General features: G+C 36.7%; 1 protein-coding gene, 1 non-coding gene and 6 pseudogenes across 5 annotated transcripts; 5 read left to right on the forward strand and 3 right to left on the reverse strand.

Moving 5' to 3' along the window:
* Positions 1-3,991: 3,991 nt before the first annotated feature.
* LOC146898655 (F-box protein At5g51380-like) lies at positions 3,992-5,776 on the forward strand (annotated as a pseudogene). Its single transcript, XR_015023166.1, has 2 exons — positions 3,992-4,683; positions 5,002-5,776. The product of XR_015023166.1 is annotated as an F-box protein At5g51380-like (transcript).
* LOC146898656 (secreted RxLR effector protein 161 pseudogene) lies at positions 5,773-6,607 on the reverse strand (annotated as a pseudogene).
* Positions 6,608-23,022: 16,415 nt separating this feature from the next.
* Positions 23,023-26,310, forward strand: LOC146898657 (protein FAR1-RELATED SEQUENCE 5-like; annotated as a pseudogene).
* Positions 26,311-28,155: 1,845 nt separating this feature from the next.
* LOC146898658 (uncharacterized) lies at positions 28,156-36,430 on the reverse strand (annotated as a pseudogene). Its single transcript, XR_015022230.1, has 11 exons — positions 35,939-36,430; positions 32,403-33,269; positions 32,095-32,322; positions 31,280-31,599; positions 30,965-31,156; positions 30,722-30,838; positions 30,511-30,615; positions 30,164-30,409; positions 28,893-29,076; positions 28,682-28,807; positions 28,156-28,594 (listed from the first exon to the last, which is right to left on the reverse strand). The product of XR_015022230.1 is annotated as an uncharacterized LOC146898658 (transcript).
* Positions 34,721-35,681, reverse strand: LOC146898659 (uncharacterized; annotated as a pseudogene). Its single transcript, XR_015021523.1, has one exon. The product of XR_015021523.1 is annotated as an uncharacterized LOC146898659 (transcript).
* A 104-nt stretch (positions 36,431-36,534) lies between the features above and the next one.
* On the forward strand, positions 36,535-38,001 carry LOC146898660 (F-box protein SKIP2-like). Its single transcript, XM_085736593.1, has one exon. It carries the CDS (start codon positions 36,535-36,537, stop codon positions 37,999-38,001), a length of 1,467 nt encoding a protein of 488 aa, XP_085592719.1.
* A 3,689-nt stretch (positions 38,002-41,690) lies between these two features.
* On the forward strand, positions 41,691-48,951 carry LOC146898661 (uncharacterized; annotated as a pseudogene).
* A 9,144-nt stretch (positions 48,952-58,095) lies between these two features.
* LOC146898662 (small nucleolar RNA R71) lies at positions 58,096-58,202 on the forward strand. Its single transcript, XR_015024296.1, has one exon. It is a non-coding gene; the product is annotated as a small nucleolar RNA R71 (small nucleolar RNA).
* The last annotated feature ends 2,746 nt before the right edge of the window (positions 58,203-60,948 follow it).

Raw genomic sequence — 60,948 nt, forward strand, 5'->3', positions numbered from 1 at the left:
TTCTTATAGATTGGAATTAAGGTGCTTCTTCTCCACTCGTCCGGCATTTTCTTCGTCCTCATAATCTCGTTGAAAAGTTTTGTGAGCCACCCAATTCCTCTATCGCCAAGACTTTTCCACACTTCGATAGGTATGTTGTCCGGCCCAACTGCCTTGCCATTACTCATCCTTTTCAACGCTTCTTTCACCTCGTGCTCCTGAATCCGACGATAATAGTTATAGTTTCGGTCCTCCTCTCTGATGTCTAACCTGTTAGAGTCTGGTAAGATCTCATATCCTTCGTTAAATAAGTTGTGGAAATACTTCTTCCATCTATCCTTAATATCTCTCTCTTGCACCAAAACTATACCCTCTTCATCCTTAATACACTGCACTTGGTCCAGGTCTCTTGTCTTTCGTTCTCGTCCCTTCGCAAGCTTGTATATAGATTTCTCCCCCTCCTTGGTACCTAAAGATTGGTATAATCCTTCAAATGCTTGAGTTCTCGCTTCGCTCACCGCCTTCTTAGCCTCTTTCCTAGCTATCTTATATTTATCCCAAGTTTCGGCATTTTTACACTTAGACCAATCTCTAAAACAATCTCTCTTGATCCGAACTTTACTCTGAACACTGTCATTCCACCACCAAGATTCTTTACCCCTAGGTCCAAAACCTCTAGATTCTCCCAATGTCTCTTTTGCCACCTTCTTAATCTCATGAGCCATCCTCTCCCACATATCATTAGCGCTTCCATGTGGTTGCCTGAAACCTCCCTCTAATATCTTGTGTTGGAATATCCTTTGTTTGTCACCCTTTAAATGCCACCACTTGATTCGCGGAGCCCCGCTACGGTCTCTTCTCTTTGCCCTCCTCTTAACCCTTACATCCATCACCATTACTCTATGTTGGGTAGTTAAGCCCTCTCCCGGTATGACTTTACAGTCTAAACAGATCTTCCTGTCTGTTTTCCTAATGAGAAAGAAATCGATCTGAGAACAAGAGGCCCCACTCTTGTAAGTGATGAGATGCTCCTCTCTTTTCCTAAAACACGTATTTGCTATTGTAAGATCAAAAGCCGATGAAAAATCTAAGATGGAATTTCCCTCCGCATTTACCTCCCCGAGACCATACCCCCCATGCACGCCCTCGAAACCTCTCGAAACCCTCCCTACATGCCCATTCAAATCCCCTCCTAGAAAAATCTTTTCTCCTAATGGAATATCCTGAATTAATCCTTCTAGCTCCTCCCAAAACTTTACTTTAAGGTGTTCTTCTAGTCCTACCTGAGGTGCATAAGCGCTAATTACGTTAAAGGTGTCTTGTTCCACTACACACTTTAAGGCTATAATCCGATCTCCTATCCTTTTAACATCCACAATATCTTTCTTCCACTCCTTATCCACAATGATGCCTACCCCATTTCTCGATCTAACTTCGCCCGTGTACCAAAGCTTAAATCCTGAACTATCTAATTCTCTCGCCTTTTTCCCCACCCACTTAGTTTCTTGTAGGCACATAAAGTTAATCCTCCTCCTAGTCATAGTGTCTACTACTTCCATAGAATTACCCGTAAGAGTACCTATATTCCAAGTTCCAAAACGAATCCTACTCTCATGAACTAGCTTCTTTACCCGCACCCGTTCACGAAGATGTGGGAACCCTTGCTTATTTTTCACTACATCCAGGCGGCGATGCAGCGGCCCATGCTCATTTGACACTGTACTCGAGCCATACATCGCGTTGCTTCCGGGCAACGACCTAGCATTCACACTATTTCGTATTTGGTCCATGTCATAGAGATTCGACAAAGTTTTACGTTGGCTGTCGAGGCCTAACACAACCCTCTCCATTTTACCCGGGCTTGGGACCGGCCTTGGCAGGATTTTGGTTCAAACATCATGCTACTAAAAAGACATGGTCTCTTTTTATTGTGATATGATGGGAGATTTGGAAGAACAGAAATAAGGAGATATTTCAAAACGTGAAAAAAGATTAATGGGCTTCAATCAATTGCATATGCTCCTATCACTCTTCCATGGTGCGTGCACTTGATCAATATGAGAACCGTCATGTGGATGATTCTTCTTTTGGTAATCGAGGTAGGTAATGCGGGTTTTGGAGGCCTTTTAAGAAATGATATTGGAGTTTGGTTACATGGTTTTCCCGGATCATGTGGTAGAGCTTCTAATTTGCTACCTGAACTCTCAGCTATTTGGAGAGGCCTTTTGGCTTGGGATCTTGGTTACCGGACTATTATTATGGAATCTGACTCTAAGACGGCTTTGAACTTGATCTCTAAGGAGAATCAACATGATTTCCATCCTTATGGAATGTTACTTTCTCTCATTAGAAAGCTAATCTCCCTCCCTTGGTCGGTGACCTTCAACCACACCTTCAGAGAAGGCAATGAGTGTGCTGATTGGTTGGCAAAGTTTGGTGCGAATAGTGTGGACACTTTGAAAATGTGGACTTCTCCACCTGCTCAATTGAACCTTATCCTGTTGGCGGACATTTCTGGGGTTTCTAGGAATTGTTTGTCTTAGTTTCTTTGTCTTGTTTATTTCTTTCCTTTTCATAAAAAAAATGCCTTTTAAATATTGGTCTATAGTGGATCACATATAAAGATAGTTCATTTTATAATTTGTCTGGAAACTTTTGCAAGAATTGTTATTAGTGATATCAGTAACAATGAAGAGTCACTAAGGCCGTTTCTGACAAATTAGAGGCCCAATTGTAATCTTGACAATTTTCGTTAAAAAAAAAAAATTCAACACAACTTACAGTTATAAATAATTAAGTTTTAGTTAAATATATGAGCATTGATTCAAACATGATTTTTATCTACAGACAAATAGACATTTACTTACGAAAAAAATTACATTTAGTGACAAATTTTATCGTAAGTAAAAGTGTTATTTTTTATATCTTATACCCCAACAATTATACCCTTATCCTTACAAATATTTGAGGCCCCCATAAATTAGAGGTCTAGCTCCGTAGAGCACTTTGCTCATGCCAAAGAGCGGGTCTGATAAAAATGAGTAGATCAACGAGACAAAAGACCGATAAAACCTACATGTCATGAAGTTGATCCATAATTATGTACGCAAAGGGGAAGAATATTTTCAAGCTAGCCTATACTTAGGATAGAAAATACAAAGAATTGACATGATAGGATTAAGCAAAGGTATTTATCTCATTCGTTTGGTGTGTAAAACGGAAGATTTGAATAGGATATGATATGTTTTCCTATCTAGCCTCCATATCATGACCATCAAGAGTATAACGACAATCCATCTGCACTGCAAAAGGGGTAACCGACCATAGTGACGAAAATGTAACCTACAAACGTGTTTAGGTGAAAGAACATTTTATGGTGCATTGATAAATTCTAAGTGAGGGTTAGATGATAATAATAATCTCAACAAACACAACGACTTCATTGCCAAATTACTATGATCTCAACCAATAACAAAATAGTCCAAATTGAGCGGGGTGAAAAATCCTAAATATTTTATAAAATAAGGGACCGACTTTAATTTAGTCAATATAGAGTTCTAACCCTGAATTTCCTTTGTACATAGAAACTGACCTAACCCTAAAATACCTTCATTCTTTCACAATTATCATTCACAAGAAAAACAATCGCTTTCTTCCACAAAAACACCAGTATGAAAAGCAGGTTAGTTCCTTTAGTCCTTGTTATGGCGACAACCATATCCTTTGCGGTTGTCCTCAGTATGAGAAGGAAGAGAAGAACAAACTCTCTCAAATCTAAAACAAAACCAACAATGGTTGCACCAGCAGCACCAGCAGCATATCCTTTAGTCCTTGTTGCGAATATGTCTTCAAACTCATCATCAATGACGGCGACAACAATAGAGACTTGTTGAATTCTCTCTCCCTTGTATCCAGACAGTTCCTCTCCATCATTGACCGTCTTCGATTCTCTCTCATTGTTGACAATATGAAAAAGAAGATAGACTCCCTCAATTCTTCACATCAAACAACAATGGTTGCAGCAGCAGATTTATATTTACCTAATGACTGTTGGGAGTGTATCATCCAATTCCTTGACACAGATTTGGAGTCTCTTTCCCTAGTCTCCAAACACTTCCTTTCCATCACCAACAACATCCGATTCTCTCTCACTATCTGCGATACAAAACTCCCTTCGTTCCCTCGTCTCTTTCAAAGGTTCCCAAATCTTACCTCTCTTGACTTTACACACTTCTCCAAACACGGTGATCTCAACACGATTCTCTGCCAAATCTCCACTTTCCCCTTGAGCCTTATATCGCTCAAAATCTCCAACCAATCCACCATTCCTGCAATTAGATTCGATGCTTTGGATAGATATATGAAAACTTTAACATCTCTCACATGTTCCAACATTGATTCTCTCAATAACAGTGACCTTGCTCTTATCTCTGATTATTTCCCTTTTCTCGAAGAACTTGATCTTAGTAATCCTAAGGGAATTCGCATTACTGATGTAGTAAATTCTGTGTCTACGACGCTTTCTAAGCTCCGCAAGATTAATTTATCTGGTCATTGCCCTATAAATGACTCATTACTTTTTTCACTTGTGTAAGAATTGTGAGTTTCTCGAAGAGGTTGTGATGTTAAGCCATTCTTGACTTGTGATGGCATTGCTTCTGCCATCCATGAGAGACCATCTTTGAGGTCTCTATCTGTTGGCCGGTGGTCAAATGGAAGCCAAGACAACATCAGTTCACACTTTACTGACTTGCCGGTGAGTTTGAAGGGGTTAACTTATCTTGATTTGTCGTTTTTACGTATCTCAGATACGTTGCTCTCCTATATTGCAATTGAAGGTATTTCTTTGAGAAGGCTTAACCTCCAAAATTGCACTAACTATAGTTATTCTGGAATCTTTTCTTTGTTATCTAGGTGTCAATGTATCCAACATTTGAATCTTCAGAGAGCTGATTTTTTGAATAATCAAAATGTTGTAGAGTTGTCTTCATTTCTTAGTAATTTGGTGTCTGTAAACATTAGTTACTGTCGGATGCTCAACGAATCAAGCTTGTTTCGACTAGTTAGTAATTGTCCTTCACTTTATGAGATAAAAATGGAAAGCATGTCTATTGGGGAAATGAGTGTAGACAATTCTAATCCTTTGGTAGATTTTGTTGTAAGACCTCAATTAAAATATCTCTATTTGGCTTTCAATAAATTGCTAAGTGATGAAAGCATCAAAATGTTTGCTTCCATTTTCCCCAATTTGCAACTGCTTGATTTGAGGTCTTGCTATGACATATATGACGAAGGTATTTGTCAAGTTTTAAGGAGATGCAAGATTAGAGATTTGAACTTCAGCTACTGTTTAGGAATGAAAATATATGGAATGAACTTTGAAGTTCCTAAATTGGAGGTGTTGAACTTGTCACATACAAGAGTTGATGATAAGGAACTCCATGTGATCTCAAAGAGTTGTTGTGGGCTTTTGCAACTATTACTAGAATCTTGTACAGATATCACAAAGAAGGGAGTGAAGCATGTGTTGAAAAACTGCACACAACTGAGGGAGATCAATTTAAGCGGTTGTTTTTGTTGGTTATTTGGTATAAATGAAAAATAATATGATAGACAGGGAAGAATACGTTGAAATGGAATGGGAGATTGATTCCATTAATTTCACTAAAACAATACACTTAATAGTGTTTCACAAACCAAAACAAAACACAACTGCATCACCACTAAACTAGGAACGTGGGATAACAACAATTGCTTTCTCCTAAAGTGTAGGTACCACTTATTGACTAAAATAAAAAAAAAACTGAAACAATAGAGAATAAAGATAAATCAGCCACGTAATGCAGTCCAAAAGCAATAATTAACACTCCTTCTTGCTTTAGGATCTGCAAATTCCAACTTTTTGCCTTAAAAACTCAAACTTGCTGACAGGAAGTGGCTTTGTAAACATATCTGCTAATTAATCCTCTGACTTGCAATAAACCAAAGTCATTTCTCCATTTTGCTGCATCTCTCTTAAGAAGTAGAGCTTGATGTTAAAATGTTTAGTCTTCCCATGACACACTGGATCCTTTGAAATTGCAATTGCTGCCTGATTGTCAATAAAAACTTCTATTTTATGATTTTGTTGAAGATGCAAATCACATAAAATCTTCTTTAACCACAAAACTTGATTTACGGCTGCTGTTGCTGCTATGAACTCAGCTTCTGCAGTGGACTGTGCTACTGTTTCCTGCTTCTTTGTGCACCATGAAAAAACTCCAGAGCCTATACTGAAACAATATCCTGAAGTGCTCTTCATGTCATCAATAGATCCAGCCCAGTCACTATCAGAGAATCCACACAGCTTGAAATTTTGACAACTCTCATATTTGACACCATAATCAACCGTGCCTTTAACATATCTCAATATTCTTCTTGCTGCTACTCAATGTATTTCACTAGCACAATGCATAAAGCGAGAGAGGAGACTTACAGCAAATAAAATGTCCGGTCTTGTTGCAGTGAGATACATTAAACATCCGATCAGACTCCTGTAGTATCCTTCGTCAACTTTATCAGCACCATCTTCCTTGCTCAACTTCTCCATTTGGTTCATTGGTGTGCTAACTGCCTTACACTCCTCCATCTGAAATTTTCTCAATATTTCCTTTGCATATTTTTTTTGGCAGATGAACACTTCATTGTCACTTTGTTAGATCTCAATTTCAAGAAAATATGTCATAAGACCAAGATCTGTCATTTCAAATGCTTGCATCATTTCTTGTTTGAATTGCTCAACCAACCTTGTATCATCTCCAGTCACTAAAAGATCATCAACATAGAGAGAAACTATGAGAATATTATTTCTTGTATGTTTCACGTAAAGAGTGGACTCAAATAAACGTTTCACAAAGCCTATACTCATTAAGTGATCATTTATCCTGCTGTACCAAGCCCTTGGTGCTTGTTTTAACCCATAAAGGGCTTTTTTCAATAGATAGACTTTATCTTCTTCACCTTGCATCACAAATCCCTCGGGCTGCTCCACATATATCTCTTCTTGTAAAACTCCATTCAAAAAAGCTGATTTGACATCTAACTGGAATACTTTCCAGCCCCTTTGAGCAGCAACTGCTAACACCAATCTAATTGTGTCTAATCTGGATACAGGTGCAAAAGTGTCGGAATAATCAACACCAAAAATTTGTGCATACCCTTTAACTACGAGTCTGGCCTTATATTTATTGATTGAGCCATCAACATTGAGCTTTGTTCTGAAAACCCATTTAACTCCAATAACTTTTCTATCTTGAGGCTTTTCGACCAGCTCCCATGTTTTGTTTTTTTTTGTATCATTGACATCTCCTCCTCCATTGCATTTTTCCATTTTGGATCTTTTCGTGCTTCCTCGCAGCAAGAAGGCTCACATATTGCTACATTACATCTTTGAAATATGTCTGACAGCAGCCTTGTGCCTCTAATAGAGGGATCATCTTCTAATTCATTCAGACACAACTCGGTTGTTTGCTTTTCAGGATGAATATCTTCAATAATGCTTAGAGATCCAGATGTTTTCGGTAGATTCTTCCGGTCCCATTGCTGGTCTTCGTTGAAATGTACATCTCTAGTTATAGTCAGTGTTTCGGTTTGAGGATGATACACTTTGTAAGCCTTTGAAACTGAACTGTACCCCACAAAAATGCCCGGAAGTGCTTTTTTGTCAAGTTTGTCACGCTTAACCTTTTGAACATGTGCAAAACAAACACAACCAAACACTTTAAGAAAGGTTAGTGAAGGCTTATACTCATACCATGCTTCAAAAGGAGTTTTATCTTGTAAAGCCCTGGTTGGAAGTCGATTTTGAAGAAAGACCGTCGTGTTTGCCGCTTCTGCCCAAAATTGTTTAGGCAATTCCTTCTCATGCAACATACATCTAGCCATATCCATTACTGATCTATTTCTCCTTTCACTAACTCCATTTTGTTCGGGAGTGTAAGGAGCTGTCAGTTGATGTTCAATTCCAGCTTATTCGCAAAATAAATTAAATTGTGCTGATGTATACTCCTTGCCATTATCAGACCTTAGAAATTGAATCTTGGAGCCACTTTGAGTTTCCACCATCTTCTTTAACTTTAAAAATACTCCAGCCACTTCATGCTTGAATTTCAAGAAATAAATCCAACACATTCTTGTAAAGTCGTCTATGAAAAGAATAAAGTATAGGCTACCTTGTAATGATGGAGTTCTTTGAGGTCCTGCAACATCTGTGTGAATGAGTTGAAGCTTTTTAGTGGTTCTCCAAACAATTTTGGGAAACGGAATTCTGTTTTGTTTACCAAACTGGCAAGCATTGCAGTTTGGCAAATGATCAGAAAGTACCGGTAGACCTCTTGACATGTCTTTCTTCTTCAAGTTCAACATTCTTTGAATATGACAGTGACCGAGTCACTTGTGCCAAAGTTCAGTGGGACTGACTTGAGTGAAATAAGCGGTCTGCTCCTCCTCAATTGGATCAAATGAGAAGCTTTTACCTCTCATTTTGACCCTAAGAATCTCCCGACCAGTGAAGTCAAAGATGAGACAAAGTTGATTTTCGAAAGATACTTTAAACCCTTTTTCTAATAATTGACCAACACTTAGCAGATTTTGATCAATATCAGGTACATAAAGAACATCTGAGATTATTTTTATACCTGAACTCGTTGAAATTACGATGGTTCCTTTTCCTTTTGCAGGATATAGACATCGTTGCCAATTCTGTTTTTTGAGATATGAGTTGGCTTTAAATCTTTGAAGATGGTTTTATTGTAACGCCCGTCTTAATTATTCGATTATTTAAAAAAATATTTATATATATGATTTACGTGATTTTCATGATTGATATGTGTGAATTTTATGATTCATGAAGTTAAGTGGGTTATATGATTTATAACTGAATTATGTGGAGTATTTTGTTGTGGTGAAGTTGTTATGTTGTTATGACTTATTTTATTATTAAATAAAATAAGATATGAGAAATAAAATAAAAATATTAAAAATTGGGCTGTGTTGTGAGATGAGCAATTAGTAGTGAGAAGAGTAAAAAGGAGAGATAAATAGACAGACATAAGTTAGGAAAAATAGTAAGTACGTTTTTGGAGAAAAAGGGAGAAAAGTCAGAAAGAGAGAAGAACCAAGGGAGGGCTGCGATTCTGCTATTATCAGGTAAGGGTGAGACTAATTTTCAATATTATTAAGGGTATAATTCTGTAGAATGAATTTAGCATGATTAGGTTAAGTTTTGGTGAGACTTTAAGAATTAGGGTTTTGAGGTTGTTATAGATTAATGATAGTATAGAAGTTGTTAAAACTATGTATAGATGATTTACAGTTCATAGATTAATCCTATAACAATGTTCTAATCAGTATTTTGGGATTTGGGTAGATGAATTCGGGATTTCCATGTGAAATATTGATGTTAAGTGTTTTTGAGAATAAGTGACTAAGTGGGGTTTTGGAAAACGATTTTTTTTGAGTGGATTAAACATGAATTTTTCTATAGAATATGATAGAGCTTAGTGTCAGGAGCGCGTAGGCAAAAACGGCACGAAAACGGATTAACGGTTTAGGTTTTATGCACGAAAACGTGAAAGGTAGAAAATCTGATGTTGTCTGTCGAACTAAGAACGTGCCACGATGGAGGTCCAACGTGCCACGATTTTTCCAGAAACAAAACCATTTTTTTAGGCTGTCCAAACGTGCCACGATGGTACCTCAACGTGCCACGATGAAGTGTTGACTTAGACTATTTTTGACCTATTTTCATGTCTCTAAAGGGGTCCTAAGATGTATAGTAAGACCCTAAATCAATAACCTTAATGAGAGGGATTGTAATTAAGGGTTATAGTAGTAGTTTCTTTTGCCATAATGTGGTATTGTTATATGAGTATTATGCGGATTATATAAGACGTTTAAGATGTTTTTGATTATCATTGATACTGTTATATTGTGATGTGGTTTCTGTGCTGCCATGTTGATGTCACTTACTGAATTAAGCTGTATGAGTCTATCCAAGATGTTGTCCTAAATGTTGGTTATTAATGTCATGAGGTTCTATATGTTGGTCTAAGTTGTAAGTTGTAAGAAGTTGTCCATGATTATGAGTCGTATGAGTTGTTCATGTTGTTGTCTAAGTTGTTGGAAGTTTGAGTTCATTGCATACTCATTAAAGTTGGGGGTTTTAGGCCCGGCAGCCGTTGTGCTCATTAAAGTTGGGGGCTTTAGGCCCGGCAGCCTTTGTGCTCATTAAAGTTGGGGGCTTTAGGCCCGGCAGCCTTTGTGCTCACACGTTGAGGAGCCTATTATGCTCATTATATTGTTGATTGGAACCACATGCATTTGCATATCAAGAAGTTTCATGATGTTTAAGATTGTCAAGTTGTTGTTGAGTTGATAGAGTTGCATGGTCTAAGATGAGTTGTGTTGTCAAGTTGTTGTTGAGTTGATAGAGTTGCATGGTAAAAGGTGAGTTGTGTCGTCAAGTTGAGTGTTAAGTTGATTATGATTTGTGATGAAAATTAGTAATGGTATTAGATGATTGTATTTGTTATGAAATGAAAAATATGCTAATTGTTAATTGTTGATATGTTATTAATGTTTAAGTTGTTAAATGCATTTTATTGGATTATATGCTTAATGTATTGATTATGAAATCTCACCCCTTCTGCGTATATGTTGCCTCGACCGTGGGTAATGTGCAGGTAATAAAGATTAGAGGCGTTCGTGAGTGGACTCCTCACTTGGTGTCTTGGTGCTCTGATACGTAATGGGATGGGGGCTTGCTTTTACTTCTATTCCTTACGTGTCTCTTTTATGAACTAATTTATGAGATTTTCCAATAAGGCCTGCATGCCAAGACTTTTCAATGTTGAACTATTTTCCGCTGCAACAGTTTTAAGATTTTCATGATGTTGAATTTGAAGGATAATTATTATTATCTGTTTGAGATGTTAAAGTAGTGTGTGACATTCCGTTATGAATTAAATACTCTGATTAGAAAATGAAATTTTTATGTTGGGAAAACGGGGTGTTACAATTGGTATCAGAGCAGGTCGGTCCGTCCGGCCAAGTAGTGAGTCGAATTGTGTCTTTAGCAGTTGGAATACCACTATTATGATATTCTAAATGCTGTGTGTTGTGTAGAGAAGAGACCTGGAGGCTGCAAATCTTATTTGCTATAAGAGGACTATAATGGCTGGAAGGAATGATGTTGCGATTGCTGCTGCTTTGGAAGCTGTAGCCCAAGCTGTGGGACAACATCCAAATGCTGGTGCTGGTGCGAATGGTGATGTGAGAATGTTGGAGACCTTTCTAAGAAATCATCCTCCTACCTTCAAAGGAAGGTACGACCCTGATGGAGCACAGACGTGGCTCAAGGAGGTTGAAAGAATTTTCAGAGTTATGCAATGTACTGATGATCAGAAGGTGCGCTTTGGAACGCATATGCTGGCTGAGGAAGCTGATGACTAGTGGGTGAGCCTCCAACCTACCCTAGAGCAGGATGATGCAGTTATTACTTGGGCTGTGTTTAAGAGAGAGTTCCTAAACAGATATTTTCCTGAGGATGTTCGCGGAAGAAAAGAGATCGAGTTCCTTGAGCTGAAGCAAGGAAACATGTCGGTGACAGAGTATGCAACAAAGTTTGTGGAGATGGCTCAGTTCTATCCACACTACACTGGGGACAATGCTGAGTTCTCTAAGTGTATCAAGTTTGAGAATGGTTTGCGTGCTGATATTAAGCGAGCCATTGGTTACCAACAGATTCGCGACTTTTCTGCTTTGGTGAGCAGATGCAGAATCTATGAAGATGACAGCAAAGCTCATTATAAGATTATGAGTGAGAACAGGGGTAAGGGCCAACAAAGTCGCCCAAAGCCTTACAGTGCTCCTGCTGACAAAGGAAAAGGAAGAGCTAATGATGAGAGGAGGTCAAATAAGAAGGATGCTGGTGCTGAGATTGTTTGTTACACTTGTGGCGAGAAAGGCCATAAGAGTAATGCTTGTACTAAGGATATTAAACGGTGCTTTCGTTGTGGCAGTAAAGGACATACACTTACAGAGTGTAAGCATGGGGACATTGTGTGTTTTAACTGCAAAGAAGAGGGTCATATTGGGTCTCAGTGTACGAATCCGAAGAAGACTCAGAGTAGAGGGAAAATGTTTGCTTTGACTGGTACTCAGACTGAAAACGAGGATCGTTTGATCAGAAGTACTTGTTATATTAACAATACTCCTTTAGTTGCTATTATTGATACTGGTGCTACACATTGTTTTGTTGCTTTTGATTGTGCTTCTAAGTTGGATCTTGCTGTGTCTGATATGAGTGGAGAAATGGTTGTCGAAACTCCAGCTAAGGGTTCGGTGACTACTTCTCTTGTTTGTTTACGATGTCCTTTGTCTATGTTTGATCGTGATTTTGAGATTGATTTAGTTTGTCTGCCTCTGAGTGGAATGGATGTAATTCTTGGTATGAACTGGTTAGAGTACAACCATGTTCTCATTAATTGTTTTAGTAAGTCGATGCGTTTCTCTTCTGCTGAAGAGGAAAGTGGAGCAGAATTTTTGTCTACTAAGCAGCTGAAGCAATTAGAACGCGATGGGATCTTGATGTTTTCCTTGATGGCATCGTTATCTTTGGAGAATCAAGCAGTGATTGATAAGTTGCAAGTGGTGTGTGATTTTCCTGAAGTTTTCCCTGATGAAATTCCTGATGTACCACCGGAGAGAGAAGTTGAATTTTCTATTGATCTTGTTCCGGGAACGAAGCCTGTGTCTATGACACCTTACCGTATGTCAGCTTCTGAGTTGGCTGAGTTGAAGAAACAGTTGGAAGATTTGCTAGATAAGAAGTTCATAAGACCGAGTGTTTCACCTTGGGGAGCGCCGGTATTGTTGGTTAAGAAGAAAGATGGAAGTATGAGGTTGTGCATTGATTATCGACAACTGAATAAAGTAACTATAAAGAATAGATATCCACTTCCTAGAATTGATGATTTGATGGACCAGCTGGTAGGTGCACGTGTGTTCAGCAAGATTGATTTAAGGTCGGTTTATCATCAGATTAAAGTAAAAGATGAAGATATGCAGAAGACGGCCTTTAGGACGCGATATGGTCATTATGAATATAAGGTGATGCCTTTCGGTGTGAGTAATGCGCCTGGCGTGTTTATGGAGTATATGAATCGCATTTTCCATGCATTTTTGGATCGCTTTGTGGTTGTGTTCATCGATGATATTTTGATTTATTCTAAAACAGAAGAAGAACATGCAGAACATTTGAAAATCGTTTTGCAAGTGCTGAAAGAGAAGATGTTGTATGTTAAATTGTCTAAGTGTGAATTCTGGTTGAACGAGGTAAGTTTTCTGGGCCATGTTATTTCTGGTAGTGGTATTGCAGTCGATCCATCTAAAGTTGAAGCAGTATCACAATGGGAGACTCCTAAGTCAGTTACATAGATTAGAAGCTTTTTGGGTTTGGCAGGATACTACCGAAGATTTATAGAAGGATTTTCTAAGTTAGCACTTCCGTTAACACAGTTGACGTGTAAAGGTAAAACCTTTGTGTGGAATGTTCATTGTGAGAACAGTTTCAATGAATTGAAGAAGCGTTTGACGACGGCTCCAGTTTTGATTTTGCCAAAACCTGATGAACCTTTTGCGGTGTATTGTGATGCGTCCAAATTGGGCTTAGGCGGTGTGCTTATGCAAGATGGTAAAGTTGTTGCTTATGCATCAAGACAGTTGAGAACTCATGAACGAAACTATCCTACTCATGACCTTGAATTAGCTGCAGTCGTATTTGTCCGTAAGATTTGGACACATTACTTGTATGGTTCGAGATTTGAGGTGTTTAGTGATCACAAGAGCTTGAAGTACTTGTTTGATCAGAAAGAATTGAATATGCGACAACGGCGGTGGCTCGAATTGTTGAAGGATTATGACTATAGTTTGAATTACCATCCGTGTAAAGCTAATGTTGTTGCGGATGCCTTAAGTAGGAAGAGTTTACATATGTCTGCTATGATGGTGAAGGAATTTGAATTGCTTGAACAGTTTAGAGATATGAGCTTAGTTTGTGAAATGTTGTCTCAGAGCGTTAAGTTAGGAATGCTGAAAATTGATAATAATTTCTTAAAAGATATTAAGGATGCGCAGAAAGCTGATGTTAAGTTTGTGGACTTGTTGGTTGCTAGTAATCAAACTGAAGATAGTGACTTTAAGGTCGATGATCAGGGTGTGTTGAGGTTTCGAGGTAGGATTTGTATTCCAGACAATGACGAGATAAAGAAGATGATTCTTGAAGAGAGTCATAGGAGTAGCTTAAGTATTCATCCCGGAGCTACAAAGATGTATCATGACTTAAAGAAGTTGTTTTGGTGGTCTGGATTGAAACGTGATGTAGCATAATTTGTGTACTCTTGTCTGATTTGTCAGAAGTCGAAGGTAGAGCATCAGAAACCTGCTGGATTGATGACACCGTTAGATGTACCAGAATGGAAATGGGATAGTGTATCCATGGATTTTGTGACGAGTTTGCCGAATACTCCTAAGGGAAATGACGTTATTTGGGTTATTGTTGATAGATTGACGAAGTCGGCACATTTCCTTTCGATTAATATTAGTTTTCCTGTGGCTCAGTTGGCAGAGATTTATATTCGTGACATAGTGAAATTGCATGGTGTTCCTTCAAGCATCGTGTCAGATAGAGATCCAAGATTTACTTCTAGATTTTGGAAGATTTTGCAAGAGGCTTTAGTCTCTAAGTTGAGATTGAGTTCGGCTTATCATCCTCAAACAGATGGTCAGTCGGAAAGAACAATTCAGTCACTCGAAGACTTGTTGAGAGTTTGTGTACTTGAGCAAGGTGGAACTTGGGATAGTCATCTTCCGTTGATAGAGTTCACTTATAATAACAGTTATCATTCAAGTATTGGGATGGCACCTTTCGAGGCTTTGTATGGTCGGAGGTGTAGGACTCCGTTGTGTTGGTTTGAGACAGGTGAAAGTGCGGTTCTAGGACCAGAAATTGTTCAACAGACTACTGAGAAGGTGAAAATGATTCAAGAGAAGATGAAGGCGTCGCAGAGTCGACAGAAGAGTTACCATGATAAGCGTAAGAAAGACCTTGAGTTCCAAGAGGGAGACCATGTGTTCTTGAGAGTTACCCCAACGACCGGTGTTGGTCGTGCATTGAAGTCAAAGAAGTTGACTCCAAAGTTTATTGGTCCTTATCAGATATCTGAGAGAATTGGCACGGTGGCTTATAGAGTTGGCTTACCACCGCATTTATCGAATTTGCACGATGTGTTTCATGTGTCGCAGCTGAGGAAGTATGTTCCAGACCCGTCCCATGTGATTCAGAGTGATGACGTGCAAGTTAGAGACAACCTTACGGTGGAGACTTTACCTTTGAGGATTGATGATCGCAAAATGAAGACGTTGAGAGGCAAAGAAATACCTCTAGTGAAAGTTGTTTGGAGCGGCACTACTGGTGAAAGCTTGACGTGGGAGCTGGAGAGTAAGATGATGGAGTCTTACCCAGAGTTGTTTGCTTGAGGTAAATTTTCGAGGACGAAAATTCTATAAGTTGGGGAGAGTTGTAACGCCCGTCTTAATTATTTACTTAATTTAATGAGGATTTATATATTTATTTATATATATATTTATATGATTTAAGAATTTAAATAGTTTGCATGATTTATAGATAAATTATGTGATTTCCTAGAATGACGTGAAGTATATTGATGTTGTGAAGTTGTTATGTTGGTGTGACTTATTTTATTATTAAATAAAATAAGATATGAGAAATAAAATAAAATATTAAAAATTGGGCTGTGTTGTGAGATGAGCAATTAGTAGTGAGAAGAGTAATTAGGAGAGATAAATAGACAACAAAAGTTAGAAAACAGAATACGTACGTTTTTGGAGAAAAAGGGAGAAAAGTCAGAAAGAGAGAAGAACAAAAGGAGGCTATCGATTTCTGCTATTACCAGGTAAGGGTGAGACTAATTTTCAATATTATTAAGAGTATGATTCTATAGGATGAATTTAGCATGATTAGATTAAGTTTTGGTGAGAATTGGGAATTATGTTTAAGACCGAATTTGATGATTGAATCATGAAAAGATGTTAGGTTGATGCTAAATTAGTGTACAGAACTTAGATATACCATAAGATGATAATTAGATGTTGAATTGAGGTTAGAATTAGGAGATTAAGTGAAAAGTTGGAATTTTTAGGTTTCTGGCCGTACTGACATTCATCGCTCGCACCTGCGAGCAAGAACACTCGCAACTGCGAGCTACCCCAAGACACTCGCAACTGCGAGTAACATCGCTCGCAACTGCGAGCCAGACCTTTGAGCTCGCCACTGCGAGTAGAATCACTCGCCACTGCGAGTTAGGCTGTCAGTTGCCCAAAATTGTCCCGATGCGATCCTTTCGCACGTATAGTCTTGAGCTGACCTTATAAGTAAGAATGAGGGAGGTTTAGGGTGTTTCCAGATGTTACAGAAGTCTGTTTATATGACTGAGAAGATTAGTAATGTTGCATGAATAATGTTATGATGTGTTATGATATTTATGTTGATGTAATCCATTCCTTAAATGATGTTGAGATATTCCAACACTGTTATATGTTGCAAATCTGTTGCTGTTCATTGCTGCTGACCTATAAAGTCTTGAAACTGCATGAGTCGGTCTATGTTGCAAGAGTTTAAGAAGTTGTCCATGATTATGAGTCGTATGAGTTGTTTATGTTGTTGTCTAAGTTGTTGGAAGTTGATGTTCATTGCATACTAATTAAAGTTGGGGGCTTTAGGCCCGGCAGCCTTTGTGCTCATTAAAGTTGGGGGCTTTAGGCCCGGCAACCTTTGTGCTCACACGTTGAGGAGCCTATTATGCTCATTTTGTTGTTGATTGGTACCACATGCATTTGCATATCAAGAAGTTTCATGATGTTTAAGTTGTCAAGTTGTTGTTGAGTTGATAGAGTTGCATGGTCTAAAATGAGTTGTGTTGTCAAGTTGTTGTTGAGTTGATAGAGTTGCATGGTCAAAGATGAGTTGTGTCGTCAAGTTGAGTGTTAAGTTGATTATGATTTGTGATGAAAATTAGTAATGATATTCGATGATTGTATTTGTTATGAAATGAAAAATATGCTAATTGTTAATTGTTGATATGTTATTAATGTTTAAGTTGTTAAATGCATTTTATTGGATTATATGCTTAATGTATTGATTATGAAATCTCACCCCTTCTGCGTATATGTTGCCTCGACCGTGGGTAATGTGTAGGTAATAAAGATTAGAGGCGTTCATGAGTGGACTCTCAGTTGGTGTCTAGGTGCTCTGATACGTAACGGGATGGGGGCTTGCTTTTACTTCTGTTCCTTACGTGTCTCTTTTATGAACTAATTTATGGGATTTTTCAATAAGGCCTGCGTGCCAAGACTTTTAAATGTTGAACTATTTTCCGCTGCAACAGTTTAAGATTTCTCATGATGTTGAATTTGAAGGATAATTATTACTATCTGTTTTGAGATGTTAAAGTAGTGTGTGGCATTCCGTTATGAATTAAATACTCTGATTTTAAATGAAATTTTTATGTTGGGAAAACGGGGTGTTACAGCTATGGTTTCTGTTTGTAACACCCGAGGCAAACGAGGACAGGGAATGGTCGTTGAACCACAAGGCATGACAAGGAGCGATTCTTGACAGCTTATAAGAAAACTGAATCCACATTAGAATGAGAGGGATGCATGGTTGAAGGAAGACCTATAAGATGATGTAGAGCCATGGGAGCCTAGATATATCCATATGATGACTAGTTATGATGATTTCAGATGAGCGGCAGAAACTAAGATAATAGGATATGATCATGTGGTGATTGTTGATAACCTTGAAAAGGAAGAAAAGTTTTTTATGATAAGAATGTTGAAGATGGAGCCAAGATTGAAGTTGATAGCCTAGAACTTAAAGATTGTAGCATAAACCTTAAGGTGGGTCAGTTGAAATGTATATCATTAGAAAACTAAACATATATTATATATAATGATGTTTATGTTATTATAACCTTCTAGTCTTTCATATAATTATATCTATAATGAAAGTTTGTTAAATCTCCATGCACAAAATTATTTTATCTAGTTTGATAGACTCTTGAATGATTTGGATTATATAATCCAAAAATTAACAAATTAACTTCGGATTATATAATTCAGTCGGGGGCAAAATGAGTATTTTAGATGATACACCAAAAGTAAGGAGGTTGGGAAAAATATTTCTAATTATTATACACTTTTTTTTGACGAAAATAAATGATATTAATTTATTCATTCAAATAGATAGAGTACATCAATACAACACAAATTCAAAGTCGCTAAAACAAAAATGATGAATCTGCGAATAAACTCACAGCATCCATGTTAATAGCATAAAACAGATGAGTACCTATGCCTACAAATATGACTATATTCAAGTCTTTGGAATACTCATATCTTTGGAATACTCAAAGTTAATCTTTCAACCTGAATCAAATAAATACCGCACTAAGATAGGAAATAAAAAGCACACCGGACAAAGATGAGAAATCAAAACGAACGCAGACGTGCAACGATGCCGAAATCGCAGAAACAAACAAAATAAGATTGAAAATATGTGGAAAAACTTATTTAACAAAGAAAGAAAGAAAAACAATTCGGAGGGGTAATTTTGGGTCAAAAGAAAGAAATTATTTCCCTCTCTTCAAAATAAGTGATTCCACATATTTTTAGTTTACTTTCCTTTGTTTTGTGTTTTATTTAAAAATCTAAACTAACCCACTCAAATTTACATGTGCATAATCAAACCTGAGACCTTAAGGAGGAGCACACTCCAAAGTCTCCAGCCAACACCACCGAGCCAACCCAAGTGGGTTGCCTTAACACAACTATGTTTGTTTTGATTTCCCATCTTTGTACGATTTGTATTTTGGTTTCTTGTCTTAGTCCGGTGTTTATTTGATTCGTGTTGAAAGATTAAATTTGATAAAGTGCAGATTCAATCAATGAATTTCACGTCATCAACGTTGTCGATTGGGAGACATGAATTTTCTAGATACCTAAAAATAATCATATTTGAAAGTATATTTACTCTATCGTTTAATGCTATTAACATGTTGTGAGTTTATTTGCAGATTCATCCTTTTTGTTTTTAGTACTTTGTCTTAGTATTGTGCCGATATACTCATCAATGTGAATGAAATGAATATCGATTATTTTCATTAACAAAAAAAATAAACAAAATTTGTTTTAGGAGAAGAAAATAAAAATCATTGTTGCTTTTTTTTTTTTTTTATAGAGAGGGTGTGTGGGTGGGTTGATAGTAATCCATTTTTAGTATCAGCTGAAACCCAAAACAATTGAAGTTTAGAACTATGAAAATTGCTTTTTGACATAGAAAAGTTCCTATTGACACAAGTAAATGAGCAAATTACCCCAGCGGTAGTTAACTACCGCAGGCATATGCACCGGCAGTTAACTGCCGCTGGCTCCTCCAGAGGCCGTTAACTGCCGCTGGCTTCTCCAGAGGCAGTTAACTGCCTCTGGCTTTGCTGCTTTTTATTATGATTTTACGCGTTTCGGTCGAAAAATCAAAATAAATCGAAACTTATTCAGAATTCTATGAAACTTTACAAAAGCCTCTATAAAAATACATATAGATGATGTGAAAAGTTTCGTAACATTCCGTATAAGTCTCGATTGTTTTATTTTTTCGACCGAAACGCGCAAAATCGCAATTGAAAAAATAAAAAAAATCGACACTTATTCGGAATGTTACAAAACTTTGCATATTATATATATGTATTTTTATAGAGGTGTCTATAAAGTTTCGTAGCATTTCGACTAAGTCTCGATTTATTTTGATTTTTCGACCGAACCATGCAAAATCGCAATTTTTTTCAAGTGCGAGTCGAAAAAGTGTCCTAGAGGTAGAACTTTTTCACGCTTTTTTGCACTCATGTTTATAACAAAAAAATAACATCTCCCACAAAAAATTTGAATTTTTCGACAAAGGACGGATTAAATATGTATTTTTAACGCGCCTAAAATTTAAGACACGAAAACATCAAAACATCAACCGAAAAATGGAATTTGGAGCTGTTTTTTTGCAGACATCTCTATAAAAATACATATAGAGGATCTGAAAATTTTCTTAGTATTTCGAGTAATCCTCAATTTATTTTAAATTTTTAACTGAAACGCGTAAAATTGTTCCAACTGCGCGTCCGGAAAAGTTATATAGAGGTTGAATTTTTTCATTATTTTTTATACACATATTAAGAACATAAAAAAAAAAACATTTCCCGCAATAAATCAGAATTTTTCGACAAAGGATAGATTAAATATGAATTTTTAATGCGCCAATAACTCAAGAAACCGAAACATCAAAACGTCGACCTAGAAATTGAATTTTGATCTGGTTTTTTGCAGACAGCTCTAAAAAAACTATATATAGAGGGTCTGTAAAGTTTCGTAGAATTCTGAATAAGTTTCGATTTATTTTGATTTTTCGACCTAAACGCGTAAAATCACAATAAAAAGCAGCAAAGTCAGAGGCAGTTGCCAGCGGCAGTTAACTGCCGGCACATATGCCAGCGGTAGTTAACTACCGCTAGGGTGATTTGGTCATTTACTTGTGTCAATAGGAACTTTTCTATGTCAGAAAAGCAATTTTCTAGAACTATATATATCTTCTTCCTTGAGTCACGCTTTTGGCAAAAGTTATGGTGCATAAGCTATAACTTATGCACCATGCATAAATTAATCACAACCATCAGATGATTGGACACGTGTAATGATCCTGTGCTTCTCAACTCATACCCCAGAAAATTTTTCTCCTTCTCTCGCGCTAACCACTTCTTCCTTCTCTGGTGCCGATTTTCCGGCGTCTTTTTCCGGCGACGTCACGACTTCTTCCTCCTCTGCTCGCCGATCCCGACGTTGGCTCTCCGCTCCGATTTCACCGGTGATTGCGACGATTTCACCTGTGTGTGTAGATTTCACGATTTTCACCCTTTCTCACCGGATTGACGTCGTTTTTCCGGTTATCTCCAGCAAATTCGTACTGCATTTTGAAGAGGTAATCTTGTTTAGGTTTTCTGTTGTAGCAAATTCTTATTGCATTTTCCAGATTTTTTATTCAAATTTCGAATTTAGGTTTTGATTGAAATTTCCAATTTGTTCTTAGTATAGTATCAATTTAGTGAATCAAATTTAGTGATTCAGTTGTAGCAATAAGCTTCATTTTTCGATTTGTATAAGAATCAATTTTGGTTTAGTATAAGATTAAAACTTGAAAAAACCATTTACACAGTATTGATTCAAATTTAGTGAAAAAACCATTTACACAGTATTTTGGTTTTGGCATATTGATTCAAATTTAGTGATTCTCAAACTTTTCCTCAAGTTAACATTCGGAAATACGAAGGATGCTATTATTGATAAAACTGTGTTATTTTTTACATATATGTTAATGCTCTGAAGTTGTTTTGATTTGAAGATTACAAGTAGTTCACTTATTTGGAGTCATTAACTATGGTCATAAGATTAAAGTTCTACATTGTTGTTTGTTCAACTTGTTGTATCTGCATTGTGTAGTCTTATTTGTCACTGGCTTTAGCCTTAAATTTGGACCTGTTACTTTGGACCTGGTGAACCTATTTAATTTAACTTGAGGCACTAAGCTTTGATGTGGTCTCATTTATGGACTCCAATTCCATAAATGAGGCACTAAGCTTTAATGGTTTTCATAGTTAGTTGCTTCATTGTTAATAAGTATATATAATGTATGGCTGTTCTAATTGTTATTTTACTACTGTTGTTGCTTTCTTATCTTAATTTTATCAGCACTTTGTTTTATCTTAGTAAGTATTTAAAAAATTCTAGCTCTAGATACCTTTCTGTTGTCAGGATTTTATAGAGGTAATGTAGCAGAAATGGAACTTTTCTTAAGTAGCATATAGAGATTAAATTTTTTGTGGATATAAGTCCTATCTCTGAATAATGTTGTAGTGAAAATGGGTTTTGTACAGGTGTCACATTAGCTTCAAGTTAGGATCTTATAGTCACAACCAATGTAGCCAGGATTGAGCACTGGCTCGTAGGATCGTGCGATTCTACATCCCACGGTACCTCACATGTGCTTCGACTTTACTCCGATTCGTTTTTGCTCTGTTGTCCTCTGTTTTTCCCTGTTTTCCCTCTATTTTCTCTGTTTTTTTGCTTGGTTCCTGTGTTTTTCCTCTATTTTCCTCTTATTAGTTCTCTCCAACTTATGAACCGTGTTACGTTCCTGTTAATATGTTACTTCACCGGCCGACCTATCCTACGTAGGATCTCGATCCTAACTACATTTGTCACAACTAATCTTAGATTTCTCTGTTTCCTATCTGTGAATGAGGGTCCAATCTGCAAGCATGCAAGATATTTTTCTAATTAAGCATTGAAATGCATTGAGATGCTTTTAATCCCTTCTCTAACTTTTTTTTTTATATGTTAGAGTTTCTTTCATCATTTAGTAGAGGTTTGAATTTGAACCTTCTAATAATGTCTCAATAAAATAATTGTCAAAATCTACAAATATTTTGCAAAAAAGGTGGCAGAGTAAAAGTATTCTCAAATTTGATTTGTAAATTTAAGATCAAGCATGGTAAAGAATATTAAGAAGCCTAAGTGATGACTTAGACAAAACTAAGATGATATTTCCTTTTAGGTAAGGGTGAAAGCTTCATGTGTTAGAAACTAAGATTGATATGGATCATAGAAGTGGCATGTGAAGTTGAAATGGACTTTTGAAATTGTATGATAAATAAGACTGCATTGATAATTAGTTTGTTAGTAAAAAAAGTATTAATAAGACTGCATTGATAATGAGTTTGTTAGTAAAAAAAGTATAAATATGACTGCATTGAAACTAAGTGGTTGCATTCGCTTGGAAGCTCCTTCGAGACCATTCCAAGTCGAGACCATTTCAATTTAGAGTAAAAAAAGTATAAAATATGATTTGCTTCAGTTGTATTTTCAAATCTACACTCTGAAACCATTTCCACAACAAAATGGTTTCAGAGTAAAACTTGAAAAAACCATTTACACAATATATTGGTTTTGGCATGTTGATTCAAATTTAGTGATTCAGTTGTAGCAATTAGCTTCAATTTTGCTTTATTTGTAGTTTCAATTTATGATATCTAATGGTTGTTTGTTCTTAATAGTGTTTGTTGCTGTTTTCAATGGATTTGACATCAACTTCATCTGATAGTGGACAACTGAGTGTTGAAACTTCATCACTGATTCATGCTGAGAGTGGACAATTGAGTGTTACTCCCCTAGCAATGATTCATGCTGACAGTTCTCAATGTTACTCCCCTAGCAATAAAGAATCATGGAAGTCTTTAGTCTTTCAATCTATTAAAGAGATTGAAGATTTTTATGGTAATTATGCATATAACACTGGATTTTCTATTAGGACTATGTTGAAGTCGAAGAATAATTCACAAAACAAGAAATCTGATAAGGTACATTATTTGCGTTATGTTTGTAACAAAGAAGGTTTCAAGAAGGGAAGTTTACTTAATCCTAACAACAGGCCAACAACAGACAGTCCACAGGTTATTGAGTTTGTGAAAGTGAAAGAAAAACCTGAGGAAAGGGTTGGTTGTAAAGCTGGAATATATTTGAAGCTGGATGAAGTTTTGAATGTGTATAAGATATATAGATGGGATGTGGATCACTGTCATCCATTACATAAACCAGAGCATTCGTGTTACCTTAGATCATTTCGAGAAGTAAATGAAGTTCAAGGACAACTAGCTCTTATAAATTCTAAAGCTGGAATGTCGATGAGAACGTCTTATGAAGTTATGGGTCAGGGAGTTGGAGGCACAGAGAATCTTCCTTTTCGGTTTTCAGACTTAAAGAACTATCTAATGACAATTCGTCAAAAAGAGATGGTGGTTGGTGAAGCAACTGTAATTCAAGAATTCTTTAGAAATGAAGCCCTCTCGAAACCATCTTTTTACTATGATATTCAAGTTGATGCTGCAGAAGACATAGCTAGTATTTTTTGGTCAGATGGAATTATGCAACTAGATTATTCTCTATTCGGCGATGTCATCAGTTTTGATACAACTTACCGAACAAACAATAAATATCGGCCATTAGGTTAGTGTTTTTTACTTCTCTCAGGTTTTAAATTATTGTTTAATTTCATTAAGTTGTTCTGGCATGTGTATTATAAGTAGCAGTACATTTTGAACTGCCTAGGATTGACTATAGGTCTTACTTATTTGAACTACACGGGTTTAACCATGTTGTTTGTTTAGGGATTTTCTTGCTTCTGCCATTTGGTTTGAGACAAACTTAAATGATGTTGATTGGAATTTATATTTTGAACTGCCTAGGCATTTTGTCTTGTGTGATCGAACTTTAGTACATACTTATTAGAATACTTAGGTGTGTTTTATCATTTAGTTTACGCATTGTTGAGGCATGATTTCTTATAATTTGTGATTACAGGCTAGCAATGACTTAAATTAGTGATTTCTCTAATTATTTACTGTAAGCTATATATATATATATATATATATATATATATATATATATATATATATATATATGTGTGTGTGTGTGTGTGTGTTGTATTTTGTTCTGATATGGATAATTTAAATTTCAGCTGCCTTTATTGGTTTTGACAATCATCGAAAGAGTGTTTTGTTTGGTGCTGCGCTATTGTACGATGAGACAACAGCTACTTTTGATTGGTTGTTTAAAACATTCTTGAAGTGTATGTCCAATAAGAAACCACAGACGATTTATACAGACCAGGCTAGTGCGTTATTGTGTTCAATTCCGAATAGTTTTCCAGGTGTTTTTCATGGGCTTTGTTCATGGCACATGGCAGAGAATGCAAAGAAAAATCTTGGCTCTCGTGCAAACAGTGCATTTTTTGATGAGTTAAATAATTTGGTTTCAAATGTAGATGATGAATCAGATTTTGACTATAATTGGGATCAGATGATGATAAATTGTTTTGATGGAAGGCCTACCTCAGACTTTAGGTGGCTTGTCCAAACTTACGCAAATCGTATGCATTGGTCTTCAGCTTGGGTCAAGTCACATTTTACAGCTGGTCTGAAAACGACTCAGTTAAGTGAGTCTTTCAATGCTTTTCTTCGTGGATTTCTACAGCCAGACCACTCACTTGTTCGATTCTTTAGTCATTTCAACATTATGGTTCAGAGAATGAGGGATAATCATGCTGAGTTGGACTTTAAGGCTGCAAACACTAGAACAAAAAATAATTATCCCAACAGTCAGCTGATGCGGTCCGTTGTAAACAAGTACACCCCTTCTTGCTTTGCATTTATTCACAGGCAGTATGACCTTTCCTTCAAATACTATTATGAGGAGGACACAACAAAAGGGTCTGCCTTTGAGAAGTTTTTCAAAGTTTTCACAATTGATAAGGGATGATAATTATGATGATGCTGATAATGACGGGCCTTCGAATGTTGATGTTTTGGATGCAGAACTTCAAGAAAACGTTTCCCCAAGTTTTGAAGATCATGATCGATTTGATGAAAGGCTTGTCACAGTTGACATTAGAAGCAAAAGTTTTAGTTGTTCATGTCGTATGTTTGAGAACAGGGGCTTCTTATGTCGACATGTTTTGAAGATCTTGGAGTTCTTAGGTGGACATGTGCAATATCATTCTTTGAAGACAATACCTGGACAATATGTTTTAAAGCGTTGGACTAGAGATGTGCGTCCGTCTGTCGATAAGATGAAATCGACCGTCAATGTTGGCACTGAAGACACCAGTCAAGCACAACGATATCAACAAATTTGTGCTGTTACAGTTCAGCTTTCTACACAATTTTATGCAGATCCAGAGTCATCTAAAATTTTTCTCGACGGTGTTCTTGAAGCTGGAAAAAAGGCAGAGGAGTTGCTTCTTTCTAAAGGTATTCGTACAGGCCCGACGCCATCTAAGTCTTCAAAAGTAGCTGCTGTTGGTGAAACATCTGCTGGGGTGAAGCCCACCGCACCAAAGTTCAAAGAAAGACCAAATCCAATTAAGTCAAAGAAGCGACTTAAAAGTGATTATGAAAAAGCTAGAGAAAGGCAGAAATTCCTTATCAATCGGAAGAAACAAAAGAGAGATGATGAAGCTTTATCAGTGATTGTGGGTCCCTGATTGATTGTTTTTATAAGTTTGGTTTTTTAGGTTATAAGTTTGTACTAGATTTTATTTTGATTATTTTGATATGATTTATTGGAAATTATACATTTTCACATTCTTTAATGTTATGTATTGATGATTATATTTTGGATATGATCTAATGAAATTATACATTTCGCATTATTTGTTTTTATGTATTGATGATTATAGTTTGTTACAAAACCATTAGATAATTATTTTGGTTTCATGTAATACACTAACAAAACCATTAAATACTACTTATGGTTTCAGTAATAGTCATTATTTAAAACCATTTATCAATAATAGTTAAACCATGACTCTGGATAACTAGTGTCACTTTTTCGTAAAAATTGGAGGGTAACACAAAAAGCAAACATAAAGTGAAAGCGCGGGACATGCGACGTTACAACCCCAACATTAAACCCTCTTCTTCTTCTAACGACATCGTTTTGCTGAAGTTAGAATTTGAGTTTGAGCTTGAATTTGAGTTTAATGTGAATGGAATTGAATTTGAGAAACGAGTTATTGGTGCGGTGTCTTTGTCTTTGTTACTCTCACAAACACAAAGACAACACCAGTGTGCATTGGTGAGTTACCAAACAAAGAAATTGTTAAAAACAGTTCCAAAGCAAATCAACGCTCTGAAACCATTTCCCCAGCAAAATGGTTTCAGAGTAAAACTTGCTAAAACCATTTACACAGCATATTGGTTTTCAGAGTAAAATGGTTTTCTATATGATTTTTACCAAACAAAAACCACGTTACCAGTGTGCACTGGTGAGTTACCAAACAAAGAAATTGTTAAAAACAGTTCCAAAGCAAATCAACGCTCTGAAACCATTTCCCCAGCAAAATGGTTTCAGAGTAAAACTTGCTAAAACCATTTACACAGCATATTGGTTTTCAGAGTAAAATGGTTTTCTATATGATTTTTACCAAACAAAAACCACGTTACCAGTGTGCACTGGTGAGTTACCAAACAAAGAAATTGTTAAAAATAGTTCCAAAGCAAATCAGCGATCTGAAACCATTTCCCCAGCAAAATGGTTTCAGAGTAAAACTTGCTAAAACCATTTACACAGCATATTGGTTTTCGGAGTAAAATGGTTTTCTATATGATTTTTACACAACAAAATGTATCTGTTGAAGAGATACAAAACTTTGTGTGTACTCGCTTCAAGGCTGAGTTTCCCGTTTTGACAAGGTAAACTTCGCTCATGGTTTTATTCTATGTATAATCATTAATTTCCATGCTGCTAGAACAAATGCACTGATCATGACATTGGCCCATTCAATACCTACTTTTTGGATGTAGCTCAAACACAAATCATGTTTTTGAGGCACATGTGCTTTATGTTAACTCTAAATCTTCAGTTAGGTTCCCTTATATATATTCTGAATTATTACTGCATTCAAATTTATGTGGATTTTAGATATAGAACAGGTGATTTGTTCCATGATTTTCCACATGTTCACCCTGGCTGTGTAATGCTTGAAAACCAGTGTTATAAGCATAAACAAAATTCTGCTATGAACCACAAACTATGTAGAAAAGAGTAAACTGATTTCAGGCCTATGTAGTCAAGCCTTACTCTTACTGCATGAAACTAATTTCAGTAATATAATGATGAATGAACTGTAATGGAAGAGGGGACAGGGTGCTAAAGAGTGGAAGGTTGAGAAGCCCATTTTTACTTATTTTTTAAAGATCATTAGAAAAAAAACATATCCAGAAACATAATAAAAGAAATTAATAGTATGAAGTTGATACATATCCAAAAAATCTTTAATCAAACTCAATAATATAAAAACATTAAAACTAATTCGAATTCAAGTTGGACGTGCTAGCTCTTGAAGCATTTCTTCATAGTATGAAGTTGCTTCCTTCTCGACATGGGTTCTTCTGCAATTGCTTGTGTCGGTTATTATTTTGGAACATATTCCGATTCTGAAATCCATAATTTTCCCTTTCTTCTCATTCTTTCTCATTTTGGACCAGTCTTTGAATGATTCCATTTGTGTATTGCCACCCTCCCATTCAGCAAGAAACTTCATGCAAAAGACTCCACAACTGTCTTTGTCAGGTTGAGTAGGCATCCTTGGTGTTTCCCACTTAAATGTGCTAAACTCGAAAGGCATTGCGATTTTTCTTTTCTTATACAAATCTGTCACAAATGCTTCCACCTCCTTCAGCCATACATCAAACATCTTCTTGTAGACAGTTGCTTCGCCATTCTTCATGTGCAATGTCTCTCCCATCAAGCTGTTCAGGAATTGGAATTTTTGGCTCTTGAGATTAACAACAAAGCATACATAATGAAAGCCCGGATTTCCATTTAGTGCTGGCGTCATTATCTATTTCATCAGTAAAATAGTCAACATCATATAATTCAAACAATCAATCTGCAGAAATTTCCAAAACTATAATGAATTGAGTCTTACATATTCTAGGCATGTAGGGTCAATAGCCTTGCAATCCATGTATTTGAACTTTTTTAATCTCTCGATGAACCTTTTGCATGCAACTTGTTTTGTTATATTTAGGGCATCAGGTCTTTCCAAGTCAACCTGTATATATGAAATGAGTAAAATAAATTCCAAAAAGACATAAACAGTTTATAAAATTTTAACTTTTATGGAATGTAATGCATACATAATTGATGAATGGTGTAACCAGTCTGGTCCTGTTTTCATTTGGTTGATTCCAGTTCAAGCAATTGACCCAGGCATTTAGCACGAAGCATGACACCCACTCATCTTTTTGAAGTGTCCACAAGTCACTCCTTTGCAGACTGAAAGCATGAGCCCTGTTTTCTGAGCAGTACAAAATCTCCTCCCTACAATATTATAAAGCATTTAGCATTTAGGATATTATCTGAGATCAAATTATTTAAGACCAGATCAAAGTTACAACCAGATCAAATTATTTAGGATATTAATGGCTCTGTGATTTTGTGAAAATGTAAGTGACAAACATCGTTGAAACTCACACACGGGATATTGATTTTAAACCCGAGTGAATATTATATTCGCCGAGTGAATGTCTATCCTTAATATTCTTAATAACCAGGCTAACGCTGAATGTTTTAATAATACTGTCATCTGCCTAATTTCCAATCATATGAATGCTAGTGATTTCAGACCCATAGCCTTATGTTATGTGATGCTTAAGATTTATAAGTCCCTATCAGAGTGCCTATCAGAGTGCCTTCGTTCCAGGAAGACTAATAACTGACAATGTTTTACTTGCTTTTGAAACTTGTCATAAACTTCATAAACTTCATATGGTCTTAAACTAGACATAGCTAAGGCGTATGATAGGCTTGAATTGAATTTTATGGAAGAAACTTTAAGTGATATGGATTTTCAGGGAACTAAGAAATAATACAAATTTCCTACTAAATTCTACTAAACTATAGCTTTATAGATCCTCATATTTGTACTCCAAAACCATTAAGTACATGTAATGGTTTTGCAGTACAACACATAGAAACCATTTCAACAGGAAAATGGTTTTGGAATAATTTAGGGCAGCGGCTTTTGATCTTCTGGTTATATGAATTTGGACTATTTGATCAAGTTGTTATGATTCAGAATTCATGTGTTACAAGTCATTGGATTAAGATGGAATGACTTCATGTGTTACAAGTCATTGGATTGAGACTTCATGTGTTACAAGTCATATATCTAACGGTATGATTAATTACGCCCACCCTCAACTATAACATTCACTATTAGGTAACTTATAATTTATCAACAACTTTCTCCAACCATAGCCTAACTAAAGATTTCAATTTAATTAAAATCCAGTTATCCAATCAAAAAGCTACAATAAATATCTTCACACCTACTGCATGTTTACTTACTCTAACCACATGAAAGATAAATCAAAATTTTAAACAAATGAGTGATAAATCAACTTACTCATCATGTGAGATGCTCCATACAAATGTTGATATATCCTTCTGCATCTTATTTGCATTTGACTCGTACACAGCTTCATCGTACGGGCTTGCAAAGTATTTTGATTTTTTCACAGTTCTTCTACGCTCAGGATATGTGCCACCAGAATAAAGCATATCATGCTTCTTTCTTTTCTTTCTCTGCACAGTCTTGACATTATCCATGTTGATTATTTGTTCTGGTAACACTGACCTTAACGGAATTGCACTGTCGAATAAATCATGTAATTGTTAGTTTGCAGAATTAATATTTTATAGAATTTAATGAATCAAGTGTAAAGTAGAGTTGTCACATTGAATCATTCTTACTTTATAACTCTATCAGATTCCAAAGGCTTCTGCCCCTCAGGGTTCTCCCCCTCCAGGTTTGCTTGCTTCACATTGCTTGCTTTGCATTGTGTCTTAACTGATTCACTATTGGCAAACACATCATATATAGGAAACCATTAGTTAGTTCTTATAGTTATACACAACACAAATTTAAAAAAATTATAACTCATTATATATTTTCATTTCTTACCCTGCATTTGAAGCTTGTCCTCCATTAAAAGACTCTGGAAACTTCAAGTTTCTTTCCTCGGATTTCAAAGGCTTCTCCTCCTCCATCACGGGTGCTTGGTTCACATTGCTTGTTTCGCTATATAGAAAACCATCATATACCATTATATATAGAAAACCATTAGTTAGTTCTTATAGTTTTACACATCACAAATATATATATTCATATAACCATTAAAACACATTATATATCTTCATTTCTTACCCTGCATTTGAAGCTTGCCCCCCATTAAAAAACTCTGGAAACTTCAAGATTGTTTCCTGTGTAAAGGAAAGATCTATATCGCATGCTTTTCTCACTGAATCATCAAGGCTTTTTGCATCAATTTCAGCTTCTTCATCATCATCAATGATTTTGTGATCGATCTCTTCTTCTACATCTTTGTCATCATTCAACCTGAAACCATCATTAATAATTTGAGACAAACGAGGTATTATTGAACAACAGTTATTGAACATTATTTACAAAATTATTTTACAGAGTCTAACTAAACCCTCGACTTAAAATTAGATGCAGTACCTTTCTTCACCTCGAGTGCTTGTTTGTGGGATCGATGATTCATTTTGAGTCTGCCCATTATCCACACTAGATCTTCTTTCTTTTCTTTTGCGGGTTTTATCTGTTCTGGCACTCACACTTCTACTATCATCAGTTTCAGGTTGCACTTGAGTCGGTTGCACTTTAATCGGATTGTCCTTGGGTTTGTTTGTTTCTTTTGGAACTGCATCATTTTGCCCAGAAGTTCCAACATCTCCCTCAGCTATCCTTCTTTCCAAGGTTTCCGCGGCTGTAGTGTAGATCCGTATACAAGACCTACAGTGACTGAGATGCATCTCTGCCTGCAATTTTTATATACATTATGTACTATTAAGATATCCCTCACCTAAAAACCATAATATTACATAATATTACAAACACATAACAGTTAAGCATATGTCATTTTGACACATAGTAATTTACATCCAAAGAAAATATTGACACACTGCTTCTATGCAATCTCCATTAGTCACATCATGAACTACACAATCTTGTTTGGTTTAAAAATAATGGTTGTAAAATATAGTCTCAATTGATCAGTATGAGGCTCCACATGCACATTAAGCAATTATGTAAAGTGTAATGTGAGAAATATGTGAATCAGAGAGGCTTGGATCTCTGGCTAGCAAATTTCAACTCATCTATTTACAACCATTATTTCAATCATATCCTAATGAAAAATCATATTCAAAAGACCAAAAGCAACAATTAGGTAAAGTGTAATGCGAGAAAATTTCTCACATGCACGTTATAATGATATTGCATAAATAGTAGTTATATGATTATTTTCCTCTCACCTCAGAGAGTGGACAAGTATTTGCATCAAAACACAACACAAGCGGACCTTCATCGGTGTTGTGCAGCCTTGTTACCCCGGCTGTCAGTCCATGCTCGAGTCCCATAAGGTCATGGACCTTCTGAAGGTCTTGGTTTGCCGTTTTGACATCCCAATCACGGAGTGATGGACGCTTGTATTTTCCTGTCAGAAATGGGCTTCTCTTCCCCATTTTCTCCATGTAATTAATCTGCACAATAAATACAGCACATACATAATTTAAATGTCAACCACTTTGTTGTTTTAAATATATATATATAAAATGATTACCATTAGGAAGTGGAAGTCCGCTAATGGATTTGCAACCTCCGGAGTTTGCAGGCCTTCTTTCATATATCCAAGAACATGTGAGCACCAGTTATATGAGGATACCCCAGCTGGATCTTCTAATATGTGTGCATATTGGAGAGATACAAAGCTACTATTAGTCGGGCACAAAACACAGTGAATGATATAACAAATTGCACCCTTCACCCACGCTTTTGGTTTCTCGATAGTCTTCAATACTCTCTCCAACTCTGTCACCCTCACAGAAGCAGAATAATTACCATTCAATCCTAATTCTTTCCTCAAGCTCTTTATTGCTGCCTCCGAGCAAAGATCGACTTTAATCTGCTTCCCCGCCATTGGAAGCTCATACACCCTATGTACATCATCTTCTTTCAAGGGAAGTACCTCAGTCTTGCTTAATCTAATCCACATATGCTCTTTCTCAAAGTTTTTAACTACCCAATCCACAAAGAAAGTATGGACTTTTGTCCAGTTGCAGATATGCATCAATCCTCCAAAACCACTATCATTCAGAAGCCCAATTATCTCATTTTTTCTTCTTTTGCCATCTACTGAACGCATAAGATCATATACCTTAGGTATACTCATCTTGTGCCTCAGTCTTTGTTTTGCATTTTCATCATCCGATTTTCCTTCATCGGAATCTTGTGCTTCATTCTGTTGTTTCTTTTTTTCATTCTTCTTTATGTACTGCTTCTTTTCTTTTCCCTTAGTCTCGTCTGATTTCCGCTCCTTATTTTTATCACCACCGCTCCTTAATCGTGTGACATTCCTTTGCTCCTCCTCCGATTGTGTCAGTCCAATACTGAATGATGGAATTGGCCCTAGGTCCCTGGTTTTTTTCACCTGCATGATCACAGAAAACCATTAATTACATCTAATGGTTTTAGTGTACAACACATAGAAACCATTTCTGCAGAAAAATGGTTTTGGTAAAATTTTATTAAAAACAACAAATACATTATGGACATTTTATTAAAGTAACTTTTAAGTTCTAACTAAACATAATATTGTATCAAGTAGAGTTAATTGTAAAAACTTTCTTACATAGAAACCATTTCAACATCCTGTAAAGTTTCAACTTCACAGGATCAAAATAATACAAGTAGTCAACATCAAATCAAAATAACAGAACACAACTTTCTTGATGGATGACAATTATAATTTTACATATTTTCAATTTCTCACACAAAGTCAACTAGTTGCATTCAACTCATTGAACTAAAAAATATGATGGATGTTCAGCACAAGTTCAGTTTCATACAACGTAATCCAAAATTCACTTGCATACAATGTTCTCTATATCTCTAGACTTGCTCCCAATGCTTAGTTTAGTAGTACAGATTCCAGCATACAATGTTCCCTTCTACTTCTATACCAATTTTAATAATAAAACATGTTTAACACTACAAAGATTCAGTCAACTAAACAACATGCACCCAAAACAAAAACAAACTAATGTAATTCTAATTCCCATAAAAACAAATAAGTCAACATTGTTCATTGTTTTCGTCTTTGAGCATCTCACAAATGAAATTACTTCCTAGTAGAGCATCTCAAATTTAAATGGTTTCAAGGAGATAAAAATCACTTTTAATCCTTGTGGTGGAATATGCTGCCACTTTTATTTTCTTTATCAACTTATCCAAAAAGTTGTAGATTTTATCACTCTGCATATTACTTTTATCTCCAGCAACAAAAGGGTGAACTCTATTTCCCACTTGAAGCCAACTACATCGTGGATTTTTTTTAAATAACAAGATTAACAATACCTAACAACATCTTCAATTTCTACTAAATAACAAGATTAACAATCTACTAAATAACAAGATTAACAATACCTAACAAGATTAACAATACAAATTTTCTACTAAATTCTACTGAACTATAGCTTGATAGATGCTTCTATTTGTACTCCAAAACCATTAAGTACAAATAAGCATCCACTGACACTGTGCAGATTTCTTTCAAAAATGGCTTCACTTTCCAAAACGCAGAAACGTAAAAGGAAGGAATTGCTGTGTTCAAAATAAAACGGATTGAGTGCATTACCAACCTTGAAACAAAATGCACCCTACATTTCTAATGTGATACTTATATCTAAAAAGTGATAAACAAAACCAATTTGATTTCAATTTTGTTCCATCTCTATAGCTGAACTTAAAACCAATGCAGAAAATCACTTAAAACCATTGAACTTAAATATGTCTCTTAACATTTTTAGCAGAAAATCATTCAACATTTGTGATCTCTTATTTAAAATTGAAAAAATAAAAACTAAGAACAAGCCTTGGATATGATAAACCAACCAAATCAACATATTTATATCATCATCATTCATATCATCATTATTCATATGACAATAAAGTAAATTTGCAGTTCCAAAACTGACACTAGAAATTTGTGACAGAAAAAACACAATGCTACTCCACCAGATATATTATAAACAAAATTGTAAAATAAAAGCACAGTTCGACAAGAATTCAAACGGACTTGGATCCTATCTTTCGTAACCTAACGGTCTGCAATTGACTGCACCATAAAGCCGACTACATCTATTTTGAATTCAAGCTCCAACAGTGGTGGCTCCCCTCAACGCCTTCTCCAATTCCTTGCTCGCATCAGCCTCAGTCGATTTCCCAGGATAACCACTAAAATCTGACCCGGTTTTCTTCTCATTCTTTCTCCCCTCAAAGCTTTTCCCTCCTCCAATCCTTACACTAGTGAATTCTCTCCGAAGATCCTCCACAGCATTCCTCAGCAATCCATTCTCCGCCTGCAGAACCTCCATTTGCCTCTTCACTGCAAAACTCGTCTCGGCAACACAGCACTTGTCGGAACACCAACTCCAGCAGCACCAACCTTTCCTTTCTTCAAATTCTTCAAATCCCCACACTCCGCTGGCAAATGTTCCACCCCAATTTTATCCATCACAAGAAACGGAACCCTCCCAAACACGCTTTCGCCCTTAACCTCAGCCGGAACCCTAACCCCCCACCTAAAATTCACCGCGGCACGTCCCCTAATCGGAACCCTAGTCCTCGCCGCAACCTCAGTCCCCGAAAACAACCCTGCAATCACCCCAGCCGACGGCACCTTCCCGACACTAAACCCACCAATCACCGGAGATTCAACAAACTCAAATTTCGTATCATCATTCCCCAAAACGCCACCGTTTTGCGGAAAAGCATAACCCTTAACATCTAAAATCGAACTCTGAGTTTTCTTAAAAGAAAAATCCCCAAACCTAGGTTTAAAATGGTTTTTGTATAATTTTTAATTTTTGGAAACATTTAACAGTCTGAAAGCATTTCCAATACAATTTTCAAATTGAGAGTTACACATTTGCACATTAATCAGTCAATTTAGGGCATCAGATTCAGATTTTCCCAAATTGAAATCAAATTTTCTTTCCAACTAACAGAGAAACCTTATTGATCTAAACAAAACCATTTTAAACAAACAAAAACACTTTGATTCATAGCACAATAATGATAAAGAAGTTAAGTTCAAACCTGATTTGATTTCGACATGTTGCTGTTTGTTGAGTTTGGATGGTGAATGACGGTAATGTTGATGAAGATGCTGGTGTTTGAAGACGTTGGTGTAGTGAACGACGGCGTTGGAAGTGAACGACGGTGAAGACGCTCGTGTAGTGAACGACGGTGTTTCCGGTGGTGAAGGAAGACGACGATGTTGCTCGTTACCTTCTGTTGATGAAGAACGACGGCGATTGTTTCCGGTGGTGGAGGTTGTTTCCGATGGATTTCCGGTGGTGGAGGTTGTTTCCGATGGATTTCCGGTGGTGGAGGTTGTTTCCGATGGATTTTGAGAAATGACGTGAGTTGTTTGAGAAATGAAATTTTGTTTTGCCAATTTTCTTTGTTTTCAGTTTTGGGGGGTGTAGGAAGCAAATTTTGTTGGGCTACAGATTAATGGGCCATATTAAAAATCCTTATGCAGGGTGCATAAGGAAAATCCTTATGCACCATAACCAGACCCCACGCTTTTATCATTCCTTATTTTCACCTAACCTATAACCTTAAACCCCACAAGTACGCAAACCTTCACAAATAGTACAACCATCACCGGCGGCACAAACGTCCTCAACATGAAAAGGAAGAAAACAATTGCTTTTGCTTTTTATTTACCTGACGAGTGTTGGGAGTCTGTCTTCAAATTCCGTAATGTCGGCGACGATGACAGCAACAACAATTACCGCTACCTGGAGCCTCTTTCCCTTGTTTCTAAACAGTTTCTATCCATCACCAACCGTCTCATGTTCTCACTCACTATCTGTGATCCAGAACATAATCACCATAGTCGCCTATTTCATAGATTCACCAACCTCACCTCCCTCGACCTCTCAGGCTATCAAGGTGACCTAAACATGTTTCTCCTTGAAATCTCTCGTTTTCCATTGAACATCACATCACTTAATCTCTCCAACCAACTCTACATTCCCACCAATGGGTTACAAGCTTTCTCCCGGAATATTACAACTTTGACCTCTCTCACTTGTTCCCACATGGGAAATCTCCGCAGCTCTGACCTTACCCTCATCGCCGATTGTTTCCCTTTGCTCGAAGAACTTGACCTCAGTAGGCCTTCAATTTTCATGGATGGAAATAGAGGGATAGAGACTCTTTCATTGTCACTTCTTAAACTCCGCAAGGTTAATCTCTCTTCTCATTATTATATGAAAGATCAATCTCTTCTCAACTTGTTCAAGAATTGGAAGCTTCTCGAAGAGGCCATCATATTGAATTGTCTACATATAACCAACGCCGGTATTGCCTCTGCTCTTCTTGAGAGACAAACATTGAGGTCTTTATCATTTACCAGTTATTTCGAATCGGATAATTGTTCAATATTGTTTGCACTTGCTAGACATTGTCCTTCACTTAGTGAGATTAAGATGATGTGCGAAAGTGCGAGGGAAAATAATGTAGAGAATTCTAATTCATTGAAGAATTTTGTTGTAAGCCCTGAAGTTAAGTATCTCCATTTGCCTAGCAATTCATGGTTAAGAGATGAAAGCATCAAAATGCTTGATACCATTTTCCCCAATTTGGAGCTGCTTGATGTAAGGCGTTGCTATAAAATATCTGAAGAAGGTATTTGTCATGTTTTAAGGAGATGTTCTAATATTAGACATTTGAACTTAACTTGGTGTTCAAGAGTGAAACTGCATCAAATGAACTTTGAAGTTCCCAAATTGGAGATGTTGAACTTGACACAAACAACAGTTGATGATGAAGCATTGTATGCTATCTCAAAGAGTTGTCGCAGACTTTTGCAACTGTCACTGCGATATTGTTTTAATGTCACAGAGAAAGGAGTGAGGCATGTGCTAGAAAATTGCACACAATTGAGAGAGATCAATTTGGGGGGTTGTTCTAAAGTGTGTCCTAATATTGTTTTCTCGATTGAGACACAATTGCACACAATTGTTCTAAAGTGGGTACTTTTAAGACCATCACTAGTAAAGATAATTATTCCAGATCGACGTCCTCCCTTTACTGAAAGAGAGAGGAATCTCTTCTTGCATCATGGATGCCTTGTTTGCTACAACTAGCATTTTGATAGGAATAATGTCACAACACCTATTGAAAATGTGGTAAGTGTTTGTCTTAGGACGGAGTATAGAGATAGACATTAAACCTCTTGGTCAGTTAAGAGGTTGGCTAGGTGGTTTGTTAGTTAATTAGAATAAAGTTTTAGGCTATTAAGTCTTCCCTAAGGCATTTAGTTTTAGGTTTTTCTGTTAGACTTGTTTACTAGATTATGCCAGTGACAGGAGATTAGAATTTCTTTTGAATCTTTCATTCTTTTTCCAATCAATAAACTTGCTCCCAAATTATGAGATGTCTGTACCACATTTTTTACTATCCTTTACTTTTTATTACATGTGAGTGTGTTTTCATTTGAATTTTTAAGCCATTCAAACTAGATGAGCCATAGAAAAACATATATACCGTTTACCAATTTCTCTTCTATTTCTTAAACTTGCTTTGTTGATTTAGATTGCGTATTTTGTTTGTTTTTGCAATATTAGTAAAAACTTAATTAAGTCTTCTCCTTAATATAAGTAAGAATATGTGTCATCAAAAGAAATTGAAAGCATATATTATTGACCAAAGTATATCAAATCAAGAGTAAACGAAATATATGCATAATCAAAGCATATCCTTAATGCCACCATGATATCATGAATATTATGGAGATCATCCAACAGCTGAATATATATATGCTGAGGACAAATTAAACACATTTGGCATCGAAACAATGATGGAAAATACACAGTGAAAATCAGCATACAGATACATAATTGACTCTAATTGTTTACATTGAGTTGACTTGAGGCAACCAAAAGAATGGAAATCGCTATTGAATTGGCAGCTCGACAGTTTTTTGTTTTATTTTTCTTCGTTAAAGCAACTTGGTCATATGGAATCATCTAAGCGGTCCGGAATCATCATCAGGAGGTAAGAAACGAGAGAAAGGCACACTCTAACGTTCCTGTGTGGACATTAGAGAATTCACTTCCATACATTACGTGTAACATATACTAGTAAACTTAATTTCCAAAAAGATTTTCGGACAATTTTGTTGACATTTATGAACAAACTACAATCTTTCAACTTATTGATGTCCTATTAGGATGAAGGTTGAATTAGAATCAATGAGAAGTTTCCATATGGATAGTAACTAAACAAACATAATTGCATGTTGTAGAATTAGAGGATTACCTTAGGATTAGGTACAATTGTTGAGAGTACAACTACATAGTCTGGCACCACTAAAAACTTAACTGAATCCAATGAGTAATAACTGATTAAACCAGAAAACCTTGACTTTTGAAAGACATGTTCACTTTGGATGAAAAAAGGAGTTAAAGGTTTGGTTATACATTCGCTAACAAAAGAAGAAAAGTTTAAAGGTATTTCATGTAATTGTTGTTTTTATATAATTTGTTGTGTTAATTGTTAGCTTGCCTTATATCATCTAAATCTAGTAGCTCTCATCATGATCACAAATTTGGCATTATGATTGTCCAAAGTTGTTCCAGACGGCCCACACAACGGCCCAAGATGGTTTGCTTTCTTTTGATATAACCTAACCTAAACCCCACCCCTCAAATTTGGCATGATGATGGTTTGTTTTCTTGTAAACAATTATTTCATAGTCATTTATATATATGTTTTTAACAAGATTTCTTGGAACGGGGTCCTTTTTTAAAGTACCAAGTAAGGTGTTGAATGTGCTCGCAAAGCTACAAAGGAAATTTCTGTGGAAAGGCAGAGGTAGTGATGACAACAAGAAAGCTCCATGTCTCAGGTTGAATATGGTCTGTCATGCAAAAAAAGATGGGGATCTTGGTGTAAGAAAAACTGTGGTGATCCTTGGGTTTATTCACTGCCCTAGTATAATTTATTTCCGAGACTGTTCTCTGTCTGCTAAAAAAGATGCGGTTGTTGAGGATATGGGGCAGTGGTCGAATAACCGATGGACTTGGGTATGATATTGGAGGTGCACGCTATATGACTGGGAGGTTGTTCAAGTAATGGAATTGGAGGAATCGTTAGTCAATATCTGCAGTTTCAAGAACAGATGTGGCAGATAAAAAAATAATGTCTGCCTATCGAAAGTTATGGAAGTGTAAGGCACCGTTCAAGACAATTATGTTCATGTGGAGGTTGTTCCAAAATCGCATTGCAACACAGGAAAAGTTTTGTGTTATGTGCATGACAAATGCTGCGGTTTCTGTTTTGTTTATAACGAGGAAGTTAGGCATTTGTTTTTTCAGTGTCGGTTAAGCTTTCAGGTGTGAGCTCAAATTTATAAGTGTCTTGGGGTCGAAGTTGTGCAAAATGTGGATCCAATATCTCAATTTCTTCAGCATGCTGGAGTTATGTCGGATGCGACAGTGTAGAGGAAAGATTTCCGCCTATTGATTTGGGGGGCAACAGTGTGGTGCTTAAGGCTAGCTAGGAATAATACTATGCTTAAAGGGAAGGTTGTAGGTTTTAATGATATTGTTACAAATATAAATGTTGTATTGTGGAGTTGGGTTTTGGCATTAACGTTTCCAGCGGAAAGCGCCATTTTCGCAGACCGGAATTTAATGCCTGAATATGTCTCTAGCTTGATGTTGAAATACTATGATAAATGTCATGGAAAAATTGTATGCAGTGGCCATTATTTCAAATCTAAAAAGGTGAATTAAAATTATTTATTTTATCCTACAAAGTAAATTAATCATTTCATAGAAATGATTCAAAGTGTTCTATTTGTTTCCAAATAGTCAAAAATATGAACATTTGTTCAAACTTGAAAGAGGATATGAAAAAACTTACACTGTTCAAGACACATGATTAGGTCAATTCAAATAAGAAATGAAAGGTGTTTATAATTTATCCTTCCACATTGGCTGCCAGCATACACAACAAAACGGAGTTTATAATGTAACACTTCCTGGTGTAATGCTCTCTAAATGATCTGGTACAGAAGCTTACTCGACTCTACTATTGAAATTGCATATCTACTAAATCTTATATTTCATCGAAGAATCACTACACAAAGTGTCGCTTTACATATACTACGTATAGAGGTATGTGATTTCATTATCAAAGTTTGGTGAGCATTATATTTTCACTAAGAGTTGGGGACATATGATCTGCCAAAAAATCTACAAATGTTGTAGAATTAGATGGTTACATCAACTTTTGAGGATACAAATTCTAATAACATTAACAACTCTACTGCATCCAACAATTTTCGCCATACGCATTATGGATCAGGATCCTGTTGTGTTTTCGCAGCAACTGCACTTTACCTTTGGAGAATTGTAGTCGGTCTCATAAATCTAATGCTAGAAATTTCTCCACATGACCTTCTCGTTAAATTTTATTCGAATTCAATGTGGTGAATGATAAATGGGTTTACTTCCAGTCACACTAACAACGACATGGCCGCAGAAGGTTTCAGAGTGGAATTTGGAAAGTTTCATTCATTTAAAAAGAGGATTTAAAACAATCATATTGTGCAGAATAGCATAGGCAGTCTTTGTGATGTAACATGCCTCTGTCAAACTACTTTTAAGTCTTCGCCTCAAACTAGTATACGATTTTTCTAATGGTGAATGAGAGTGCTTGAATTGACCCTCTTTGTATTTGTGCTATCAAATCTGTGTATGTCAAGAAAATGGTTGGTTAAATTGTCTCTGTGCTGCCAATTTCATCAAATTCCTCAACGTCGTCAACGATGACGGCAACAACCACCGCAACCTTGAGCCTCTTTCCCTCGTATCTAAACAATTTCTATTTATCACCAACCGTCTCATATATTCACTCACTGTCTGCGATCCAGCACACCCTCCCCTTCGTCGCCTCTTCCATAGATTCACCAACCTCGCTTCCCTCGATCTCTCACGTTACAAAGGTTTCCTAAAAAAGCTTCTTAGTGAAATCTCTCATTTTCCATTGAACCTCACATCACTCAATCTCTCCAACCAACTCGCCATTCCCACTAATGGGTTACGAGCTTTCTCCCAAAATATTACAACTTTGACCTCTCTCACTTGTTCCCACAAGGAAAATCTCCGTAGCTCTGACCTTACCCTCATCGCCGGTTGTTTCCCTTACCTCGAAGAACTCAATCTTAGTAAGCTTTCAGTACTACTCATATATCCAGTTAGAATGAACTGGATTTGAAATTCTACGAAACATGTTCCTCTCTGGCGATTGTTTAGCGATTTCTGTCTACATTTCATCTGCCATCTCCTCTTGCTTTCTTCATTGTTAGGTAAGCTTCTCTTCCCCACCTCTTTAGTTAATTTCTCATAGATCATGTCCGATCCTGTGATTATAACCTGGCCTTGTCTAAATTATGCCAATCCACCAACAAAAAAATCAAATCTTGATCCAAAGGTTTCAATCCCTAATCAAATACCCATTCTCGCACCATCCACCATCCCAACCAAAACTGCTTCAGTTGATCCCCAAATCGAAATTACAAACAGCACTCCAACAAATGTCCCAGAAAAACCATTCCAACCACTACCCAAAAAGTCACCAAAACGTTTGCGCAAGCGTTAACCAACCTTTGTGACATCCCAAGCTCACAGCTGCCCCAACTGGTCCTTAAGGGCGACAACTATGCTATTTCTATCCCGGAGGAGAAGGTTATTGCTGGTATTGAAGCTTGCAATTTTAATCTTCATGCTAGAGTCATATGGCCTAAAGGTTCCCCACCTTTAACAGTTCATGCCCTGCGCGCGAAGCTTGTTTTGTTGTGGAAAGGTCTGAATAAGTGGGGGGTTTCTTCTATTGGGAAGGGATTCTTTGAGTTCACTTTCTCATGTTTGGAGGATGTTGAAAGGGTTAGGTCAATTCCATCTTGGAATCTAAATCTGGGAGTTTTGAAACTGTTTGCTTGGACAACAAATTTTAGCCCTAATCTTCAAACTACAAACACTGCGCAGGTTTGGCTACGTATTTATGGCCTCTCTTCAGAATATTGGCGCCCAAGAATCCTGTTTGCTATTGCTAATAGTGTAGGAACTCCCATCTGCACAGACTCTGCCACTTCTAAACCTATGATGGATAGAACATTTGGTCAGTTTGTCAGGGTCTTGGTTGACATGGATATCACTCAACAACTGCGCTATAAGGTGTTGGTTGAAAGGAAAGACTTTGCTTATTTTGTTGAACTGGAATATGAAAATCTCCCTGAAGTTTGCTCTCATTGTCAGAAGATAGGACACCATGTTGATGTTTGTAGATTTCTGAATAAACCATATGGGGTTGCTGATGCTAAAAGGAAGAATTTAGAGGTCAGGAAGGACTATAACATCATTAATGATGGAAGGAAAAAACAGGGCACTGTTGTCAATGATCCAGTTGTAATGGAAGAGGTTGTTGCTGAAGGTTTGAAGGAGCACACAAATGCATCTGGTTCAAATCAACAACATGGAAATGAAAAGGAGAAGAGCCAAGACACTGCAGCACCAGTGCACAATAAATTTGAAGCACTGGTACAAAAGGATATGGAAGATGCTCTACTAGAAGATGCTCAATTAGAAACTGAGGTGAATGACATTTTGAACAAACAAGTGAACGCAGCAGTTGCTGATGAAGAATCTGGCAGTTCACAAGACACTGAGTTCATTGCAAATACTCCAAACCAACCTGATTTCGGTCCTGTTTTAATGCCTATTGCTGATGTAACTATTGGTGAATCAAGTGAACAATTAAGGTTACAAGAGATTGAAAAGAAGAACAAAGAGTTTCTGGACCAGTCTTTGGCAAATATCACTGATGATGCTGAAGCTGAGCATAGACTGCTGAAGCATTTATAGGATGATTCAGCTTTTCAAGTGGTAAGCAGATCCAAAGGTAAAATCTCTAAGCAAAAACCATCTATTAAAAACACTCATCAAACCAGAAACAAAACTGGTAACCCAAAACCTTTCAAATGAAATTTATCTATTGGAACATTAGAGGTCTAGCCAATTCACCATCTAGACTAGCCTTAAATAACCTTATTACAACCAACAAACCTGACTTTGTTTTTATTTCTGAACCTTGGATGCCTTTTGATAATTTTCCTTTAGCCTGGTTAAATAGATTAGGGTTTAAGCTTTTCTCCAAGAACATCAGAGAAAATCTTCTCCCCAATCTATGGTGTTTCTGCTTATCATCCCTTTACCCCACTATAATAGACATAGATGACCAACAAATAGCCTTTTCCATGAACATAGATAATCTTGACTTTTGTTTTTCTGCTGTTTATGCTTCTACTAGTAATATTAGAAGGAAGGACCTATGGAACAAACTTAATCTCCTCCAATCACAGTTCATTAAACCCTTGTGCTTCATAGGAGACTTCAACACAATATTAGGTGCCCATGAGCATAATGGCTCATTTTCCCCAGCCAGACCACCAATGATTGATTTTTTAAATTGGACTGAAACTTATGACTTGGTTCACCTTCCAACTAGAGGAGCTTTGTTTACCTGGGATAATAGAAGATCAGGCAGGAGACACACAAAAAGGAGACTTGATAGATCCATTTGTAATCAGCTGCTTCTGGATTCTTGTTCATCCATCTCCTGCTCCACTCTTGTTAAAACCACTTCTGACCATTACCCTTTGCTTCTTGAAATCAAAACCGATGAGATTAAAATAGCTTCAAATTTTAAGTTTCTTAAAACTTGGACCCTTCACAGTGAATGTAAAGAGCTTGTTGAGAACAGTTGGAATGAAAATGTAGTGGGGTGCCCTATGTATGTTCTTAGTAACAAGTTAAAAAATCTGAAAGTCAAACTCAAGGTTTGGAACAAAGATGTTTTTGGTAATATTCACTCTTTTGTGTCTGAAGCCGAACAAGCATTGCTTGATATTCAAAGCCTGATTCACTCAAATGGTCATACTGATGTGCTTATGAATGAAGAGAAGAAAGCACAAGCCAAATTAGATGAAGCACTGCTCAAACAAGAAGTCTTCTGGCAGGAGAAAGCAAGGATTAGATGGCACTTGAATGGGGACAGAAATACTAAATATTTTCACAGAGTTACAAAGATCAAAAACAAAACCAAAATTATATCAAATATTAGGAACAATGATGAAATTATCTCTGACCCTCAAAGAATATCACAACATATAGTTTCTTATTATAATAATTTGTTTTTTTCTACTAACTATTTTTTGCAGGACCAGTTGTTTGTGAATGATGTCATCCCTCAATTGGTTGATGAGACCTCCAACAACCTCCTGACCATGACTCCATCTGAGTTAGAGATCAAAAATGCAGTTTTCAGTCTCAACAATGATGGTGCTCCAGGGCCTGATGGTTTTGGAGCATGCTTCTTTCAAACTTACTGGGAAATAATCAAGAAAGATGTATATGCTGCAGTGCTCCAATTTTTTCAAGCTGGATGGATCCCTCCAAATTACAACTCTAATACTCTCATCCTCATTCCTAAAACACCTAATGCAGATAGTATTGATCAATACAGGCCCATTGCCCTAGCCAATTTCAAATTCAAGATCATTACAAAGGTTCTAGCAGATAGATTGTCTCAGATTTTTCCAAATTTGATATCTAAAGAACAAAGAGGATTTATTAAAGGCATGAATATCAAAGATTGCATTGCTTTGACTTCAGAGGCAATTAATGTCTTGGATAAAAGATGTTTTGGTGGAAATTTGGCCCTTAAGATAGATGTTTCTAAAGCTTTTGATACCTTAAGCTGGGAGTTCTTGCTTAGTGTTTTGAAGGGATTTGGATTTAATCCAATTTTTTGTAGTTGGATCAGCTTCATACTTCATTCAGCTCATATCTCCATTTCTATCAATGGATCTCAAGCAGGCTATTTCAAATGTAATAGGGGAGTCAGACAAGGTGTTCCCCTGTCACCTCTTCTCTTCTGCATAGCTGAAGAAGTTTTGAGCAGAGGCATTACCAAACTTGTTGAAGAAGGAACGATAGATCTAATCAAAGCTTCAAGGTCTGCACTGATACCTTCTCACTGCTTTTATGCTGATGATCTCATGGTCTTTTGTAAAGGCAAGTTTTATAGTCTTCAAGCTTTAAAAGATCTTTTCACAAAATATGCTTTAAGTTCTGGTCAAGTGATGAATCTGAATAAATCTTCTATTTTTGCTGGGAGTGTTTCTAATGCTAGACTAAATCAAATGGTGCATCTTTTAGGATTTTCAATTGGTACTGTTCCTTTTAATTATCTTGGTGCTCCCATCTTTAAGGGGAAACCAAAGAAAATTCATTTTCAGCCTATTGCTGATAAAGTGAAGTTGAAACTTGCAAATTGGAAAGCATCTTAACTGTCTATGGCTGGGAGGGTTCAATTAGTCAAGTCAGTTGTTCAAAGCATGCTAACACACACTATGTCTATATACTATTGGCCTGTTAGTTTGTTAAGAGAAATGGAGAGATGGATCAAAAACTTCATTTGGAGTGGAGATGTGCAAAAGAGGAAGTTAGTGACTGTTTCCTGGAAAAAGGTTTGTACCAGTTATGAAGAAGGTGGTCTTGGTCTAAGATCATTAGTATCTCTGAATGCAGCCTCTAATTTAAAAACTTGTTGGGACATGATCAACTCTGCAGAACAGTGGGCTAATATTCTTAGAACTAGAGTGATTAGAAATTCATCATGTATTCATTATCATGTATTCTCTTCAATATGGAGTGGGGCCAAATCTGAATATCAAAATTTGATAACTAACTCAAACTGGTTGGTTGGTAATGGCAAATCAATCAACTGCTGGTTAGATAACTGGTGTGGTGACATCTTGGCTGACTCACTTAGCCCTCAACAGATTGCTATACTTCCAACTCAGCTAATTAGTTACATTCAAAATGGGGCCTGGCATTTCCCTGCTGATGTTTTGATTCAGGTTCCTACTTTGAAAGTGCTTGCAGAAAATGTTACCATCCCTAAACAAGACACAAGGGATATGCTCATCTGGAGACATAGCACAAATGGTATTCTTTCTTTGAAAGATGCCTACAATTTCAAAAAATCTGCTCTTCCACAGGTTCCTTGGGCCAAGATGATATGGTCCCCTGATTATCCTCCGTCCAAATCCCTTATGGTCTGGAGGTTGATGTCTGGTAAGCTGCCCACTGATGATAATCTAGCTTCCAGAGGATGCCACCTTCCATCAGTATGTTCTCTTTGTCACTCTCAATCTGAAACTTCAATTCATCTCTTCTTTGAATGCTGCTATGTTTTGCATATATGGAGCTGGTTTGCTAGTAGTATCAACAAAACCTTTAATTTTAAGTCTATGCAAGATGTGTGGGACATTTGTAATAACTCTTGGAATCCTCAATGCAAAACTGTCCTCATTGCCACCATAATCAACATCCTCAATGGTGTCTGGTTTGCAAGGAATCAATTGAGGTTCCAAAACAAGATAATTCCTTGGAAGACTATAGTTTCCACTGTTTTATCCCAAACTGTTGTATCAGGAAATTTATCTAAAGGCAAAGCTTATGCAAACATATCAAATTTTATGCTCTTGAGGAAGTTCAATGTCACTCTCCATCCTCCCAAAGCTCCTCAGCTGATTGAAGTCATTTGGCATCCTCCATCTCTTAACTGGACCAAAGGTAACACTGATGGTTCAACCAATGGTAATCTTTCTTCTTGTGAAGGTATTTTCAGGAACAGTCACTCTAATTTCTTACTCTGCTTCAGTGAAAATACTGGTATTGGGAATGCATTTTGGTGCAATGAGGGCAATAGAGATAGCAAATTCTTATAACTGGTCCAATTTTTGGCTTTAAACAGATTCTGAACTTGTGATCAAAGCTTTCAAAAATCCTAATTTGGTTCCTTGGAGGTTAAGGAACAGATGGATGAATTGTCTCCTCTTAACAACCAAGATGAATTTCCTAGCCACTCATGTTTACAGAGAAGGCAATCAATGTGCAGACACCTTAGCTAATATGGGTCATAATCTTGCTAATCTCACAGTTTGGTTACATGTTCCATCTTGTATAAATGATAATTTTGTGAAAGATAAGTTAGGGTGGACTAACTTTAGGTTTGTGACCTATTAAGGGGTTTTGGTTTGGTCCCCCTCTTTTTTTTTTGGTTTCATTTGTACATGTTTCTCTTTTTGGCTATATATATATATATATATATATATATATATATATATATATATATATATATATATATATATCTTTTGGTAGCTAGCCCTTTGCTAGCTACTCTTTTTGAAAAAAAAAAAATATATCCAGTATAAGAATGCTTAATGGGATGGAGATTCTTTCATTATCACTTACTAAACTTCGCAAGGTTAATCTCACTTCTCATGTTTATATAAATGATAAATCGCTTTTCAACTTGTTCAAGAACTTGAAGCTTCTAGAAGAGGCCATCATAGTGGGCTGTGATAGAATAACCAACGCTGGTGTTGCTTCTGCTCTACGTGAGAGACCAACATTGAGGTCTTTATCATTTACCACTATGGACGAAAATAATGTAAGAATTCTAATTCTTTGATGAACTTTATTGTAAGCCCTCAATTTAAGTCTCTCCATTTGTCTTGCAATTCATGGTTAAGAGATGAAGGCAACAAATGTTTGATACCAATTTTCCCATTTTGCAGCTGCTTGATTTAAGAGATTGCTATAACATATCTGAAGAACGTATTTGTCAAGATTTAAGGTTTTTTTTATATTTTTAAACATTTGAAGCTAACCCGCTGTTAGAGAGTGACTCTGAGTCGAATGAATATTGGAGTTCCAAAATTGGAGGTGTTGAACTTGTCAAAAACAAGAGTTGATGTGGATGCTTTGTTCGCTAGCATTTTGTTAGGAATTATATCGCAACCACTATTGAAAATGCGGTAAAGTGGGAGTTTCAGAAATAGGCATTATGCCAGTGAAAGGATATTCGAATCACTTGTTTCTTTCATTCTTTTTCCAATCAATAGGCTAATAAGGATTCTAGCACATTCTGAAAATGCTTTGTTGAAATTTGACTTCTAAAATGTAACGATGTTTTTGTTTTCAAATTTACTTTTCTGAGAAATTACATTTTTAAAATGTCTACCTACAAATGTGTATTTACTCATCAATCTATGCATGGTAATTCCCTAAATAATGCAAGCAGTTGAGTGTTATATGCAGTTTTAAATTGTATTGCTTTTGATATACATTTGAGTACTTCATTTTCTGATAATTCCCTTTTATCTCTTCTCTTCAAACGGTTCTTGTAGTTTGGATATGTATACTCCTTAAGTTCTTGGTTTATGACTACAGCTTCAAAATTCAACTTTGATTTATATACAACGATGAATTGAAGCTTACTTTAGATGATACACATTTTTTCTAATCCTTCGGTACAAATATATGTCAACAAACGAAATTGAAAACATACATCCTTAACAAAAGTATAGTGATGCCACAACTGGATACACAAGCTGAGGACAGACACATTTTGTATTAAAATAATGATCGAAAGTACACTGTGAAATCCGCATACAAATAAAATCAAGGTATTTTTATGGAGAGATTCTATATGATCTTTACCAATAAGAGAGAACCTTATAACCAAAGGATTTCGTTGCTCAACACTTTCCCCTTGTAGTCATTGTTGTCAAAATCCCGACTTAAATCCTAAAATCCAGGATTTTGCAACTTTCATCACCTTCGACGACTCAAATCCATAGTAGAATCCCAAAATAAGCAAAATTCATCGATTTTGATTGCGATTTTATGATTTCATACAAAATCACAGGATTTTAAAGGGTTTTGAATATTTTTGTCCATTTTGTTTAGTCATTTACGTCTAAGTATTTTGTCGTAAAATCCATAGATTATATACAATTTATAGCATATATTTAGCATTATTTTTGTTTTGGAAAAATCTAGGGGTGTGCAAAAATGTGGTTAACTGAATTGTATCCATAAACTGAACCAAACTGAATTGCAAAAAAACTGAACCATATTAAATGGTTTATGAACTGAACCACAAATTTAAACCAATTCAGTTAACCAAATTTAATTTAAAAACTATTTTTAACTTGTTTTGAACTATTTAATATTTACTTTTACAAATGTTTAATCAAATTTCTTTTAAAATATTTATAAAGTTATAAGCAGAGCAGGCTTATATATAAAATAAAAAAAATAGTTACATAAATTAAATTGGTGTAGTGGTTTGTGATGTTGCATTTGAGAGAAAGGTCTTGGATTCAACTCTCATGTTGGATAAATTTTTTACTTAAAATATTATTTAAATTAATTTAAGTAAGTGACAGCCACCACTTCATCTTGTCGGCGCCTCCACCAACCACCTGCAACCACCTCACTCTCGCCGGAGCTCCGCCGTTGACACCACCGGCGGCCACTCTCCCATCACCTGCCACCCTCTCCTTTATACATATTTGTTGGAACAAAATGTGTTTAACAATGAACCTTAAAGAGTTTTGATGATAACAAGGTATTAAAAATTGTAAATTGGACTAGCTAATATTTGTTCAAGTGTACAGGACCATAGTTAAAAAATTTACATCATATAAAGGTTTTGAAGAACAAATAGAGAGCTATGGACTAAAAGGAAGCTTGAAAGCATCTGAAAAGAAGTGCATCTGAAGTCATAAGTGCTACTGAAGAATGATGACGTCATCAGAAGCTGAAGATCATCAGAAGCTGGAAGTCATCAGAAGCTGAAGGTCATCAGAAGTTGAACTTCAACAGAAGCGGATAGCCTTCAGAAGCGAATGGTCATTAGAAGCAGATAGTTCAGAAGCGACTTCATCAGAAGCTGAAGCTCATCAGAAGCTGATTATCACCAGAAGCTGAAGATCAACTGAATTTGAGAAATTCAAGGATTCAAGAGCTGTGTCATGAATCTAAACTCATCAAAGGACAACAAAAGATCAGTGGAATTTTGAAACGGTCATTTCAAAGGTGTTTGAAGACATGTGCTTGCAATTTTGGACGAAAGCGTTGACATTGTACTTTGTACGAACTGTACAACCACCTTCTCCACTACTCTGTTTTGTGTTCACACTACAAGACAAGAAAACAGCTCCAGAATACGGCTTCGCCTGCATAGATGTTCCTTTGGATAAGGAATGGATTTCAAATTGGTTCTTCATAGGACAACAACCAAATCAGGCAAAAGATCATTGGTGAAAGATCAAGCTTCAACAACGACTCTTTGATGTGCTGGCAATTTCATAACGTCTCTTTCACACCTCTATATAAAGGAGTGAAGACTTAGAGATTTGGCAATGCTGAACGAAAGACTCACAACATTATTACAAGTGCCAAACCTCTGCTGAAATTGTTCTGCATTCACTTAGAATTTTTGTGTCTCAAAGTTTCATCTTAGAAATTCTTAAGTTATTGAGTCTGTATCTGATTTGTATTGTGAGCACCTCTGATTGTATATCAAGTGTTCAACCTTAAATAATTTTCTGTGTAATTTTGTTTAGTTACAAGTCTCTTGCAGTTGTGCTTGAGCAGGGAAGTCTCTTGATTGTGTTCTTGAGCATAGGAAGACTCTTGCAAAGTGTGCTTGAGCAAAGGAAGTCTCTTGCAGGTGTGATTGAGCAATTGTAATCAGATATTACTCTTAGTGAAATCTCCTTGGAAGTGCAAGGGGGACTGGACTACTTCCGGATTGTGAAAGGAACCAATATAATTGCTTTGTGTCGTTCTTCTTCTCTCTCTCTGTTTTATTCCTCTGCGTGTAGATTCTGATTATCACTTCAGAAGCTGTTTCACTTAGCTTATGATCAGTGTGTTCAGTTTTAGGAGAATCGAAAAATTTTTCAAAAACACAATTCAACCCCCCTTCTTGTGTTTTTCTCACCTTCAATTGGTATCTAGAGCCTTGGTTCTGTTGATAACACCTAACAGTGTAACAGTCCAAGATCAGAGAAAAACATGTCTGACGAATCTGTTTCTGGAAATGGATCTGGCAACAACAACAAAAGTGTTGCATATGATTACAATGTTGACAAGAAATCCAGTGTTGGAAAGATTCCAAAGTTCAACAGAGATGCTGAAGAATTTTCTTGGTGAAAAACCAACTTCTATAGTTATATCATGAGCTTAGATGAAGAACTATGGGATATTCTAGAAGATGGTGTTAGTGGCTTAGACCTTGATGAAGAAGGAGCTGCTGTGGATAGAAAGAAACATACTCCTGAGTTAAGGAAACTCTACAAGAAGCATCATATTATCAGAGGAGCTCTTGTCACTGCCATACCTAAAGCAGAGTACATGAAGATGAGTGACAAATCCACTGCTAAAGCTATGTTTGCTTCTCTCTATTCTAACTACGAAGGCAGTAAGAAGGTCAAAGAAGCTAAAGCTCTCATGCTTGTACATCAGTACGAGTTATTCAAGATGAAGGATGATGAAACTATTGAGGAGATGTACTCAAGGTTTCAAACCTTAGTCTCTGGGCTACAAATTCTAAAGAAGAGCTATGTTGCTTCTGAGCATGTGAGCAAGATACTCAGAAGCTTGCCTGCAAGATGGAGACCAAAGGTGACTGCCATTGAGGAAGCTAAAGATTTAAACACTTTAAGTGTCGAAGATCTTGTTTGTTCTCTCAAAGTTCATGAGTTAAGTCTTAATGAACATGAGTCTACTAAGATGAATAAATCAATAGCTCTTCCATCCAAAGGCAAGTCATTAAAAGCTCTCAAAGTGGTTGAATCTGAAGAGGAAGAACAATCAAGTTCAGATTCTGAACCAGATGCTGCTGAAATGGCTATGCTCTCCAACAGACTTCAGTATCTGGCCAAGAAGAACAGAAAGTTTCTAGGAAGAAGGAGTAACTCCAGAAGCTCAAGGAAAGAAGATCAGAAGGGATGCTTCAACTGTAAGAATCCTGGACACTTTATTGCTGAATGTCCTGATCTTCAGAAGGAGAAATCAAAGGACAAGTCAAAGAATTCAATGTTCAAACCAAGTAAATTCAAGAAGCAGATCAAGCAGAGTTTAATGGCAACCTGGGATGATTTGGGAAGTGAATCTGGATCTGATAAAGAGGAAGCTGATTGATAGAGTCAAACCGCAAGTGCACGGCCTATCGAAGTAATAGTAGTTAGTAAAAGTATCGTTCCGCTAGGGAGTTGTTCAACTTAATTAACCTTTAGTGAATGATTAGAGGGAGAGAAAGTTTAGTAAAAAGGGGTTTTGATTGCTGAAGATAAAAACAATATTAATAAAAAGCCTCGGGATCATTGGTTCAACATAATGACAAATCCTTCACTAGACAAGACCTAAACATCTAATTTCATGGTTTACACACTAATTTCTAAAGACCGGTTTCCCTTAGCCCCTCACCTTTCCGATGAAAGTCCGGTGAGAGTTTACTTCTAGCAACCAAGCCTATTTCGCTGACATGATTACTAGAAGATGCATAGAGGATTGAAACTACTCTTTGTCTCAATAATTGCAAAGACTATTTCACTGTTTTGCAATTATTGTTTAGATTCACTTGTTCCAACATCAAGACTCCGCTCTCGCTTTATGAATTGATGTTTGGGATGATGGATTAACGATTATCAAACCCTCCGCTTTCGCTTCCACAGTTTGATAATTGTTGATCCATGTTAAGACGGTGAATCCAGATTAGAAATTAGGGTTACATAGAAATTAGGGTTTAGGATTGTTTTGTTTAGGATTGAGTCATTAGACTCCCCAACAATCCCAAGACGAAGAAGTCTACTCACTCATGTTCATCGTAGACATGGGGGAAGAAGAGAGAAAAACAGTAAAATAAATTGCAAAGAAAGTAAAAGGAAAATAAAGAATTTTTATTGAAATAATACTTGAAATAAACAAGGTAAAGGGTGAATGTTTATGGTGGAGAGCTACTCTATTTATAGCTTTACAATTGACTTAGAAACTAATCAACTAAAGGGATAAAACGGTAAAGCTGCAACAGGGTAACTTGGGCCCAAAGAAAAAGCTGCAAAAGTGAATCTGGGGACGGGCACGGCCGTGCCAAGCTTCTGACTTTGGGGGAACATATTTTTGTCCCGTATCCTCGTATTCTTGTGCTGTATTTTCTCCAGTCCTCTTTCTTTCGCTCCAAGGCACCTTCCACCATATATTCATTCCTAAAATAAAATAAAAGACAATTTAAAGTAAAATATTCTAAAAGGAAATAAAATGCAATATAATTAAATCAAATCTTATTTAAAACTAAACTAAATAAAGCATTAAAATAGACTAATCTATGACTCATCAAACTCCCCCACACTTGAATCCTTGCTTGTCCTCAAGCAAAAGGCAATAGACATAGCAGCAACAAAAGATTTATTCATGGCAATATTAAGAACACATGTCTCAAAAGAAAGGCTTCGCTTCAAGTACACTAATTACAATTTCAAATACTTCTCATGAACCTATTCTACCCAACATCAAGTCTCAAGTGAGTGTGTGTGCAGTCCAACCCTTTTCTTGCTCCTGTATAAGACAGATATTATGAGGAATAGGTTCTATCCTTAATGCTAAAGTAACCGAGAAAAGTCCTTTCTTCATTTCATATAAGAGTGATGGGAATTTAAGTTAAAATCAGATTAGATTAACAATTAAGCACAAGGGGCTGCAGATGCTTAGGGGCTATCTATCCTCGTAGGAAGTCTTCTCGGATGTAATTGTCCTTTCCCCCTAGATTCAAAATCACCCTAAGCAGTGCTTAGGGGACACTACGACTCTAGACACTTTATTAGCCCCCCCCCCCCCCCCCCCCCCCCACACACACACACACACACACTTAGGGGAAGCATTGTCCTCAATGATTCAAAAAGAAAAGAAATTAAAAAGAAGAAGAAGAAGAAAAAAGAAGGAGTAGAAGAAGAGTAGTAGAGAAGAGAAGGGAAGAGAGGAAGAGGAAAGCTCACAATTTATTGAGGTCCATAAGGAGGACCTTGAAGTTGGAGGTGTTGCATCATCCTTCGGAGCATTTCATTGTTTTCATTGTTTACACGGTTGCCTCTTTGGACATCGTTTCGAAGCCCGGATAACTCAACACCTTGTCTTTGTTGCTCGGTGATCATCCTCTCGATCTCATTGTGAATCCATGCCCATCTTTGATGTCCATCAAGTTCACCGATTTCATGGCCATGGTGCCCCTCTTGGTGCAAGTTAGCACCTTCTCCCATGTCATGGTGCAAGTTAGCACCGACTCCTTCATCATCTTGCTGCTCTAGAACCTGCACATCATCAACATACAACCAATTTTCTTCCACCTCGGTGGTAGTCCGAGATGGGTTAGGAAGTAAAAACAAGATAGGCACATTTAGCTTGAGTTGGTAATGGAGGGGTGGACGTTGTTTAATGAAGTTCATAGCAATGAGGGTATCTATGTTGAGTTTATTGTTGCCCTCAATTGGTTTGATCCCCTCATCTTCACCTACTCCAAAACACCTAGCTATGTATGTAATGATGCCACCCACCACTATGTCGCCCTTACCGGCTGGTTTATTACCTAAGAAGTCTAGGTAGTCAATCAAATAGAAACATGTGTTGACGGGGTGGTTGTGGAGGATTGGCCATAACATGAACAACTCATCGGTTCTAGTATTTCCTAGCTCGGTTCTACCCCAAATAGTGCAAGCCATTGCCCTTTGGAGGTACCTAAGTACGGGGTTGTGGATGTTGCTAGCTTTGTTGGCTCTAGGAACATAGTTGGAAACGCCGGTGATACGTGTCCAAAAGGCAGCTGGGTCGTAGTTAACCGATTTTAGACTAGGATCCCAATGATCATGAATATATCCTTCATTTGCAAAACCTAAGGCCTCACAAAAGTGCTGAAGTGACATGTCATAATCAATATTCATCAACCGAAAAACAACTCTATGGTTAGGGTTATCATAATCCAACTTATCTTTAGTGAAAACAATTGAGCTTAAAAATTCATAAGTGAAATTTTCATAACCCCGCATAGGTTTCAGCAAATCAGTCCAACCTAATTTTCCTATCAACCTAGAAACATCATCAAAAAGCTCTAGCGCGTCCAAAGTATTGGGATCAGGATAACGAGAAGGATGCAAGTGTTTAGAGATTAGAATTTTATACCTGTCCCTTTGCTTGTTGTTTTTGAACTAGATTCCATGATTCTTCACTTGTGCTTGCTTCTTTGGGGGAGGTCCTCCTTGAGAGCTTGTTGGTTCCTTACCACTTCTTCTTGAAGCCATTGACCCTTGTTGCAATTGGTTTGAAGTTTTAGGGTTTGGGAAGATTTTTGGTGGAAATGATTGGTTTAGGTTGGGGTTGATGTTTAAGGAAGGTTTGTTGGTTTGGATGTGGAGATTGGTTAAGGTTTTGTGGTGTTTGGGTTAGGTTTTGAAAGATTAGGGTTTTGGTGAATTATGGGTTTGGATGGATGAAAGATGTTTTTGATTGGTGGTTTTTGTTTTGGATGAAGTTTGTGGTTGATTGGTGAAAGAATTGAGTGATTTGGTTAAGATTTGAGGGAGATATGAGGGTTTGAAGGTTTGAAGGTTATGGAGGTTTAGAATGAAGTTTGAAAGATAAAAGAGGGTTGTTGTTTGTGAATGAGGAAGAAGAAAGAAAAATTTGTATATATGGGCAACAAGAGGTCGGGCACGGGCCGTGCCACCTATTGGCACGGGCCGTGCCATCTTCCTGACTTCATCCATCACTTTTTTTGCTTAAAAACTTGGCACGGCCGTGCCATACCTAGCACGGGCCGTGCCACCTTTCTGGTACTGGGGGCTTCAGAATTTTTCAATTTCTCGATTTTTTTCGAATCACACTTGGACAATTACCTACAAAAATACTTAAAACAAAGAAAAACAAAACAAAAGCAATTAAAAGCAATTACCTACAAGTTTCATGGTAGAACGATCAGCTAGCTTCAACTCTATTTCGGTAGGTTTCAATTCTCCTATCCCTATCCTTTTAAGAAGAGACAAAGGCAGCAAACTAACACTAGCTCCTAAGTCACATAAGGCTTTGTTTATGGTTTCATTCCCAATTTCACACGGTATGGCAAATCTACCTGGATCTCTAAGCTTAGCGGGTGCTTCTTGGATGATTGCACTAGTTTCCTTGGCCAAGGCTATTGTCTCATTATGCTCTATAGCCCTTTTCTTTGAAAAAATTTCATTTAAAAACTTGGCATATAGAGGCATCCTAGACAAAGCTTCAGCAAAGGGAAGTTTAATGCAAATCTTCCTAAGTATGTTAACAAATTTTTCAAACTTACCCTCTAGTTTAAGCTTATCAAGATTTAAGGGGGATGGAGTTTTGTTTTCTTCAAGCGGTTTTGCTTCTTCTATCACAATTTTATCACCTAAAGGCTTGACACTTTCTTTCCCAATGTTTTTAACCTTAGCAAAAGTTTCGCCTAACTTACTACCCCCAAAAGATATGACATTAACTTGGGCTTTGGGATTGGCTTCGGTTTGACCAGGAAAGACTCCCGGTGTTTGGGAAGAGGTAGCCACTTGTTGGGCTATTTGAGCGATTTGAGTTTCAACCATTTTAGAGTGAGTAGCAATAGAATCAACCTTGCTATTGAGCTTGGAAAGAGAATCATTCAGAAATCCAGTTTGGTTTTTAAGTTCTTGAAGTTGTTTAGTCTGGTTGGTAATAGAATTTTCCAACAAAATTTCCAAATTGGATTTCTGAGTGAATCATTGGTTGTTTGCATAACCGGGTGGTGCTACTTGTCCATAGGGATTTTGGTTTTTATAAAAATTTTGATTTTGTCGCATCCCTTGGTTGTATTGAGCATAATTCATTTGCTCAACACCATTAATAGCACTACCTAGTTGGCAATCAACACCAGCATGACCAGTTATACCACATATTTCACAAGAAGGAGTAGAAGCAGAATTGATAGCACTAACATTGAGTTTTTCAAGTTTTTCAGTTAGTGTATCAATTTTAGAAGCAAGGTGGTCATAGTTAGAGACTTCGTACATACCTGCCTCCTTTTTGGAGGATTAAGAACTAGTGATGGCTCTCTCGTCGGTCCATTTGTAATGATTTTGAGCCATGTCTTCAATCAGGGCATACGCCTCCGTGTAGTTCTTGTTCATAAGTGCTCCACCTGCAGCTGCATCAACAGACATCTTAGTGGTATAAGACAAGCCATTATAAAAAGTGTGGACTATAAGCCACTTCTCTAGGCCATGGTGGGGACAAAGTCTTAGCATTTCTTTGAAACGCTCCCACGCATCATAGAGAGATTCCCCATCTTTTTGGTTGAACCGCGTGATTTGGTCTCTAAGTTTAGCGGTTTTAGATGGTGGAAAGAAACGGGCAAGGAATGCTTGGTTGACTTCGAGGGAATGGAACCAAGCGCTAGCTCTATCCCTTAAGGAAAAGGGAAAGAGATGAAGTCTTACGGCTTCTTGGTTCTCCTTCATGGTTCCACTAATTCGTAGGAAAACAGAGATGTGAAGATTGGGATCCTCAGTGAGGGATCCCGAGAATTGGTTTTGCTGCACCAAGTTAGGTAAGGCAGGCTTAATTTCAAAATTGTCAACCGTTGGGTACACAATAACAGCTTGTGGCTCAGCCGTAGACGACGTTGCATACTCTTTGAGAGTGCGATTGGCCATGGCGGTGTTACTTCGTGCGTCTCTCTTTCGTTTATGCAAATACCTTTCGATCTCGTTGATTATTACAACTCAATTTATGATTTTTCGCATTAAAAATTGAGAACCTAAGAAGTTAACAATGACAGAAAAATAAAAAGTTAAAAATAAAAACGAAAAAGAAAAGAGAAAGAAGAGAGAATTCTAATCACTAAGAAAAAGCTAATTAAATTAGTTAACTCCCCGGCAACGGCGCCAAAAACTTGATAGAGCCAAACCGCAAGTGCACGGCCTATCGAAGTAATAGTAGTAAGTAAAAGTATCGTTCCGCTAGGGAGTTGTTAAACTTAATTAACCTTTAGTGAATGATTAGAGGGAGAGAAAGTTTAGTAAAAAGGGGTTTTGATTGCTGAAGATAAAAACAATATTAATAAAAAGCCTCGGGATCATTGGTTCAACATAATGACAAATCCTTCACTAGACAAGACCTAAACATCTAATTTCATGGTTTACACACTAATTTCTAAAGACCGGTTTCCCTTAGCCCCTCACCTTTCCGATGAAAGTCCGGTGAGAGTTTACTTCTAGCAACCAAGCCTATTTCGCTGACATGATTACTAGAAGATGCATAGAGGATTGAAACTACTCTTTGTCTCAATAATTGCAAAGACTATTTCACTGTTTTGCAATTATTGTCTAGATTCACTTGTTCCAACATCAAGACTCCGCTCTCGCTTTATGAATTGATGTTTGGGATGATGGATTAACGATTATCAAACCCTCCGCTTTCGCTTCCACAGTTTGATAATTGTTAATCCAAGTTAAGACGGTAAATCTAGATTAGAAATTAGGGTTACATAGAAATTAGGGTTTAGGCTTGTTTTGTTTAGGATTGAGTCATTAGACTCCCCAACAATCCCAAGACGAAGAAGTCTACTCACTCATGTTCATTGTAGACATGGGGGAAGAAGAGAGAAAAACAGTAAAATAAATTGCAAAGAAAGTAAAAGGAAAATAAAGACTTTTTATTGAAATAATACTTGAAATAAACAAGGTAAAGGGTGAATGTTTATGGTGGAGAGCTACTCTATTTATAGCTTTACAATTGACTTAGAAACTAAGCAACTAAAGGGATAAAAGGGTAAAGCTGCAACAGGGTAACTTGGGCCCGAAGAAAAAGCAGCAAAAGTGAATCTGGGGACGGGCACGGCCGTGCCACATGTTGGCACGGGCCGTGCCAAGCTTCTGACTTTGGGGGAACATATTTTTGTCCCATATCTTCGTATTCTTGCGTTGTATTTGCTCCAGTCCTCTTTCTTTCGCTCCAAGGCACCTTCCACCATATATTCATTCCTAAAATAAAATAAAAGACAATTTAAAGTAAAATATTCTAAAAGAAAATAAAATGCAATATAATTAAATCAAATCTTATTTAAAACTAAACTAAATAAAGCATTAAAATAGACTAATATATGACTCATCACTGATGAAGATGCAAAGGTAGCAGTTGGGTTAGTTGCGACAGCAACTTCAGAAGCTGGATCAGAATCAGATTCTGAAGATGAAAATGAGGTATATTCTAAGATTCCCAGAGATGAACTTGTTGAGTCACTTAAAGAACTTTTTACACATTTTGAAGTAAGAACCAATGAGTTGAAGGATTTAAAAGAAAAATATGCTGATTTGGTAAAACAGCAAAAATCAACTCTATTGGATCTAAAAGCTTCTGAACAAGGACTTAGGGGCTTTGACTTCATGTGTAAAACTTATGAAGATCAGCTCAGGTTCTTATATCAGAAGCTACAAGAAAAGTGTAATGAAAAACCTTTAAGCAACCATGAAATTGCTCTTGAAGATTTTATCATATCTGGCATTGACATAAGCAAAGTGGCTTCTATGATTTATAGCATTTACAAGAACAATGGCAGAGGAATTGGTTTTCCAGAAGTTAAACTTGAGAAAACCAATCTTAAATCTTGTTGTGAATGCATCAAGGAAGGTCTGAAAACCTTCTTTGTACCTGAAGGTGCTGAGTTGGAAACTGTTGTTCAATCAGAACCTGAAGCTTCTGGCTCTAAGGCTAAGATTACTTCAAATCCAAAGAACTCTAAGCCAAAGGCTATGATCAAATCTGAATCCAAGACTTCAAAGATCAGGATCCTAAAAAGATCAGAACCTGTTCCTCAGAGTCTGGTGAAACCAAAATCTGAGGTTCTGAAGTCTAAGTTTCAGAAGAAGACAGTTACTGCTTCTGAAGTACCAAAACCTAAGGTGATGGTTAATCTGAAGCAATCCAACTCACAGCACAAGGTACAGGAAGTGAAGAGTAAAACCTCAAGTACTAACCTTTCAGGACCCATAGGACAATGGGTACCTAAATCTGAAAATGTCAATGATGCAGGTATGTCTAAGAGCAGCACCAAAGCAAAAATCATGGTAC

This window comes from Medicago sativa, chromosome 8 (assembly GCF_051527215.1).
Source record: "Medicago sativa cultivar Bolivia chromosome 8, Bolivia_mono, whole genome shotgun sequence".
NCBI classification, from domain to species: domain Eukaryota; kingdom Viridiplantae; phylum Streptophyta; class Magnoliopsida; order Fabales; family Fabaceae; genus Medicago; species Medicago sativa.

Excerpts from the sequence above, each read along its gene's own strand:
- LOC146898660 (XM_085736593.1), top strand. The coding sequence starts at position 36,535 with ATGAAAAGGAAGAAAACAATTGCTTTTGCTTTTTATTTACCTGACGAG.